The following is a 60,948-nucleotide window of genomic DNA, read 5'->3' on the forward strand; positions in this document are numbered from 1 at the left end:
AAGGTCATTGTGCAATTCTGGGATCCATCGTGTAGGTGTTTTGTGTTCAATGAGGTGGATATGGTCCCAACAATCGAAGAGTACTCAGCTCTCCTTCAAATTCATCTTGACAATCCAGATAAAATATATTAGAGGGGACAAAAAACCAGACACAGGCGAAAGTTAGCCAAGATGATGGGTATTACCCCGGGGGAAGTTGACCAAAACCTAAGGAAAAAGAGGGATAATGAATGTATCCCATGGAGTTTTCTACATAGCTATATCATGAAGGATTGGGACACCGAGCAAGGATAGCTTGTGATGGCCTTAGGAATTTATGGGCTAGTGATTTTTTCCAAAGTTTTGGGGCATATAGAGATGGAAATTATAGATTTCTTCGAGCAAGTTATCAACAAGGTCAACCCTTCACCTTCTATTCTAGCAAAAACTCTCAGATCATTAAACTATTGTCGGAGAAAGGGGGAAGGACGATTTGTGAGATACGCACAGCTTCTTTCCATTTGGATAGTGAGTCACTTTGAGTGCAAGGTCGAGTGGTTCAAAAAGCCATTTCATCCGCAAAGTGCCCCTATCAAAGAATTTTGTGAGAGTGAATGGCCAAAAAATAGGACTAAGGAGCAATGGATCTATAAGTTTCGAAAACTCATGAGCGTGGAAGTAACATGGAGAGCTCCGTGGATGCCTCGTTGCCCGGTCTTGTACAAATGCGGAGATGAACCTTGGGTGCCGGTAATGGGGCCATAGGGAGCAATCAGCTACACCCCAATCATGGTGAGAAGACAGTTTGGGTCAGAACAGTTTATACCGATGACACACCGACTAAACACTTTGGAGTTTGGCTATGGAGAGCCAGGTTTTCTAAAAAGGATTACGGGGATTGAGCGAGCTTGGAAGAAAATCAGTTGAGTCGACCAAGGGAGGTACACTGATGAAGTAACTACTGGATATCAGGTATGGCATGCTCGACCAGTTAAGGATGTGGTATACCCGAAAGAAGATGCACCTCGTGGCCCAATCGATCCAGAACCTCGAGATGCTTTGCTCGAAAATGAGTTGGCTTGAAAAAAGTCTGAAGCTGAAAATGCTAACTGGAAACAACGATACGAAGATCTCCAAAAAAGGTGTGAGAAAATGAATATGAAAGCGACCGAACAAAGAAGGAAAATCCGAAAAATAGAACGTGATTGGGAAAAGAAGTATGAGAGCCTGAATAACAGTTTTCTGCCACAACCAATGAACTTCGAAGGGAAATACAAGTGAGAGAAAGTCGAGGCAATGAGCTTCAAGCGTACAATGATGGATTAAGAAACCAAGTGTGATTCCAGCAAGAATCCATTCAATTGCTAAGACAAGAGTACGAAGAGCTTAACGGGGTTATGGGAACTTATCAACGGGAGTATGATCGCCTCAAGCAAGAAAACACCCGGATTCGAGAGTGGGGTGAATCCTACAAACAAACTTACGTGGAGAAACATGACCAAATGGATTACTTGCTTAGACAAATGAGGGAGGTGGCTTACAAGGCAAGAAACATGGCCAGGAAGATAGACGTATTAAAGAGCCTGGTCTTTCCGATTGGGAAACAAGAGCAACAGTTGATTAAGCATCTTGATAAAGTGTATAACCATTACGATAAAATTGGCGAATATTTCTAGATGTAAAAGATGACTCCTGAATTATAATTAAAGACAATATCTTATGTAATGGATTACTTTGTTGATGGGTGTTAAGTGACAAGTGCTTTTAGTACATGATCATTCATTTATACATGCATAAACCCCATTTCGTGATAATAAGTGCTTTCGCCTATAAATAAAGATAATGGGTGCATTTTTTTCATCCCATTCATGAACCAAAAATGCATCTAATTCATGTTTCTGATTTAAAAATAAGGATTCCAAGATAGACCGACAACCTAAAATCAGTGACCAGCGTGTTCATAATATGCGTCGACGAGTAAGAATCATGTAAGAAGAACAAAGGGAGTGAATGGATAGAATGGAAAAAGCTCAAAAAGAAATGAGAGAGCAGTTAGCAAAGATGATGAAATTGATGGTGGGCTTGAGTAAAGGAAAAAGAGTAGCAGAAGAGTCAGCTCTGTTAGAAAACCTACCGGCACAAGACATTGGGAACTCAAGGGATGATCCACCTTATCCCCCGGGATTCACACTACCCCACGCCCAAACTTTTTCAAGGGTCCACCCTCAGGCGACGTCATCTAGTTATTACAATATGCTACTCCCGATGAGCCATCAACCAACTCATGGGCAATTTGGATTGAATTCTAGGATAAATCTTGCTGAACCAATACACGTCCTAGATTTAGATGATCCAAAAGAGCAAGAGAAATTAAGAAAGGATTCATTACAAGTAGGAGAAAATGAGAAGGTTCAAAAAAAGTATGATCTGTTCGAAAAGCGCCTTCGCATTGTGGAATGAGTGGATAGGTTCGGAACCATGGATGCAGTTGAGTTATGCTTGGTTCTCGATGTGGTAATCGCTCCCAAATTTAAGGTGTCAGAGTTTGAAAAATATGATGGGACAAAATGCCCAATGGCGCATATCACCATGTACTGTTGGAAGATGGCTGCACACTCACATGATGATAAGTTGTTAATTCATTTTTTTCAAGATTACCTAACTGGATCGATAGCCAGATGGTATGTGCAACTTGATTGGAGTCACATCAAAACTTGGAAGGATTTGGCTAGAGCCTTCATGGCACAACACAAACATGTTGCTGAATTAGCTCCTGATCGCTTATCACTTCAGACCATGGAAAAGAAGGCTAGTGAGAGTTTCAAGGAATATGCTCAGAGATGGAGAGATATAGCAGCACAAGTCCAACCGCCCTTAACAGATAAAGAGATGATTGTATTGTTTTTAAATACGCTCAAGGCACTTTTCTATGAACGGTTGATTGGAAACGCCACCAAAAATTTTACAGATCTAGTCCTTTCAGGGGAAATAATTGAAGGGAACGAAAATATATCTAATAAGAATAAATTAATTATATAATAAATAAAAAATACATTATGTAAATATAATTAGTATAAAAAAATAAAATAAAATAAAAATAGTTATTTTAAGTGATTCGATGATAGAATTTCACCTAAAAAGGGGCAAAGAGTTGCCTTTTTCGGGTAGGTTACTTAGGTGTGGAGTTCGAGATAGATTTTCACCGAAACGTCGGGATAAATCTGAACTCTATGCTTCAATACTCATTAATTCAAATAATTGTTGTTAAAAAATAAGATATATAAAAAATAATAATAATAACAAAAATAATAATAATAATAAATATGTAAACAAGGTAATAAATCATCCTAAACTATTAAACACATTATGACATGAATTTTAACTAACTAAATCAATAAACGTGATCATATAGGCATTATCATCTTATACTGTCATAGCATGCCACATTCTTCTTGTTAATGGGGCAAGAATCCCGATGATGGGATTTCCCCGAGGAACTCGTAGAGACGAGTTCTTCCCGGGATATCCCTAGGTGAGAAAAACGTCGAGACTTCACCAAAGCGTTGGGATAGTTTATGAATGATTTTTCGATAAGCGATTGTCGACCTCATTGTTTAAAATTGAATAAATCATGACATCATTTTATGATTGCATCACGTGCATACCTAAAACCAAGTAAAAGACTCAATCAACCAAATAATTAGTTAATAAGCAAAGGCTAAGGAGACATAGGAATAAAATCAATGTAGGCCATGATAGGATAATTTAAGATTAAATGGTACAGTTCGTGGAACGGGCTCCACGGAGGTGCTAACCCTTCTTCGTGCGTAACCGCACTCCCGAACCCATCTATAAAAAACGTAGACCAATTCTCGTTCTTTCGACGGACCTAAAATTAATTTAAGATTTCGTCGATTAGAATCGAGTTAACAGATGGCCAATCACACTTAAATAAAAAGATTGGTGACGACTCCTAGTTACTCGATTTTTGTCCTCGTCTAGCATACGGGTTCCCGGACCCGCACGTCACGACACTATCCCTTTCAAAAAAAAAAAAAGTCTTTGATAAGGCTATGGGATCATAAAAAGAAAAATTCTTTTGCTAGACCATGCTTGCCTATACGCTTTCAAGTCCTTAATTGGCAATGTCATATTATCTGGAAAAGATTTGGTAAGAAAAATGGAAAGTCTTGTACTGCTCATCCAAATCTATTTCAATGTTTATGTATCCATTATGATTTGATTACTATCTAAAGTATTGGTGGCAAGTGGGTGGGTTAAGTAATTTTTAGGTTCCAATCATTTTGAGTTCTAATCATTTTGATTTAGGTCATTTGGTTTAACATCCGAATTATTCATGTTCTAATTATTTTAGGTTCAAGTTGTATCATTTTTTTAAAAGTTCAATTAAATTGAATTTGGATGAATTATTTGGATTTAGATTCTTTTGAAATTCCAGTTATTTCAGATTTAAGTCATTTTTAAATTAAATATTCAGATTATTTCAAATTTATATCAAGCGGGTTCGAGTTGTTGTATATCTTTCTTTTTTCCCCTCCAAGAATTTACAGTAACTCGTTAACTCTTTCACTCTCCTGCCTACCATTAACCTTTATTTTCTTTAGTTCGTGCAGTGGTGGACACCGGACACTACAAAGAATATTTTAAAAGGAGTGGAAGAAAACAAAGAATATGATACCTGATGCAAATTGATTGAACCAAGGAAACTTGCTTTTGGCCGAACGTTTCTCATGCTCTTTTGCACTGGGGGTGGATGGGAAAGAGGAAAAGAAAACAAAAAAGAGAGAATATATTCCTTATCCCATAATTTGCAAGATGATCTTTATCTTCATGATTTCAATATTTGAACCATTTGGTGCTTTTCTCGTCAATTCTTTTTCTTGGAAAGGTGGGGGAGATATCAATATCAGATATCTCTTTATATTTTCGGCACTCCATGACCACTAGTTAGGTTGGTGTAATCTCACATCTTTGGCACAATATCATTAACAATTTTAATAAGATTTTTAAATAATTATTTTGCATTATGCAACAGCAAATCAAGGTAGGCGACATCTTAATTCAACAATATCATTTCAAGACAATAAATGTTTGAGTAAATAAATAAAGATACATGCATTTGATCATTTGACTTAGTAATAAGTATATATATTCAAAAGAATTAAATTCAATTTTTTCTTTTTTACATTGTATTGGATAAAAAAAATCAAAAAAAACCACTTGAACTTATTTCAAGTGATAAGAACGGAATGGAATTTGAGGAAAGATTACCTTTCAAAAGACAAAAGAAAAATTATGGGCAAAGAGAGCATGGTTCATGCAAAAACTGAAGGGATTTCATCCTCATTAAAATGGATCAATTTTTTTGTGTTTTGTTTTGTTTTTTTGTAGTTCAATCATGGCCCACTCGATCGCAAGCAATGCTACTTGCTATTAAGGGCATGGATTGAAATGTACAACCTGCGAGATCGCTTCACCTAATTAACTTTCGATGAGAATTGCTCCCTAAGGAGGCGCAACTAGCAGCACCAGCCATCCATCAATTTACAATTATTTCCTAACATCTACCGGCTGCAACTCACTTCCTGGGGAGTCAATAGAGATTGGCCCTAACCACTGCTATTTGCTCCCCTGCTTTTTTTAACAAAGATGCAAAGCTGAAGAGCATGGCAATGCCCTATTTACAACTACTGTTCTGTATTACTAAATCAAAGAACAAATTGACATATTTTGTTCCTTCTGTTGCTGCAAGGAGGAGGTCAGTCGTTCAACCAGGATGTCTAAGGCTTCCTTCATCCACCAATGCTGGCACACATCCCTGGCTTCTTTCACATTCAACTAAACCAGGAAAAAACAAAACGTTTTCATTATAATTAGCACTTAATTTTGAATAAATCTGCTATATATATAATCATGAATTGGAAGTGATTGATTAAAGAGTCCTAGGGGGGGTAAGAGCTTACCCATGCCCTTTGGCGCACGTTCTGCTCAGGCCAGAGGTCAAGCTCCTCCTTCACAAGCAATGGGAACATGTAACCTTCATAAAATGTGCCATGGCTTTTGCTTATAAAGTTCCATCTGCCCAATTCACACTGTCCAAGTACAAATTAAATATTAAAGAATTAGTTCCAAGACGTACTCCAGGGATTTTGATTATATGGGCAAACGGCAAGAACAGGATTAATTAATACCAACCTCAACACTGCCTAGAACACCAGCTTCTTCAACTGACTCTCTTAAAGCAGCTTCTTCTCTAGATTCATCAACCTCCCAACCACCCTGATTATAAAAACAAGAGATCAAGGTTAATTATACAAAATTAAGAGATGCAACAACCACTTAATTAGAGTATAGATTAATGGATTATTATTTTATACTAGCTGGTGAAATTTGAAAATTTTACGTACACAAGTTAGAAAATTAACACATGTCCATTTAATTGTTATATTAATTTATTAATCTGTTTCAATATAATTTAAAAACTCTGATGATTTGTTTTACAAGGAACACGAACTCTGTGTGCACCTTAGGAAACATCATTTTTTGACCTTTCTGTGAGGAGATCACAAGAACCTCCAAGTCATCACTAATTGTTCCATCACTGCTACATTTGAATCTGTAAGGAATGCACCTGCAATTATCAAAAATTGAAGAAAGTAATGAGTTTTTAATCATTCATAGCAAGTAATGATTGAATAATTCTTAATGGACCAAAAAGAGAGGGGGAGGGAAAGAGTCCTGGCACAAAAAATCTGACCAAAAATGGCAGGGCCCCATTCAAAGAACTAAAACTTTTTTTCTCAAGCGTCCCAACCCAAAGACAAGCAACAAAAAAAAAAAAAAAAGATACAAAATCCAGACCCTGACCCAAAATGAGCCAACTCTTCAACATGGAGAATGACCACAGAGCCAATAGGAAGAGGACACACTAGCCACTCACCCGACAACTTGGCGGCGGCCCAGGTCGTCATATCGCTGCAAGTGCCTTCCCGTACGAGAAACCAAGCAAACCATCCTCAAAGAAATGAAAGAAAGAATCAAACAACAAAGAAGCAAAAAGGGGACAACGGTCTTCCGGGGAAAGGAAATGAAGAAGATGACGATGAGGGGATCAGTCGCTCCTTAGGAGTATGAAAACTGATTGTTGCAGACAGGCAATCAAAATACAGATAGATGAACGAAGACGATAGCGGCTTTCAAGATTTGGAAATATTAGTTGGATAAAGCCAAAGATTAATCTTTCAGGTAAAGGAATGGCTATTTGAGAGACGAGCGGAAGATGCTGGAGCAGCAAAATGGCTATTTATAGAGCAGAAAGAAGTAAACAAAATTTAAAATAGTAAATAAATTGAATAATAATGATGATGAAAAATGATGTTAAATAATAGAAATGGTAGGTGCTAAAACGCGTCTCTTTCTCTGAGCTTCGATGCCGTTTGGTTTACGTGGATTTTCATAGTTGGGAAAATGTTTTTATTTTATTTTTTGGGAGAGAAAAAAAAAAGGAAAATAATGTTGAAAAAGGATTTTCTAAGGTCTTGTTAGCCAACACGGACACGGTTGATACAATGTTTAGATTAATGGGATCTGATGTAAATGCCGTTGACTTGTAAGAAACAGGCTCACGTGTGCGAGCATGGCTACTTGGCTACCCTTTTCTTCTCTCGTAGGCTGTTTTTTATGGAAAAATAAAATACACTGTAATATAATACTACTCATAATAATCATACAAAAAACAAGAAAAAGTGCGTCGAGTCTTATTTTCTCTTTATCTTTTTTAGCCCTTGGATTGTGTCCTCTTTTTCTCCTTGTTTATTTCTTTTAAATTCGTATGATTTTGAGTTTGGTCTCTACTAAGCGTGGATAATTGCTCTTGCATGTCCTAAGCAATGGAACAAGAGCTTCAATGTCCAAATCTTGAGTTTCCTTTCTCTCCTTTCTTTTTTAGGATATTAAAGAAAATTGAGGATTTCTTGATAGAATGAGATTGCTCTGTCTATGTAACCCTAGCTTCTCTTTGCTAGTGTTGAGTTGGATCCCAAAACAAAGAACTAGGTATACTTTGCATAAGCTTTTCCACTTATTTGTCTTCTATCTTGAATTAATTTGTTAACAAAATCACATCAGCCAGCCACCGTCCAAATAGAAAGACAGTCAAATGGAGATCATGTAAAAACCAAATATCACACTGATAATAAAAAATAAAAAAATAAACATAGAAAACAAATCATACACATATAAGATGAACAATTTGACATGCATGTATATATGGTTCAACGCTCTCTATCTACATTCACATGCGAGGAAACAAAATTCCATTATGGTTATGGAAAATTTACAAACCTATAAATTTCAAAAACCAAGCACAAACTCTCGAACCCATAATTAGACTCTTAACGAAGCACAACTTCCTCACCTTCCTTACCTTAACAAAAAGTAAAACCCTACAACCCTCCCAACTTCGTCAAGACGCTTTTTCACTTATACAATGCAATCCCTTACTTTTCCATATACAATAACAGTTCTTTTTCATCAAGCAAACTTGTTTTAATAAATAAACTTAATTACTGAATAATTTCTCAACGAATAAGCCTCCAATTTGAAGAAAAAATTCCCAACAAATTCAAATTAAGGGAAAGCGCCAACAGAATTCCATGAGATTTATAGCATAAGATGAATCAATGAATACTTGAAGAAATTTAGTGTATGAAGCCTTGGTAGGCCTACTATTCAGCCACCACATTGGAAAATAGATGCCATAATGGTGACAACTCTAGGAAAGGATTCCGGAGACTTGCGTATTAAACGCAATGATAATGGCAATGCTACTTTAAACGAAAGCTCCGAGAAATTTATCTTTAAAAGTCTTGTCGTAATTAGATTCCTCTCCAGGCATTCGCCAGACACACTAGATCGAATCTGTACCCTAAAAAGCTAGAGCTTTTGTGATGCCACCAATCTAGTTGGAAAGTCATGACGAGGATCAGCCATTACGCTTTCTAAATAATAGGTTCCTATCATCATTATATGTGTACGACTTTATTTAAATTTCATCTAATCTAATTTCTTTTTTTTAAAAAAAAAAAGTCATCTATTCTAATTAATTAAGAAAAGGACTTGTTAAAAATAAATAAATTAAAGAGAAATGATTAATAAAATATATAATATAAATTTATCTCACTTTTGAGGTATTGTTTGTTTAGATCCAAAATAGTTTGTTCATATAAGATATTTCTTAAATATAAATATAAACAAGTCTCTTACATATACTAAGGACCATATATTAATATTTTTTGCTTCTGCTATTTCAATTTTGATCCATTTAGTACAGCTCTAACCAATGTGAATCAAACTAATGAGTGAAGCCCAAGATCCTCAATGTGAACAACCGCATCAGGCTAGCGCCAAGAGCTTAATTTGCAATGACAAAGGTTTTTCAGCTTTATAAGACAATTTTCTTTTCCCATACAAGTTTATTCGGGTGAAAGAAGTTTCGGTATCTTTACGAATGAACGGTACAATTTGCATTTTGCAAGATGATATTTTCTCACAATAAATAATTATCCAAAAAGAAAATTAAGTAAAAGGGCATAAGTATTCAAAGTTTACCAGAAATGGTTCTGCTGTTTGTACCAAAAAGAAAATTTCTGCGCAATCAGCAATCTCCAAGGGACATTGAACCTTTGCTTTTTTGAAATATATATATGTGGACCCAACAGCCTTTCTTTGAGTCTTCCTCGGATTCTCTTCCGTGTTTTTGCGGGCGGGGCGGGTGGGTTTGGGAGACGCAATACAGTAGTCAACCAACACAACAAGATCAGATGAGCTTTTGTGAAAGAACATTTCCATGTTTCCTTTTCTTCTTTCTCCTCATGCTTTCCAACTTAAAAAGTTATTTGGTTTTATGTAACTCATTGTCGACCAAAGGACTCAACCTGTAAAGTAATGTTATCTTATCCATCGCCTTCTCATTTTCTGCAATTTTTCACCTTAAGTCATAAATAGTGAGCAATAATTATGCCATAAATGTCGTAGGTCTTATTTGACCTTATGCAAGTGCAGGACAACTTCATAGCAAACACTTCCCATAAAAGTATTTCTCTTTTCTCTTTAAGTCAACTAAAAATATGACAATTACGATATAGTAAGATCTGGAGACGAGAATAGTTATATTAATCTTATCTTTACATTCATATATGTATTTTATTTTATATGATATCGATATCAATATCTATTTATAAGATAGTAACTAAAGATTATCAAAAATATATTTTGACTATACAAGTGTTTGCGTACACAGATATATAATATATTTATATTTTTATATATCAATACATAATTTATTTATAAATGATGTAATTGTTTTTGAATTTAAGGAACTCGTATTTCTAAAAAAAAAATTAGTTCAATAATAGATATACGTTTAAATTGAAGTCTATCCCTCATTAATTTTTTTCAAAATTGTACTTGATAAAAAAAATCACTCATATTTGATCAAAAAGAATTGAAGTCACTCCACGAAGGAAATGGACTAAAAATTTTATGTGTTACCAATTAAGGAGGATCAAAACAAAATTTGGTAAATTGCACTTAAATATTTAATTTAATAATAGATATATGTATATTGCACTTAAATATTTAATTTAATAATAGATATATGTATATGTGTATCTTTTGCTCAATGAAACAGGGTTAGAATTCTTCTTTCTTCCAAAATCCTAAGAAAACAAATAACTCTTGTGCAAGCTAGTATAAAAAAATTCAAGAAGAAAAGGAATCGTAATCTAATTTGCATGAAGTATAAATTGTATTGAACCTTGGTGGGTAATGGTGAAGGTTGTACCCATCAAAAATTAAATTGCAAAAAATCTGACATCGTGAGAGAGAGAAACTGAAGTGGAAAGAGTGAGTAAATAAAAGCTCCCGTAATTAATTTTTTAACATTATTAGGTCCTCTATTCATTCAGCAGTGGCATGCTAAAGAAAGATTCGAGGATGTTTACAAACATAAAAAAGGGATCATGATTGTATTCAGTAAACAAATCCCCATTAAAAAAGCTCTCTCTCAGCACTTTCTTCCAAAGGGTGTTTATTTTTTAAAAAGAAAAAGGAAAAAAGGAAATCAGGGTTAAAACAAGAAAACAATTAAAGAAAAAAAACAATATTGTGGTCGCCTACAACGAAGACTTGGTGATCCCTTTGGGGTTTGAACTGGTCGAACTCACATGGAGTGGAAAAAACGTGTATAGCGCCCACTCCATGAGAATTTATTCCGTCTCTCCCTTTGTCTCCTTTGCTGTTCCTTTCTTCAAACAAATACAAATTTAGAATGACTTGGAGGACTCTTCCAAGTTCCCAGACTAAATAATGGAGCAGTTGAGAGGTTTTAACTTTTCTTTGATAGCAACTCCATGTGATTGTTACCTTAGTTGTCTCCTTGTTGCCTTTGGGTTTTGGCTAAGTTTCCAAGTTTCAAATCCCCAACAACCTTTAAATAACGAAAGCAGAAGTAGTCCTTCGTATTATAGGCATTAATAATCAGACAATGTTAAGACGGTTGGAAGTTGGAGATTTATTGATCTTGTTTTGCTGGGAGGGGCATGTCTTTCTTTTTGAAGATTAAATTTGAAGGGATTTAATATCCAGGAAACTGGATTTCTTTAAAACCCTTTATCTGGTCAGTCAATGTGTGTCACATGGGCTCGCGATACATCATAAATTTGTAGGGACTTAACTCTATTATTTTTTATTGAATTAATTGGAATATATGGAACATTTCCAATTTAGAAAAAGTTCTTTAATTTGTTGAATCATTTAGGCAAAGCCATAACGATAGGGTAATCGACTATTCCAAGAAACACAATGATTTCATTTGAACAATTTGTATATTAATTAATCACTGGAGACAGCAAGAAAGCTGCTCATCTGTTAACACACGCAAGCTACTGCTTTAGTTTGATGATATAAATGGTTTTGTAAAGTTACTAAAGATGAGTCAGCAATTTTATTACCTAACATGATTCTAGTAGATAATTTGACTAATTACAGAGAAGAGACTCTCTTCACGTTTTCAATATCAAATCTTCATTCATACACTTGCATATATTGTTTTGAAACTAAAAAGAGAGCTGAAGAAAAGCCTGGATGTTGCAGTTTTGGGTTTGACGACAAGATTGATTTTAGTGTAGAAGAAGAATCTTCTAAAATTTCTAGAAATTAAGCAATCATTCTCAAACTGGTTCAAGGAAAATGCCATCTGAAGAAAATATATACTTGGTGTCGTCCAACTTTTCTCCCTGCCGTACCCTAGCTTATAAGATCTGTGTACCCTAGCTATCTAATTATCAAGCCAAAATCCTAAATCTGTGTACTCTTGAGACCATTGTAAATTTTAATTTTATAATTTCTATTTTATATATTGTCATGAAATCTTTAAACTCAAAAAAATATGAAACTAAATATATTTAATTTTAGAACAAACACTTATCCTATCACGTAATATGAATTTCAAATATAAAATAAAAAATTTATTACGGAAAGAAACAACAATGAGCGTATAGCACTCACTTCATTAAAATGATTGTAATTTGTTGATTTAATAATTAATTTTTGTAAATATATATGAATAAACACGTGTTCAAGTCTTTAATTCTACTTATGAAATTTATAAGATAAATTTCCTTTATAAATGTGTTAGCAATAGCTCCCGTCTTTAATTCTACTTATGAAATTTATAAGATAAATTTCCTTTATAAATGTGTTAGCAATAGCTCCCGTCGTGATCATGGAAAGTCGTAGCACGCGACCAGAAAATTGGAGCCCCAGATGTGGATAAAATGAAAGCCGAGTCATCGTGATGTAACCTTGGAAGCGCCTGATAATGATCCTCAAGTGCTGCGGCTACCTTAATAACTGTTGGCTGAGGAAATTGGAAAATTCGTATGGCTCCTCTGGATTTTGGCTGCAGCCCTTTTCTACTCCATTTGCAGCCACTAGTATCAAATTTCCACTATTGCTTTGGTTTCCTTTCACCATTTCCTACCGACTCCCCAGCGAAGAAGACAATTTGTTGAAGGATATGTTTCCTTTTTTTTTCTTTTGGGCATGTACACAAAGTGACATCAATTAATAAATAAATCTACCAATCAACCTAAAATTAGACTAAAACTAAAAAGTTTTGTAATGTTTCATTCGATATTACGTTTTCATCTCTAAACTCAATTTATACACAAAAATGTCAAATGACACGTATCTTACATTTAAAAAAAAAAATCACGTATTTACATTAATAAGATATGAGATAGATCTTATACTTATACGTAAAGATTTTTCTTTACCTTATAAGTATGTGTTTTAAGATGAAAATATGAGTCTATAATAAGTTGTATCAGAATCTACTTAACTCTTCACTTATATGTGATCTCCATGAGAAATATTAAGGATGAGGTAAGCTCAAACCAAAGTGAGTTCTTTACTTCCATGGCTGAAAAAGTTAGTGCAACGAGGACCATTGGCAGAACCAAGATTTTAAGTTTGAGGAGGCGAAAATAAAAAATTGAATTTTTAAGAGGGTAAAATTATAAAATTGTTAAAAAATAAAAGTAAAATTTTAAAATAAAATAAAATAATATATATATATATATATATATATATATAAATTTTGAAATTTTAAGGGAGACGGGAGACCCTACTAACCTCCCCTCCCTCCGCCTCTAACGAGGACGTTATACAATTAGATGAGTCACGTATCTCATTTGTCATTTAAATAGGATTTTAATAACAATTACGGTAATTGCATGCTGCAGCTCAAAGTTGAAATGTTTTAATCAATTTAGGTAAATGAATCAGTGGGCTAACTAATTTTGTTTAAATGTGTTTGGCTTATGCGTCACCTGAACCCATTCTTATCTTGCAAATATATAAGTTAAAGTTTAAATTAATATTAGGTTAAACTACTACATCAAAATACCGTTCGATTGGGGGAGGTTAACATTCTAGAAAGAGTTCCACCTACTGTCAACACCTATATCCCATTAGTCATATTACAATATTTAACTTCCATGGATTTGGCAAATCAACAGCTCCCAAGAAAGAGCAACTTATTTCATGCCACTTTAGATTTCCCTCTTCTTTTTCATTCTTTGGCTGAAGTTGTATCTTTCACTATGCGCGCAACAAAATGCATTACAAATTATAAGACATTGTCCACTCCTGCACCGTCAGGGACGGGCTTGAAACGCATTTCGATTGGGTAGAAGGAAACCCAAAATAATGAAAACAGGCCCAAGTTTGGGTGTTTTACTGGATCTAGCATTGAGATTGATAGGCTAGCCTATGGATCGGCTGAAAGGGTCTGGGCCTTGGCCTATGGATTTTGGGGGGTGGGCCGGGGGGGGGGTAGGGAACATTAAATGAAATAATTATCTATAGGACCAAATCTATTACAACAATCAACATTCATATTCATGTATCATGCTAGCGTCACTATTCCAACAAAAATACTGCAGCTTATATCGTCCAACATTACATGTGTTACGGTTCACATTTTCAATTCACAAGATAAGTCAATTAAGTAGAAAAAAGCCCTTACTTGTAAACTTAAAACTTATCCTTTATCTTTATTTTTTTTCTTTTTGGAAAAGCTATCCCATATCTTTATTGATATGAAATATGTGATATTCTACTTTATCCATCCTCATTAAGAATGACTCACTTTGACCCGAACTTACATCTCTTAAGGGATGTGCCACATCAGTGAAAATTTGAGTAAAAGAGAGACTCAACTTGGTCTAAGCCTATCTCGACTTTAATATCTCTCATGAAAAGTCTCACATCAATAAAGATTTAGGTAAACTCTAATAGTAGTATAGCACTGTTGGCTCTATTAATTTTTTATGATAATAAAACATTCTCATTCATTTGTGTTTAATATCTCTATTTGAGTGTACAAGACAAAAATTGTATGCAAATAGTTAATAAATCATTCAAATGCACATATCAAAGAGCAAAGGAATAAGAAAGTCACAATTAATCAACAAAACAGAAGCCCCTTAGTCAATTAATGAGGAGTTAGTCAGCTAAAATTCAAATCAAAAGTTGACGGGCTGAAGAGTATTGAGAGACAAAATCAACTTCGTTGACCAAAAAGTAAGTTAGTCGACTAAGTGCACATTACCAAAAACTTGAATGGCTATTCTTCAAAATCCTTCAAAACTAAGGAATAGCTAATACCATCCTCCCTCATGGTATTAGCTATTCCATGGTTGAGGAATAAATTTAAAAATTAATAAAAACAAAAATACCCCTTACCAAGTTTGAAAATTTACAACTTTATTGGTATAAAATATTATTTTTCTCTCTCTCCTCTTTCTCTCACTTGATTCCAACTTTTAATAAAATATTAATATTAAATTATAAATAAAATATTAATATTTAAATTATCAATTATTAATAAAATAAATTATAAATTATTCCTATTTAAAAACAAAATAAATTAAAAATAAATAAACATAATATCATTTAAATTAGATAAACAATATTAATAATTAAATCATCAATTATTAATATTTTAAATAAATTACCAATTATTAATATTTAAAAAATAAAATAAAAATTAATCATAATAATATTTAAATTAAATAAAATATTAATATTTAAATTATCTATTATTAATATTTTAAATAAATAATCAATTATTAATTTTCAAAAATAAAATAAAATAAAATAATTGATCATCATAATATTTAAATTAAATAAAATATTAATATTTTAAAATATAAATAATTAAATTATAAATAAATATTAATATTGAAATTATCAATTATTAATATTTTAAATAAATTATCAATTATTAATATTTTAAAAATAAAATAAAATAAAAATTAATCATAATAATATTTAAATTAAATAAATGTTAATATTTAAATGATTAATTATTAATATTTTAATTAAATTCTAGATTATTAATATTTAAAAAATCTAATAAAAATAAAATGTCACATAAATAATAAAAGGTGTTTTTGTCTTTTTATTTTCTATTCCTTTCTTATTTCAAAATTATTGTTACCAACTAAACACTACAATAAGTCATAATAATTATTCCTATCATATTCCCTTTGTCATACCAAACTGAGTAATAACTATTCTATTCTATTCTCACCTCATTCTATTTTCACATAATAACTATTCTATTCCATTCCTGTCTATTCCGCCAACCAAACGTACCATAAGGGATTGATTCAAGTTAGGATTGCCTGAATGAGTATAGGTTCTAACCTAACCTTGAAAACTTATGTGTTGGGATTTAATTGATCCCCATAAAAACTATTGTGAAAGGTTTTCACTAAACCTGGTAAAAGTCATTGTAAAAACTTGGTGAAAGCATGTGAATTTCACTGTTCTTAGTGGATTGTTTGAAAAATCATTGGTTGAACAATCAAGGTAGTAGATGTAGGTCTTAGACCGAACCACTCTAAATTCCTACGCATTATCTACTCTGTTTTTATTTTAATTGTTTTTCAAATTAGTTCCTCATCTTGCCAAGAGTCAAAAAGTGCTATTCACTCTCCCTCTAGCACATTTACTTAGGACCAACAAACACTTGTCATTGTTCCACATTTCTAACTCAAAGAACGTGTCTATTAAGTAGAAGAAAGTTGCTACTTATAAATCCATGTAAAGGTGAAGGGGAAAGGGGCTAGCAGGGGCCTCTTAACACGACACACGAGTCCAACCCAGCCAACCATCGAGCCAACATGCAGACAGGGGTTCCTATACGCGAGCCACGTAGGCCGCACACAAGTCCTTTGGGTGTTGGTGGGTCCGGCGTTATTGGGCTGCACACACTTGCACTCCCCACATTTGGGCAGCACACAATCTTGCACCCCACGCTGGAAACCCTAGTGTGGCACAACCCTAGTGCCTAAAATTTAGGTGTCGCACGTAAGGAAGTTGCACCTGTCATGCACTTAGGGTGCGCACTCACATTCAATGTGCCTTGCACACCTTGTGTGCACAAAGTGCACACTTGTGAGCCACACACCTAAGACCTGCAACCTACACACTCCGCACATTCATGAGCTGTGTGTGTCGCCACCTATGAGTCACTTCTAGCACACCACAAGCTGCCCACACAGGGGCATAGGTTGTATAAGGACTGAATTACTTGGGCTGATGTTTAAGGTTGGATACTTGTTGAACAATTTAGGATTATTTCCTTAACATATTTTTACTTTTCTTGTATTTCAAGGAAATCTAGGTTAACATATTTTCTTATTTTAAATTATTTGCACACTAAGTAGGTTAGAGGCTATAAATAGCCACCTTAGTTGTCTTTTTTTTTTCATTAAGCATTTTGTGTTTTGCTAGATCTTAGGTACTTTATTTGTCTCTCATTAGAGCAATAATACTTATTTATTCATCCCAATCCTTTTCTTCATATTTATTTACTTCACGTTTTCGCAATAATATCCACTATTCCTATCAAGGCTTGCTTAGTCTCACATACACAAGACTATAGAGCATGAAACTTAGCTAAAGTTTCAAGCCCGTGAAACCCTACCCTTCCAACAATTTTAAAATTTTTATAATTTACCTTTATTTTTTAAAAAAAATTATAATTTTGCTTTTTATATTTAAAATTTTTCTAACATACTTTTATTTTTTTGAAATTTTATAATTTTATCCCTACAATAACTTTTTGTTGGGTAAGATGCCCTACAACAATCAATCAACAACTAATTTTAATAGACTCACTCTTGCAAGAACTGGATTCCAAATTTAATGAGAATGCAAGACTCACTCTTGGTACATCTTTGGACCCTTAGAATGATTTCAAATCCTTTTATGTTGAAATTATTTACAAGCTTACAATAAATATTACCCTAATGATTTTACTAAGCATGATAAAATGCATCTAAGCCATCAATTGGATCTATTCAAGTTTGACATTGTTCATAATTAGGCTTTGAAAAATGTATCTACACTTTCTAGGTTATGTCAAGTGTTGAAGAAGACAAGAATATCAAAAGTTTACTTGTTGATAGATTGATTTGGCTTGTTTTTTACTCTTTCAGTTTCCACAACAACATCAGAACATGCATTTTCTACTATGAAACTCGTTAAGAATGAGACTCGTAAAAAAAATCAGATGATTTTCTTATAAATTTGTTAATTATTCTCATTGAAAAACAAATCATTCGAAGTTTTGTCATTAATTCAATGATAGATGTCTTCAACTTTATGAAAGACCGTCGAGCTCAATTAAAGATATCCTATCTTAGCAAGCAATAACTATTAAAAAATATTTTTATTTTGTACCTAACACGTAATTAGAGTTATTTATGTAATTTTCACAAGAACTTTTTTCATTTAAATTACTTTATATTTTTGTCAAACAATAAACTTCCAATATGATTGTTTTATAGAAATTATTTTCGTCTTTCAAACGTGAAATTCTAACTCCGTCACTAAATTCAAAACTCAATCTCATCTTTTTATTAATGTGAAATTAGTGACACAGACACTAACTTAACATTCTTAAGAAATATATGTATTATTATTATTATAATCAAATATTTAATTTAATAATAAAATATTTTAAAAAAAATATATTTGAATCTCGTCTTTTTTATTCCAAAAAAAGTAATGAACAAAAGTATAAATAAACCGCAAGGTTTATGAACGTTGGAAAGTAAAGAAATTGGCAAAGGTGCATCCTAATCTTGAACAAAGAGAGTTGAGGAATCGTCAGCAAAACGAAATACGAGATTTTCAAAGGAAGGAGTGGTGTACCCCAGAGTCAGAGCCTTAAGCTGCTTTGTCGTGAACGAAACTTATCTAGAAAGGTAGAAGCTTCCGTTTCTTCTATCTAATCTAAAACATTACTACACAACGTCGTTCCAAGGATTCCTGCAAAACCAAACCAGTCAACCACCCATTGGCTTTGGACACGAGTTGAAATCCTATTGGTTTGAAGGCTTACCAGAAATTCTCATCTCAGCCACGTCAGCGTTCACGTCTTCAAATCTATTGGAAAATAAATCCTAATCCGCCTCGTGGCTGCGTAATTCTCATGCTTCACGCAAACGGTTGCTGCCGGGCCGACAACTAATAAATAAATAACCATATGCTAACAACCGACTTATATATTTTTTTAAAAAAAAGGAAAGATTCGAATTGATATTCTTTAAATAAGTAAATTATATATTAATTAATTAATTAAATATTTAAATGCAATGTATATATTATTTAACTCATATTATCATTCATTTTTTTTATTTATTACCGTTACTAAGATAGTAACAAGATATTTATGAATGGAACTCTAATCTAAAATCATTTACATCAAATTAAACAAATATATAAATTCTAAGCTTAAATTATTAATAATCGTATTAAAAAAAGATAAATAAAAATAATTTTTATGATTAATAAATAAGTAATCATATGCTAATAATTACTATAATCCATAGATTTTGAATTAAATTTATATAAAATTAAAAATTCTAGACATATAAATTAATCTTAATTCTTAAATGCATACAAAGATATCAATTAAATTTGAGAAAAATGTGATAAGGCGGCCAAAGTCAAGGGGTCCTTTTCGTCAAATTTTCAGATATTGAGTGAAGACCACGTGGAAACAGTATTGGCATTGGGTGGTCGAAATTAATTTAAAGATGGAATGATGAGCCAAAAAATAAAAAAGAATAAGTTTCTGTTTTATTAGGTTAAGTACGAAATCAGAAATCAAGATCACTTGATTGTCCGTAGCTTGAGAATTAAGGCTCGTGGATAAGCCATGATGGGAACTTGAGCTTTAATGCAGGTGGACAACGAGGGGTGATGTGTGTTTCGGTTAACATGTGTTAGGCCTAAGAGTTCTGACACTAACCCTGACTACAATATATACATATATATATATATATGTTTGCTTTAATGTGGCATGATTTCTGCATTGTTATTTTACATCAACCATAATTATAATTTTACACGTGATCCACACGATTTGATGTTTTTGTAATTATTATTTTTGCATGCTTTAACGAAAAGAACAACTTCAAAAAACAATAATGTAATCACGAGTTTTGAATTTGTGTCATTAATGACAAAATGAAATTTAAGAAAAATCGATCTAAGATTAGGGTATGGGTTATTAGTTTTTCAATTAAAAAAAGAATTATAATTTCTTCTTTAAGGATGGAAAACGTGTTAAATGAATAACTTTTTTTTTGAAGAGAAAAAAAAATCCAAACTCAAAGCAAAATAATATTGAGTTTCTTAATTTAAATATTTATATTTAAATTAGAATTTTGAAGAAGACTGTAAAATTTATGAGATAAAAAAAGATTATTCTATCATGAATATTGCAAAACTCAATGAACCTTTTTGTATAAAACCTAACCATAACTATATAAACAAGAGGGTACATATAAAAGTATATGAGAATGTTAAAAGATACCTCAGAAATTTGGCAATAAAAGCAAAGTTGATTACCAATTATAGATACCGTAATCTCTTGGTACATATAGGTAACCTAATTCATTAAAATATCTATGCAAGTAGGTTACCTTTTTACAAGGTGTGTAGACATCAACCAAACAATGGTAAAATGGGCAATATGCCAAGATGTGATCCATAGTCCATTTTACATTAATGCCCACACAATTAACCCCCACAATTCACTAACATTTTCTTTGCAAGGTAAGAATTACTAATTCATTTCACCCTTTTTGACCATATTCACAATTGCAATGAGATAAATAGCACTTAAACATTAGGTTTAATAATAATAATAATAATAATATCTTTTTCAAAAATAATAATAAAAAGAAATCATCAATTTCCTTGTTGTTTCCAAGTTGACCAAGAAACTTCTACATAATATTTGGTATAATAACTTTCCTCAGAACTCCCATGATTCTTCTGTTTTCCTTAAGAGTTGATCAAGTCCAAAGGAGGTCATTGTAGCATTAACCTGAGTTTGCATACACACTAATTTTCTATAAGTTGAATATTAGATACCGGTCAAATAAGAAATTCCTCCGTAACAAGTGTCAAGAAGCAGTTGGGCACTTCACACAAATTTTTGAAAGAGGAAAAATAGAGAAGACAAATCCAACTTAAGGGGCAGTCTTTAGTACAGAAAAATTAAGCTTTCAAATGAGTCCTTTTAAAATAAATACAATTGGAGAAAGCTACATGGCCCTAGCCCACCAGCTTTATTTTCTCACTATTCATGAAGAAATCATGTCTTTTTCTTTATTCACACCATATATAAACCCTATAAAACTCTCCCAAAAACAGGTATGCAAGGCCTTGGGCGTGAAGCAGTTGCAGCTTGCAATCTAAAACAGAGGGTGTGGGCTTTGTTTTAGAGCTTGGGAATGGAGCAAAAGAAGATCAGCAGCAGCTACGAGAACAGTAGCAGCAACAACATCTCAGCTATAAGAGATGAGGCTGGATACAAAGGTGTTCCGATTCATAGCCAAGTCATGAAGATAAAGCAAGAGTTTGAGAAGATCAAGCATCCATCGCTGCGGCAGGCAGATATGAGACGAGTGCTCCGTGAGATCACCCGGCAACGGTCCCGCTCCCCTCTGGGATTAGCTGAAAGACCCATATCAGTTGGGAATTTATAGAAACTACCATGTTACATCATACATCGTACATCATCTGTAGAAGAGAAGAAGGAGAAAGGGTTGCTCTCTTGGCGGCAGGTTTTTAGGAACAGAAACGACCTTGTTTCAGAGGCTTTAGTCCCCGCCAGTTTCTGGACCTTTGTTCTATCTGTTGTAGATATCCTTCTGTATGTTTATGGAGAGAACCTTTTCTCCTTCTTCTTCCCTGTTCATAATAATTTTTGCCTCTATTACTATCTTATAGGACTCTATCTTGTATGGATTGAACCAGCTCCCTCTGTTTCCGTCGTTGGTTTATTTATAGCATATCACCTCTCTGTTTTTGGCTCCCAGTCTCTTCTATACCTCAACTATTTCTTGAACAGACCAAGTTTAGGCCTTATATTACGAAAGAAATCTTAGAATTAAAGGCTCAAATCATATTTGAAAGACAGCTTTTAACCCTGTTTTTTTTTTTTTTTTTTTGTCTGAGCTTTTTAAGCATATATCGCCTGAAAAGATGGCAGAACAACAGGGATAACACCAGGATTACGCTATAAAGCATAAAATGGATACACCAAATTTCACCAGCAGGTAAAAGCAGTCAAAATTTTTCATAGATGTAAAAAGTTAAATTACTGAAACCAACAGGAAATCCTACAAAAAATATTAAATATATACGGGTTATAACAACAAAGATAGCAAAACCAGAACAAGTGTCAGATCGAACAAACTGAAGTTGAATGACTCTATATCATAAAAAATTAGCCTTAAGCAGTGGTGGTCTCCTTCGATGACAGAAGCTTCACCCTCTTTGTGAGATCTCTCATGACATCTATAATCACGGATTTCTTCTGTATCCGGAATTGTATCGCCAACTCAGTTGAAACGGGAACACCTTGTTCCATTTGAGACTCATCATCCATTATCTTTGTGGGGAAGTGTCCCAGTGCAATCACACAGAGTGCAATAATGGTGCGAAAAACAGCTACTTCATTTGCAAATCCAAGGGGAGCTTCAGCTGATAAAGATTTTAGAACGTTCAAATCATACCTCTGCACCAATTCCATGTCATTTGATAGTATAACTCTTAAAGCAGACAATAAACGTCCCTCTACCAATTCGGGGCCTCCTATGATTACCTATTAGGAACAAACAAAAGGGCAATAAATATTAGAATTGACCAAAATCATTTAAAATAACACTAAAATTAACTGTTAGCTGAGTTTGGTACAACTTAGGACATGAAACTGAAAGGACCAATTGAAAGCATAACTTTAGGGGATTTACCTCCCAGGAAAAAGGGCAGTTTTCTTCATCTTTCTGCAATATTAAAGATTAATCTTTCTGCAAGCCAAATCTTTTTCCTTCTTCCATACCTTATCAAGGCAGTCTTACTCCAATTTTTTTTAAATAGAAGCAAAGAGAGGAAGGGTTCTCCCATGTCAACAATGTGAAACAGACAAAATCATAGTGTAACAAGGTGGTCAACTTTTGAACATTTTAGAATTCTTAGTAATAGCATTTATAAGTGAAACTTAAATTTGAAAAATGATCTGTTACAAATCATAAACTGTTTCGTATTAGCAGGTATTATGATATTGACCATTCAAAAGACAATAACTATTTAAAATAACATGAAGGAAAGAAATAACCTTTAGATTTGAAGCTTCTCCATCTAACTTAAGCTGAGACAGAACTTGTCGCTGCCATGGAGCTGGTGCAGAGAAATTGGGTGAAGAAACGCCAGCAGCCATACTTGCAGCATCCATAAGAGCTCCGTCATATTTAAGCTCAATATAGTCATACGGATTTGACGGCATAACAAATCCATAATCCAATAGGAAAAAGTCATTGCTTAGACAGCCATAATGGAGAAGTAAAGGATCATTTTGTTTGATATCCTTTTCAGCTACAACCTGGTATGAGAGAAAGTGAGATGTATGAGCAAAACTCTGAGCAATTCAGCTTTTCATCAAATTAAAACTGATTGAAAGGTACTAAAACCATTTACATAAACCTGCCTTTATTAGCATCTTTGAATTCCCAACATCTTGTTCTTGCACAATTTGGGCATTTGGATTGAAGCTATGGTTGCACATATCAATCAGAGGAAGCATCATTGGGATATCACTGCGGCTTCCATCAGGAAGCTTTTTCCCATACAATCGAAATGCTCTGGATGAGACTGCTGACATTGCCCATCCAAGGGAGGATGCATCAACATCTTGGCCACCAAAAGGGTGTTCGCTTAATTTCAGATCCTTAAGAGCATTTTTTACTTCTTGCTCAAACTCCAGAAGAAAACGGCACCTTTTATTGACCTGGTTGGGGAAGAAAATCACAATTAACTTCAAAGCTAACTGCAGAAATCAATGAAATTTACAAACAAAAACAAGGGAATGTACACCCAAAATGGGCCAAATGAATGTTAACATTGACCATGGTTTCAAATCTAAATTTCAAGACAGCCCATAATTTGATCTGTCAAACCTTTTGTGTAGGCAAAGATTCTGGCTTCCATCTTTTTTTTAACCAGTCATACTGGCTTCCCACAACTTGGGTCAAAGAAATTTCATTCACACAAGAAAAAGAAGATATTGCCTTCCCAATAAGTTAAATAATGAAAATATATACCTGGTAAAGCAGGGGAGCATATTGCAAGTTCTTTATATCCTCTCCAGTAAAGAAGATGGGTACACTGTAAGTTTCAGGAAGATTGCTGATGTACGGCCACCAGAAGGATCCAACCTTCGCTCTTTCTTGCAGAAGCTTTAGACCCAACTTCATGGCCCATAGTTCCTCTGTCACATGCTCCCACAGAGTCCAATTTAAAACTCTAAACAGCCCAATTTACAAAAGTTGGTAGTTATCAACCTATATGAATACAGAAAATTTCCATGATACCACTCAATAAAACCAGAGTAGTGTTTGGTGCTATCAAGAAACTGATACCAATCTCTGATTAAACAAACAAGAAAGGAATGTTCACTAAACAGGTGAAGGAGGGAGGAACCAGCAATGGATTCATCAAATTCTCTTCTTTTTACTTCTAATTTGATTTTGACCCTCAAATTATCCAAAGATATGGCAAAGTAGGCCACCTTACAATCTAGCTATATTTGCATTGGCTCCTGGAATACTAGATCAGTTCTAGTTGATGCACAACACAACCCCATAAAATTTTATCACGTGTTATAATCTTGAAGGATTTTTTTTACATAATTCTATTTATTTCCAAATTTATTTTCTGCAGATTTTGATTTTTTCTAATCCATCTTAAAAAGTGAACGTGAAAAACATGCCAATGCTACACTGCATCCATGGGTTTTCAAATGGATAAGATTAGGAATGTATGTGTAAGAGAAAAGGCAGGGATCCACCCTTTACAAACAAATGAGGGAAACATGTTTACAAATGCCCCTTTGAGATGATGTAATTTAACAGATGATATCAAGAGAAAGAGAAGAAGAACATATAGTAGATGGGGGAAACAATAAAAATTATTTCAATTTTACAGAGTTTACTGAAGATATTGTCTTTAAATAGGGCATAATATGTAGAAACAGACTCAGTTTGTTGTAGCACCTTTTATTACTAACCTCAACCTAGCTTTTTATTAGATGTCTTGAAAATATTTAGTTTTTTAAAGAGTATATCAGAGACCTAAAAGAGCATAAATAAAAAAACTATGAAGTGCACTTCTACATGTTGAATTCTCTGGTCCTACTAATTTATTACAAGCCTAGTACATTACACAAAGTTTTAAACCTAAGACAAGCAAGTAGCCTATTCAAGTAATATTTTTCAAGAAGTCCAAAATGTCCTTACAGTTGAAGAAATTTTAAGTATGTCAACATGGTAACAGATAACAACGGCCAGAAAACCACCATCTTTGTTTGCTGTAGATGGAAACTGTGAGAATCAATTTGATGTTGGACATAGCATAGAAGCAAAAAATATACATAACACACAATCAGCATATATAAGATACTTATAGAAACACTTTGGACCTTTTTCTTCTAGGAAAGTGCATGAAGTTCGTCAAAAGGGACAAGGCTTCCATTAGCATAGTCATGTACTCTTGTACTCTTAGACAGATGATACTTCATCCACTGGAGGGGGGTAATTATATAGGGAACATGATCATATATTCATCTTGTGTTGCCTATTCCTCTTTCCCCCTCTATGTGGATAATTAATCCTCTCATGACCTCAATCATACTCGATGCCACTTACTTAAGGAAGGGGTTGATGGGTTGAGAGTGCACTCATAGAACAATGAGCAAGATGCGCTTCCCTCTACTAACTCTCCATGGTCTATTCCTTAAGGCAACTCTTCCCACATCATTCACATTACTCCTATGTAGGAAACTATGGACTGCCATTGGCCTATGTTGCCATTATCATACTAGGCTTACTAGCTTACTAAAAGATACTTCCGTTTCACTCTAATTTCAGGTTTACCAGGTTAACACAACAGGCTCTAGAGTTTCAGTATAAAGTAACTTGACAGTCCTAGAGCATTTAGAATTTAACCATATGAAGAATCATAATCTCCTCCCTGTCAGCTCATTAAATTAATTCATTCATCTCCGGAGCAGTTTGGCACGATCAAAGGCACAGTGTTAACGGAAGCATTCCAGTGCCATGAAGAAAACTTCATGATAAGATAGAGCAATCACAATTGAACTTCCACATTTAAGCTAATTGAAATTATCGAACCTGTTAGAACTTAAACATAATAGTTGGGCCCTTTCGTATAAGCTTAGGCTTTTCGAATGATCAGTCACCCAATTCAAGAAAACCCACAAGGCGACACCAGAATCACTCAAATTCAAATCTACAAGGAGCATAAATGAATTAAGCAGTTTCTACGTTGTAAAGCGCCAAAAATAAACTCACCTATATACTTATTTTTTGGACTAAAATCAAACATTTAAAACACAACATACAAACCAATGAATATTAGAGTCCAAAAGATGAGAAAAGAAAACCCATACCAGGAACTTGGTGAGACAAATGGAGCAAGACAGAGTCAGCCCCATTTTGTTCGTCTGATTGAAACTTCAAGGGGGCGTGATCAGGGAGGACGATAAGATCAGAGCCTTTGGGGATTTCTCCAGAAGCTACAAGGCCTAGGCTCAAGGTGGTGTCCTGCGCAATCTTCACAGCCTCGTGCACGAACCCACCTTCCCTCTTGACCCACTTCACGAGGTCAGGTGGGTGAGGTACCAGCCGCGTTGGGTAAAAGGCCGCTGCGGCGCATGTTAGCGGGCGGAACTTGGTGAGAGAGGGGATAAGCATCTTTGAAGCAGCCATGTTTTCAAGTGGTAGGCTGCTCACCGCCAAAAGTAGCGATAGTCTATCTGCTTTTGCTGCTGCTTTAGTGTAAAAAGGGAGGAAAGAAAAGAAGCCACTACTTGGTAAAAAGCCTTTGGTTTTTTCAGGGGAAATACTTTTATAATCCAATGATGCGAGGGCAGCAAATTCGAACATATCCTACGACAACAAATTTGTGGTTTATACTAGAGGGTTATCATTCAATTGAAATTCATCATCGACCTCATAATCTTTGTTAGCCATGAAATCAGCTAGCTTATTGCCTTCTCGATAGACGTGACATGTATTGACTTCCCATCATCGATACAGAAGCTCTCTCATTACTAGAATCAAGTCCGAATTAGAACGTGAGTGAGAAGATGAGGAGGTAATTGCTTGTACCACCATCTTGTTATCAATTTGTATTTTGATCTTGTGAAATCCCAACTCCCGTGCTAAATGAAGTCCACAATATATTCCTTACAATTTCGCTCGGTATGCGGTACATTTACCCAAATTGCATGTATAACCACCAAGCCATGTGCCTACAAAGTCTCTAATTACTCCCTCTACAGTAACTCTCTTTATTGTACCTCGATAAGCTCTATTTGAATTCACAACAACCCATCCCGTTGGTGGTGATCACCAACCCTCTAGGATTTCTTCTCTTCTACTAAATGTCCCACCATGCATTGACGGAATAACTATGGAATTAAGAATCGCAATCGCCATGCTTTTAACCGTACTTAAACGCTCCTCTACAAGTATTAATTGGTCTTCAAAGATCAATGAGTTCCTCCGTTTCCACAAGTACCCACATGCAATACTAAATATAATTTTCCAAGGTACCCCATACACAATTATCTTGCGGTTACTAAGATTAACAGAGAGCCAATCAGACATAGATGGCAAAAAGAGCTGACTTTGTTCATTTTGAGTTAGAAGTCAAAACCATAAAGCACTTGCAACTGGGCAATCCTGCAACAAATGCAAGATTGATTCTTCTTCCAATCGGCGTTAAGAACAGATGGCATTCGACAAACGGCGCCGCACTCTCTCCTGGTTGGTGAGAATCCAATTGTGGAGGGATTGTAAAAGAAACATGCACATACATTGAGGGCCCTGCCATTTCCATGCTAAATTCCACTCATCATTAGTGGTACCTGTGTCCGAGTTAATTGACTTTCTTAGAACTTCAAATGCAGAACTCACAGCAAAATTTTTGGATGGAGAAAGAGCCTAGTAAGGATCATCTGAGTGGAATGATGAAGAAAGTGGTATTGAACTTGTAATCTGTTTTAAGTCCTCCGGAAATGAGTTCACTTGGTTAGCCAAGTCCCAATCTCCGCTCGGTATTATATAATCTCTAACGCAATCATTTTCATTCACAACAGTCTCCATCATTCGAGCTGCATCCCGCAATGGGTAATCTCCTAACCAATGTCCATCCAAAATTTTGTAACCATCCCATCACCGATTGCCCATCTAACATGCTTCTTATATTCTTGCCAAAGCCGACTTATTGAACTCCGAAGTGGTGAAGCACCACTTCTATGTATGCTATCTGAGCTTCCGGAGGCTCTAAAGTAATATTTGTCATACAAAACTTTCACCCGTAAAGCCTTTGGCCCTTTATAGCAATTATTGCCAACACACCTTTAACATAAAAGCATCATTCATTAAGTGTAACCGTCGAATACCCAAACCTCCTTCCTTAGGCTTGCACATTTCGTCCCAGTTAATCAAATGAATCTTCCTATTACTTGCATCTCCACTCCAAAGGAAATGCTGACATAGGAACTCAATTCTCTTGCAAACATCAAACGGAATAAAGACTGTTTGCATTGTATAATATGGTATAGTGGTGAGCACGAATTTGACTAAAGTAAGTCTACCAGTAAAGGAAAGAGATAATGCCTTCCATGCACTCAATCGACTACGTACCTTATCTTCCAAGTATCTATACATATGAGCACTCTTTCGACCTTGTATGAGAGGGACACCTAAGTACTTCCTCATATCCTCTAAAAAAGAAAAATCAAAACATGATATGGAGCTGTTAATGTTTTCTTTGAAAACATATTGAGAACTTTAAAAGGATGATTTCCCCACACTTACCCGTTCCTCTGAACAAGCACAGAAGTCCTCAAGATCACCCTTAATTGTCTCCATCTGAGTAACAGAAGCTTCCGCAAATAATATTAAATCGATTGAGTAATCTCAAGGCAGCAGAAAAACATGCAGAAGAAAGTGAAAAGTTATTTCAACAGGAGCAGTCACCTGCAAACTGGAAGCACCTACAACTATCATATGCTAAGCTTAACCACCTGCTAAGTATAGAAGATATGTATTGGCAGCAAAAATCAGGCGTCCGTTGGCTGGTAAAGGGAGAACGAAATACAAGGTTCTTTCATATGCGGATGCAAAAAAAACGTGTGAAAAACTTTATTTTCAGAACTACGAACAGTGAAGGAATTATTCTTGAGGAACCGGAGCAGATTGAATCTTCAGCAGTAGATTATTTTGCAAATCTTTTGAAGGTTGAATCTGCCAACTGATTTAATTCCTCATTTAATCTCTGATAATGATAATCATGTCTTATGTGCAGAACCTACGATGGCAGAACTGAAGGCAGCGGTTTTTGATATTGAAAAGGACAGTGTTGCAGGGCTGATGGTTTCTCATCAATTTTTAACCGGCAATGTTGGCATATAATTGCATATGATCTTTTGACAGCTGTGAGAGATTTCTTCAATGGAGCAACGCTTCCAAGGGGGTAACTTATACAATTTTCGTCCAATAAGTTAATGTACTGTATTAAATAAAATAATTACTAAACTATTGGCGAACCGGTTAGCTAAAGTTTTACCTTCTTTAATTTCGGATAATCAAAGTGGCTTTGTAAGTGGCAAATTAATTAGTGACAATATTATGTTAGCTCAGGAGTTAGTCGGCAAAATCGACTACAAAGCTCGAGGTGGCAATGTGATTTTGAAGCTTGATATGATAAAGGCCTATGACAGATTGAATTGGGATTTTCTATACTTAATCTTAGAGACATTTGGCTTCAACTCTCATTGGATTGACATGATCAGGAGGTGCATTTCTAATTGTTGGTTTTCCTTATTAATTAATGGGCATTTGATCGGTTACTTCAAATTGGAGAAAGGCTTAAGACAAGGTGATTCCATCTTACCTCTATTGTTTGCATTGGCTACTAAATATTTATCTAAAGGCCTCATTTCTTTATTTGCTCAATATGGTTCCTTACACTTTCATTCCGGTCGTTCCATGAATATTAACCACCTTGCCTTTGCGGATGATATTATGATATTTACTAATGAAAGCAAATCAGCTTTGGAGAAAATTCTTGGCTTTTTATAAGAATATGAGTAGATTTGGGATAGAGTAAACCATTAGAAAAGTTGTTTTGTTACAACTCGTAATATGCCTAACTCCAGGAGGCAAATTATTCTCAAACCACATGGTTTCTTCAATAGACTTTGCCAATTATATATTTGGGTGCACCTCTTTACAAAAGTTCTAAGAAGGTAATGCCTTTTGACTCACTCATTACTAAAATTCGTGAGCGGATCACTAGTTGGGAAAATAAAGTTCTTTCTCCTGAAGGCCGTATCACACTTTTGCGGAGTGTTCTCGCTTCTTTGCTAATATACCTGCTGCAAGTTTTCAAGCCCCTGATGAGCATTATTGAAAAAATAGATAGACTTTTTAACAGTTTTTTATATGGAGGTTCCACGAACAGCAAATGAATACATTGGACATCTTGGAATAAAATTACTTTTCCTAGCTCAGAAGGTGGTCTGGACATTTGTAGTTTGAAAGATGTTTTTGAGGCTTTTACAGCAAAGCTTTGGTGGAGATTTCTAACATGCAGAAACTTGTGGGCACAATATATGCAAGTCAAATTTTGCACTGGGCGAATTCCTCATACAATTGCTACTAAGCTGCATGATTCCCCAACATGGAAGTTACTAATTGATGGTCGAGATATAACTAGGCAGCAAATGCGATGAAGGTTAGGTAAGGGAGAATTGTTCTTCTGGCATGATGCTTGGCTAGGTGACAAGCCTCTGGTAAATTCTTTCCCTTCATATCATCATTCCATGATTAAAGTTAATTATTTTTTTCATGATAATGAGTGGGATGTGGATAAGCTCAAAACTGAATTACCAGACATAATTGTTGATGAGATCTTGTGGATTCTTATTTGCAGCAACAAGGAGGATTTGGCATACTAGGCTCTCACACCAAATGGGGAATTCACTACTAAAATTGCATGGGAACTACTTCACCAAAGAAAACTTACAAATCCATTAGGTAAGTTTATTTGGCATAAGAGCATTCCACTAACTGTGTCTTTTTTCTTATGGCGCCTAGAGCATAATTGGATTCCTGTGGAGTTACGGATGAAAACAAAAGGCTTCCATTTAGCATTAAATGTCTTTGTTGCCAATTAGAGGAAACAGTATTACACGTCTTATGGGGAAGTCCAGTTGCACAACAAGTTTAGAATTTTTTTGCAAAATTCTTTCAAATCTATTTTCATAATCCTCAAAATGTTATACATGTTCTCCATTCTTGGTACTACTCAGGAGATAATTCTAAACCTGGTCATATTCAGATATTGTTTCCTTTACTAATTTTTTGGTTCTTGGTATCTATCCTGATAAAGTGATATGGCAAATTATGAAAATGTTGAGGCAGCCCTTTCAGGGGAACTTATTATGTAAATGGCAATGGAAATGAGACCTTGACATTGCTGCACATTAGGGCTTCCGATTTGAACAAGAGAGCCATGAACCACCAAAAATTATTTACTGGACTAAACCATTGATAGGGGAACTAAAGTTGAATGTTGATGGTAGCTCCAAAGATGCCTTTCAGAATGCTGTTGGAGAAGGAGTTCTTAGGGACCATACAAGTACTATTATTTTTTACATTTTTAAAAATTTTGGGCCACTTAACTCATTGCAGGCAGAATTAATAACATTACATCGCGGTTTGCTCTTATGCATTGAGTATAATGTGTCTCAAGTACGGATAGAAATAGATGCTAAGGTGGTTGTGCAAATGATCCAGGAAGGGCATAAAGGTTCCTCCCAAATTCGTTATTTGTTGGAATCCATCAGAAAATGTTTGAGTGTCATGTCTTTTCGCATTTCGCACATTCATAGAGAAGGGAACCAGGCTGCAGACTATCTCCTTAATCATGGATATATGCACCAGAATCTTCAATTGTTTTCCCAGGCACAAGGTGAGCTTTGAGGAATCCCTAGATTAGAGAAATTAAATTTACCTTGTGGTCGTTTTAAATAAATGTAAAAGAATAGTACTCCTAATTTACAATTCTTTCTTTTTCATAGAATCTTATATTGAAGTAATATTACTTTCTAGTTACATTCTAAATCATTATGCATGGGAAGTAATATCTTTAATAGGTGAGCTTTATCCTTTTTTATCATGTTTTTCATGTAATTTTGGAGTTACCGTTTATGTCCCCCTCCATTTTATACCTTTATTGTCATCAATAAAATTTTAACAGGATAGCTGGGCCCTATGGGAACTTTCACCATAAAATAATAATAATAATAATAATGATATTATTATTATTAGTATTATTAAATCATCAAGAAAAAATAGATGAATTGGAGGTAAGCATTGTCTACTCAATCTAATTAGTTTCCATAAGCCTTGCGACACAACCATTTAAATACCATGGGCGAGTCTCTCCATGCATAATACAAAAAGATATAGTAATAACGAGTCATCCTATCTCACCCCTCTAGAAAGAATAAATTTATCTGATGACAACTCATTCCATGAAATCTAGAAGCCATGACTCTTCAACTACGAATTAATATATCAATAACCTTACTTGGGATTCGAGCTTTCAATAAAGTATCATGGATAAACTCCCATCTAAGTCAATCATAAGCTTTCTCGAAGTCAATTAAATCATCATCCACCTAACTCTCCCTTGTTTTTTCGTAAATGAATGCATCACTTCCTGGGCAACAATTATGTCATCAATAATCTACCTCCTTGGGATGAAGCTTGCTTGCGTCTCTACTATCAACGAGCTTATACATGGCTTTATTCTATTAGTAATCACTTTCATTAATACTTTGTAGACTATCGATAACAAACTGATAAGCCGAAATTGAGAGATGTACTTTGGTGAGGTAGTTTTTGGAATTAGAGCTATTAATGAGCTACATAAACTATCACCAATCTCTGCTCCATCAAATACATCCGAATATAATCAATCAATTTTTGTCCCACCACATTCCTTAATCACAAAAGCTATTCAAATGCATATATTTATTATTAAATTAAATGTTCGGATGTATAAAATGAGAGTATTTGGAAATTGTGTGCTAAGTAGATTCATCCAAAAATAAATTCAACACTTAATTACTTGTGCAATGCCATTTCATTAATATTTTTCTTGTTTTTTATTAAAAAATAAATTAATATATAATATTAATCTGAGAATAAATAAGCAATTAGCTATTACAAAACCTAAAAGTAACTCAAGCTTGGCTTAACATTTTGAAATTTATTTAGAATTCAAACTATGCAATATTTTCCATTATGATATGAAAATGGTTGTGGATATTACACATTTTGTTTATGGAAATTTTTTTAAAATTACTTCATACTCATATTATGGATGTAAATATCGGATATTATTGTCAATCGAGTTAAGATAAAATTTGAATATGAAAACATACATGTATATATCATTTAATCAAATATTAAGATAAAATTTGATATAATTACTTATTTCAAAGAAAAATAAATAAATTTTCTTAAAAAAAGAATAAATTGCATTGATCCATAGCATTTGCACACTCTTTCATGTTTTAGAAAAAAAATCCAATTACAAGTTGACAGTGAATAGTCAATGAAGTTAAATCACAACATGATTAGTTTCGACTTTCAATAATTTACAGGTTCTTCGAATAGACTTCTCACTCATTCTTGATGGCACGTTTTGTTCGAAATAATAACTAAATTATTCTTCTTTTATTTCATTTTGCAAACTAAATGTTTTGTAAGTTATATATGTAGATTTACGATACAACTTCAATCTTTTTTGTAAATAACTTAAATTAATATTACTTTTTACTAATCAATTTCTTTTTAGGCTATTATTATTAATAACAAATCTATTACCTACAATTGAAAGGGAGGTCAAAAAAACCCTACGTTTGGCCACGCTTTTTGCTTGCTTTGATTGCTACATTTAGGGGTCCTTTGTGTGACACGTGGACTTTTGGATGCCTCAGCAAAGCTCCTAGCCTTTGCAATGCTTTTGGCCTCTGTGAGTCATATTGGGTTACACGTGAACAAGTTTTATTGGCGTTTTTGTTTTGCACATGGAAGGAAGAAGTCAACAGAGGAGCCCGTGGGGCTTTGCAATGTTTTTAAGTGTTGGTGTTGTAAACGTTTAATTTGGTTTCTTTTTCTCTTTTTGGTTTTGGCACTCTCCATTCAATGTCTTTACGTCCTTTCTTTCCCCGTGCTACAGGATCTTTTTTTTTGTCCTTTTCAATTTTTGCACTCCATCCACTCTCTCTCTTCTCTTTCTTTCTCTAATCTGTTCTATACTTTGTTTTCTTCTTGGGATTCCTGCCCTCGTTTTCTTTTTTTGTCCTTTTGTCATCTTCTATTCTTTGGTTTCTTCCTCTCTTTTTAAACTACGATACATTACAAAAAAGAAAGAGAACTTGAGTCACTCAATTGCTTCGTTTTTATTGCACGCACGGTAGCAATGAAATCTTCTTTAAGAAGGCAGTTTCTCAATCACGTCAATGTGCTAGCAATGTGGACACGTGATTGTCCTCTTCACTCCTCACTCACTTTTTGCCTAATGTCAAAAAAAATCTCTTCACTAAGAATTCTCTCACAAAACGCGACTAGAGTGGGTAGGTTTTGTTTGTATTCAACAAAGAAGAATGGTTCAAAAGTGAGCTTTTATACTTAGGTTAAAAACAGTTTTGGATTTTATTAAAGATGTAATATTATAACTATTTATAATATTGATCACATACTTAATTAAATTAATTTTAATTAAGTTTTTGAAAATTAAAACCCAATGTATGATTTAAATTCAACTTAAATCATCACATTCTCAATTTAATCCTTATTGTCACTTATTGTGTATGACACATTAGATTCTTAGCATGTTGGTAATAATCTTAATATGTAATCCATAAATTAAATTTAGGATTAGATAAATTCAAACCACTTTAAAATTATCATTGATCATATCAACCACTTTATGATTATAGACTATGAATGAGATTTAGCAACTTATCATGGTCACTTAATTATTAGAAGAGTTAAATGGTTCTTTAACAATCTTTCAATGTCCAGACTATTAGTGTAATTCATTCCCTCATCATGTATATCACAAAAAGAATGAGAGTATGGTATAGTGTCTACTCTCATATCCTTTTGTGTTAGTTCTTTTGGGCTTCACCACTAGTTCTATTTGAAACTTAGGAAACTCTTTTCCTTATCTCCAAGTCGCATTGGCCAAGGACTTCGTATGGCTAGTGTGAACAAAGAACAAGTAGAATATGTCCCTTAAATCACTTAGAGTGATGATTCTTCTCTTGACCGCTCATTTATCTCCATGTGTTTCATACTATACCTAACATTAATCCTTTTTAAGCATCTTTAGTTTGGACTCAGAGAGTTGAAGTCAAAGCATAACAATCCACACATGAGACAACTTGGTGTCTCAAGTCTAAAGAGTATTTACACAATTAACACATGAGAAGTGTTCCATATACAAAAATATAAAAATATTTTTATATTCTTACAAAAATATTTACTTCATTTTTTCATTTCATTTAAATTGCATAATATAAAAAAAATTATATCTCATTTCATAATAAAAAGCCATAATACATTAATTAACAAGGAGTATCCGCTACAATCTATATGATTGGCTTTTGCGCTTATTCCAATAGCTTTTTAGTTTGCTTTGTAGAAAATCATGGATGAGGCATTTGAAAAGCTTAAAAAAAGAGGAATTCAAGTGTTGGGTGTGGTTTGTCATGTGTCAAATGCACAACAAAGGAAGGATCTTATTCAAAAGGCTATTGAGGTTAATATTTGCCGCAATGATTTTCTGTTCTTAATAACACTAAGTTATCATTTCCTTCCATATGATTCTCTTTTGAAATTGGAAATTCCAAACTTAATCTTAAAGTGCCTGAAAATGAAATTTTTACTTTGGAAAATACAATCCAATAGTAAAGTTCAGCTGTAAGTCTGTTTATGTAACAAGAATATCTTTTTTTTTTCTTGAAAGGTTGTAGCAAGAACATCTTTAATTTAAAAGTTATTGGTTTTGTTTCAAAACTGTGGAAAGATAGATGTAGTTGTATTAAATGTTGTTGTAAATCTAATGGTGGATCCCATTTGTTGCAAACCCAAGAATCTCCTTTTCACAAGTTATGGGAAATAACCATGAAAGCAACTGTACTTCTATTACAGGTAAATCACTTTGGTCAAGAATAATGTTGGGAAATAAAAGAACATATATGCTTTAGGGTAGCGTATATAATGTACGTATTATTGTGAGTAAATTGTTGGTGTTGCATTGTTTAGCTATACCGTAGTTTTCCATAGTGATTTACTTGGTTATATTCGAATCCGAGACAAGGTACCATTTTTATACAAATAACAAATAATGTGTGAGAGAAAAGGATTTAGAATTACAAATAGCTTTACTTACTGCACTTCTTTATCCTATCATAAATTTTTTGGTTTAATGCAAAAACAACTTAATGCAAGACAAAGCAACAGGACCCAAAAAGGACTCCACGTCAACTTGATAACACAGTTTAATGCAAGGCAACAGCACCCAAAAAGAACTCCAAGCAAAGCTGATTAACATCTTTCTCTTTAATCTTTATCCCACTCGTCTTAATTACAAGTTTCTATTGACTACCAAGTTACCAGCCTAAAGACAAGAAGGATTGTCACGGTCTATGGTATGATTAAACTTTTGTGTTTTCATTGTTTCTATTTATCATCTAGTTTTGATTTTTCTATCCATGTAACAATAGTTTTTTCCCTATTTCTTTGTTTTTTATTATTTTTTCTTGTCTTATCTTATTGTAATGTTCAATTTGTTTTTGTTCCTTATTTATTGTTCATTAATAACCGATTAGTTATTTTATGAATTTTTATTTAAAATTTTAATAAACTTTGTATATGGCTAATTTTTATCCCTTTCTATCATTTTCTTTTACGGTTAATTTTCACAATTTGTTAAGTTCACCAACAGTTTCTTCTGTCATTGATGATCCATTAGTTGTTGGAAAAAATCGTTTTCGTTGTTAAGGGAAGAATTGGCTGAAAAAGAAAGGCTACTACCAACCATAGCTCATCTTGATTCATTTCGTTTCGCAAATCACATATTGAATTTGGACCGTTCCTTGACAACACAACCATTATTAAAATAATACAATTGGCAAAGAACGCACTACCAAATTACATGAATTTTATGACTGTTAATATAGTGATGGTAATAATTATCGATATAAAATTTATTTCATACATGATAAATTCTTGCCAAAAAATAATTTTTAGTCATTTGTTTTAATGTATTTTCAGTTCTGTTTAGTTTGTTTAGTCTTTCATCTATTATTAAGAAAATGTTGTGCCCTTTGACTTTTTCCATAATCTTTTATCCGAGGTTATAATAAACTTTATATATCTATCGGTGTTTATTTTTTATTTTGTCACATGTACATAGTTTTCGTCTTTCTTAGTTTGTTTTCTATTTTCATTGAGGCTTTATGCTATCATTCATAACAAAATGCCGCTAATACCAACACAGCTCAACTACAAACTTTTTACCCACTTACTTTTAACGATCAGTTACTAAATTTTTAACTGTCAGAATGTACCTTTTTTGCATCAAGGCAGCATACCATATTCAACACTTTGATCACAAATTTTAGCAATATATTGGCAAACCATCTTGATTGTCGAACATTTTCAGCTACGTCAAAATCCAAACAATTAAAAAGAAAATTATATTTTATTAATAAAGTAGGAATGAATGTACAAAATGATAAACACTAACGATATAAGCCTTCATTTTGTTTTTGCGATTATAATAGTTTTTGTATTCAATTTTTCTTGAAAAACAATCAAGAATAGGTTCTATATAAATGAATATACACAACTATACCATCCGAAGTCCTTTTCAAGTAGAAGGTAAATGGATGGTTAAAATATAACAAAGATTCAAATTTTAGATTTCAATTTTTAGAAAAAAAAATTTAAGAATCGTTAAAATATCGTATAATTCATAATTAAAAAAGAAATGTTTTGTTTTTAAATAAAATCTGTAAAATCATTAAAATATTATATAATTCGTAATTTAAAAAAATATTTCACTTTTATATAAAATCTTTTAATTTATGTATAATTTCTTTCGATTTAAAAGAAATGAAAAGTGATTTAAAAGCAAGTTTGACCTTCAATTCATTAAGAGCTTCATTAAGAAAGTGTTTAGTTTGCGAAATTGAATAAAACAAGTGAAATAATTATTTCGTTAAAATAGAATAAAGTAAAAATAATTATTATATAGTTTAATTTATAGAATTGAAAGACTATTTAAATTTGTGTCTCCCATGGAAGCAAATATAAAGAAGCTGAAATTTATACTACTGCTGAAATAACCATTCAATTCCATAGAAAGTAAAATCCAAAATAATCCAAGAATATACACAATTTCCATAACAACCAATAAGAAATTAAAAAGGAAAAAAAAAAGTTGATCCTAACCAATCAAGCAGCCACCTTAGATCCAGAAAACCAGAGAGAAGAAAAACAAAAACAGAAATAAAAGCCCCTAAAAGATCATCGTTCGATTTTGACAGTAACATCTCTCTAAGATTCAATGGAATCATACCTGGCCCCAGCCATCATCATAACCTTAAATTCTTCAAAATCAATCATCCCATCTCCATCGCTATCCACTCCACTTATCATCTTCCTACATTCTGCAATCGAACATTCATCTCCAAGGCTTTTCAGAACCTCGTGAAGTTCCTCGGCCGAAATCGAGCCGTTCCCGTCTATGTCATAGACCGAGAAAGCGTCCTTGAGGTTCTCCAAAACCTCGTCCGAGTCGACTCCTTTGGTGTTCAGCTCGACGAATTCTTTGAAATTTATGGACCCATCACCGTCAGCATCGAATTCTTTGATCATCTTTTGGAGTTCGTCTTCGGAGGGCTTGTGGCCGAGGGAACCCATGATGGAACCGAGTTCGGATGACGAGATCTTGCCGTCGCCATTGACATCGAACTTCTTGAAGACTTCTTCGAGCTCTTGGAGTTGGGTTTGGGTTAAATTTCTCGTCGGGGTTCGCATTGGAGATTGAAGGAACGATGATCCATTGGCCCCGACGGCTGGAGAACCTGTTAAATTCGAGGCGTTCGAAAGAGAATGTCGCTTCTTTTTCCGATTGAAAATCGACCCAAATCCCATTAGATTGCTGGCTCTTCGTTTCAAAGATCGATATAACCCCAAAAAAAAAAAAACCCCCGAAGTTGAAAGGAGATCGGAGAAAGAAGAAAGAGCAATGCTAGAGATTAAGAACGCAGAAAATTGGTTTTGGGAGAGAGGGGAAATCGGGGTTGGTGGTTATATATTGAAGTTGTAACCGGAGCCGGATTTCGATTCGGGTTTTCGTTTTGGGAGTTTAAAAGTATCGTTGGATGCTAAATATGGAGGATCGGTGGGTTTGTTTTAGAGGGAGTTTAGGCGTGATTGCATCGTAACAATTTGTGGAGAACAACAGAACTTGTGAGCATGTCTTTTCAATTTTGATTTTGCGTGAGACATATTTGGCATGGGAAATGCCATAGTGGGGCTAAGCTCCTTCATTGTTTTTTTCTTAAATTTCTCCCAATAACATTTTGACACCTGTAAATCCGCCTCAAAACATTAACTTCCCTTCCTTCCTTTATGATTTTTCCTTCTAAACTTTCCTCCAACAAAACATCAGAGAGCAGTCATAAATGGGTGAGTTATTTGCTGAGCAAGCCGACTTTTAAAGAAAGATTTTACGGAATCTCATCTAAGTTTTAAAAGAAAGATTTGCATATGTAGGGTAGTTGGATTTTTACCATGCTCTATTTGGATTCAAAAGAGATTAAATTGGACTTCAATGCGTGATAATAGTTAATAACCCATGATTTTCGGGATTTTTGTTGAGATTTGTTTCCTTAATTGAAGAGATTTGAGATTTTTTTGTATATATTGATTTACTATTTTAATTTTTAAATAAATATTTCTATTGTGTCAAAAGCAAAAATAAATTGTAACTAGGTATTAATTTTAACATGGTATGAGATTTAATAGAGTAAATTCACTCTACTCATGCAAAGTCATTACTTCCATTTATTAGGAAAAAAAATATTATATTCATCTAAACATTTTTCTCTCGATTAATAAGATAAAATTTTATCATTTTAATTTTAAACATATATATATATATAACACTCGAACATTTGATTCAATAATTAATATATCAGTTTTCTTAATCTTTGTTTAGGGTTCAAATTCACCTAATTCGATAAAAAATTACGAATCTATTTAATGGACCAAAAATGCATTAAAAAATAGAATCATATTGTAAGTGTGAAAGGACTCTTTGGTGCTGTTTCATTAAGCAGCTGCAACTCTCGTGAAACATGCAAAGTCGATGATCAAATTGCACAAACCCTTTTTATACTATAGTTAAAGCAGCCTATTCAAATTTTAGCGGCTTACTGTTGACCAAAATCAAGTTTTTCTTTTATTTTTATAAAATAAATATATTTCCGGAGCCCGCCACGTGCCCTTCAACTTTCCTCATTCTCTGTCGGTGTGCTTCTGGTATTTTATTTTTATTTATTCCCACTTATCTGCTTCGATTGCCTTTTCATCTCTTGTGTCAAACATAAGTAAATAATAAATAATGTTTAATATTTTAAAAAAAATTCTTAAACTAATTTTATATTTTTTTTTGAATTAAATAATTTTTTATGATTTGTAGTTATTAATTATTATTAGTTAAAGTATCATTTTATCATTAATAAAAGTTTATTTAACTTAAAATAAAAATATAAAAATTTAATTGAATATAATAAAAAATTAAAAATATTATATTAATATTATTTTTTTTGTTATTTTACTTTCCTTCTTACCGGCCCATCAGAAAAAGTATATTGAGTAAGGATTTGGGCTTCCTCGAACCAAACCCATCCAATTCAGGTCTGACCCACCATGGCTATGAAGTTACCAAATGAACTTATGGTTCCAATTTTATTTGTTGTTCTTTCCAATAGGCCCAAGATTAAAAAGCTCAGGAATCCAAAGGTCACAAATGGGCCTCTGTAAATCTTTTGTTGCGGCTTTAGTCTAAATACGAGTTGATTTACTTAGTTACCATCTTTTTATCTCATTCATTTATTTTTAATCAAAATATATATACTATACAATTAATTAAAAAAAATTTCATTATTTACACAACGTATTCTAAGCTCCCTTTTGTGAATGTTTTTGCTACTTTTTTCTACTTTAATAAAAGTTTCTTTTAAATATAAAAATATTTTTTAGATATTCAAATAGTAAAATTATGTTTAATTAAAAGTCAACAACTGCCAATTGGTTAAAGTATAATACCAATTTAGATATAGTTATTCCATATAAATAAAATCATGCATTTTATTTCAAATATTTTTTACTTTTACATCAAACTCAATTTTTAATTTTACTTCCATAACCAAGCTTTAAGTGATAAGAAGTATTAAATGTTGAAATGTAGAGGTAGATATTTGACATAATATCTTAAAAAGCTCTTAACCTATTAAAAAAATTTAAATAAGATCTTATATTTTTTTGAGTCAAATAAGTTCTTATATTTTTATTTTAAGTTAGTTTTTATGATTAATGGCTGACTTAATCAAAATGTAATTTATCGTTTTTTATGTCACATGTCACTAACGTGGTATGTTAATATGCCATAATGGATAATGACATAACATATTGATGTAGCATTATGACATCGTCATATTGCATTTTTAATCTTTCGCATAAGACAATTGAGTGTCACATGGATATAAAATGATAATGGACATTTTGATTAAAAATAATTAGTCAATCATTAGTTATAAAGATTTATTTGAGTCAAAACAAAAATAAAAAATTTGATTGAACGCAATAAAAAAATAAAAACTTAATTAATTTTTTTTTAATAATTTAAGATTTTTTTTAACACTATGCCTAAATACTTCAACAGAAAAAAATGCAAGAGGTTGAAAAGGAAAAAGGCAACTAGAAAGACTTCTTTTTTTTACTTGTTCCTTTTTCATTCTACTTATTCAATACTAACTAAATTTTAATAAAATCTCAGGTTGAATTAATTCAAAGTCATAAAGAATTCAATCCAATTCAAACTGATTAATATTTTATAGTCACAATCATATGTAAATTTGAACAAAAAAAAATTATATATTGAATTTCTTCTGGTTGGAGTATATTATATAGTAGAATTTCAAACAGGGCAGAGGCCGAATGGTTTTCTGGAAGCTGCTCAGTCCTCCTCAGTCCTTACCTGAAGAAGAAAAGAATAAAAAGAAAGATCAGGAAAACAAAAAGAGAGGTACAAGTCTAAAAGACAAATAGACATGAAAGTTACTTTCACGAAACAAAACATCTAACTGATGTCACTCCCAAAATGTTAAGTGTTGCATTGTACAACTTACTTACCCAACAGCAACTGACCCAAGAAAGAGCAACGAATTCCTTAAGGAAAAAAAAAGAAACCCAACAGTTGAGATTCTTAGATTCTTGACAGCATTTAAGCTTCCATATGTATGCATATTAGATTATAGTATTACAATTACAGGACATACCAAAAATCCAACAGTGAAAAACAACTATGCTGTTTGTCGAGTTACCAGGTTCTTGCTTTTCCTTAATAGTCAACTCTGCCACATGATTGCAAATACAGACCCCATGACATTTCTCAATCATTCAAATAAACCATTACCATAAAACCAAAAGGTCTTGTTGAGGAAATTCAAAGGCTACCACCACTCGTACGCCATAGCTCCATTATCCTTTTCAGCCAAGAAAACAACAAGAAACTTTAGAGAAAAGAAAAAAAAAAAACAACCCTGTAAATGAATAGGAAAGGAGAGTGAAAAACTGACGAAGAATAAGAAGAAGAAGGCAGAAGCTATGGTGATGGAGTCAAAGCCTTTACGTTTCCTTACTCAGCAATCTTTCTTTGCAGCTGTCCGATCTGGGGACCTTGAGTCTGTCAAGCAGTTGTTGGATAAGTTGACAAAAGAAGAATCGCCTGATGGATCATCGGCGGTGTCTGATCTGATGGCAGCACAGAGTGAGTCAGGAGCTAGTGGATTGTATATTGCTGCAGAGAGCAATTTTCAAGAGATTTTCAGTTACTTGCTCAAGTTCTGTGATGTTGAGATTGTTAAGATCAGGTCTAAGTCTGATATGAACACTTTTCATGTTGCTGCTAAGTTAGGACACTTAGGTATGATTCTGATTCCTTTGCCTAATTTTTGAAATTGGGTTCTATTATTTAGCTTGATTTTGATGATGGGAAATTTTCTTTCTTTCTTTCTTTCTTTCTTTTATGTGTTTTTGGTGGTGGGGGGATGAATTTTGATGGAAAAGATGCATCTGGTGGAGGAATTGAAAGATTTTGTGTAATCGGTTTAACTATTCAATCAACTCATAATTTTGTCATTGCCTTGTGTATGTACTGTTGTTTAGCTGTGTTCCTTTATAAGTTGGGATAACACATAGAGTTGAATAGATTTTTGGAGCTTGGTTTTGCCTGGTTGCTCAATCAGTCCAGTAAAGCAGACCCAAATACCCGCAACTTTGAGCTGAAAACGGGTATTGTTGTTGTGTAGCCTTGCAAATATTAACTTCCATGTGATTTAGGAACGTTAACAATATGGCTACGTCTTGATCAATTAAAATTGAGCCTGTTCCTCGTAGGATTGTTATTGTTATCTTGGTGCATCTTTATCTTCGATTGCATCTTGCCTACAGTTTCTTACTATTTCTGAATCGTGATTGACAAATATGGATTAATGCATTGTAGGTATAGTGAAGGAACTTTTGGGCATTTGGCCGGAGCTTTGTAAGTTTTGTGACCCTACAAACACCAGCCCGCTTTATTCTGCAGCTGTTAAAGATCATTTGGATGTGGTAAATGCTATACTGAATGCTGATGCAAGCTGCATAAGGATAGTGCGCAAAAATGGAAAGACAGCATTGCATACAGCTGCAAGGTATGGCCTTACTAATATAGTTAAAGCTCTTATAGACTGCGATCAAGGAATTGTGAGCATCAAAGATAAGAAAGGCCAAACTGCACTCCATATGGCTGTGAAGGGTCAGAATACTGCTGTAGTAGATGAAATATTGCTTGCTGATCACTCCATACTGAATGAACGTGACAAAAAGGAAAACACAGCATTGCATATAGCTACCAGGAAATCTCGTCCGCAGGTATCCCTCTTTCTCATCTCACACTCTCTGCCATATACCAGATATGGTGACAGCAGATTTCTATCTATCTATACATTTGTCTGCTTTAGATAAAAGTAAAATTAATTGTTCGTTTTTATAATGAACATTCCTCATTTCCTCCCATTTTCAGTTACTTTCCGGTAGTTCTGGCGCTACTAATTAAAGTCAGCGCTTCTATTGACATTCAAGGAGAGAGGATTGTTAGTACATTTCTGTAATTATACCATAAATGGTGGCAGTGAAATTTTTATTATTTGATAATGAGCTTATTTTGAGAGGATAATTCAAATTATGTGCTGCTTGCCAAAAGTCAGTCTCCTCAGTTCACCCTTCAAAAGGTATTAATGAGGCAAGGCAAGTTCACTTAAGAAAGAATATAATAGAATCTCAACGAGAACTAAAAATGATACTTCACTTCTGCACACTAGCAGCTACATCTCTCAATCGCATGAGAATCTCTTCATCTGAGACTAGCGAATCACACAAGTTATGAGTTATAACTTAAGATTATGAATGTTGAGGATTATGTAATCCTCATATTCATTTTTGGTCTTGTTCCTCTACTCATATTCTGTTTTCTGCTTTTCAGATTGTGAGCTTGTTGCTAACTTATAGATCTATCGATGTCAACACCATTAATAATCAGTGTGAAACTGCAATGGATTTGGCTGATAAACTCCAGTACGGAGAACCTGCACAGGAAATTAAAGAAGCTCTGACAGAGGCGGGTGCTAAGCATGCTAGGTATGTTGGCCAAGTAGATGAAGCCATGGAACTTAAGAGGACTGTGATTGATATTAAGCATGAGGTGCACTCACAATTTCTACAAAATGAAAAAACCAACCGAAGAGTTTCTGGAATTGCCAAGGAACTTAGGAAGCTTCACAGAGAAGCTGTCCAGAGCACCACCAATTCTGTTACTGTTGTTGCTGTGCTCTTTGCATCAATAGCTTTCTTGGCTATCTTCAACTTGCCTGGTCAATATGTAACAGATGGACCAGATGCGGGGAAGGCTAACATAGCTTATCACGTAGGTTTCCGTGTGTTCTGCCTCCTGAATGCTATATCCCTCTTCATATCTCTGGCCGTAGTCGTTGTTCAGATCACTTTGGTTGCATGGGACACAACAGCTCAGAAGCAGGTAGTATCAGTAGTTAACAAGCTGATGTGGGCTGCCTGCGCTTGCACTTGTGGAGCGTTTTTGGCCGTAGCTTTTGTGGTTGTGGGAAAAGGGAGTTCATGGATGGCTGTTACCATAACCATAGTGGGAACACCGATTCTTGTTGGCACACTCGCGAGCATGTGCTATTTTGTTTTTCGACAACATTTTGGGATATTTCGCAGCGACTCTCAGAGACGAATAAGAAGGGCAAGTGGGAGCAAGTCTTTTTCATGGTCATACTCAGCAAATATATCAGACGAGGATGAGTATAATTCTGACCTTGAGAAGATATATGCTTTATAAACACTAGTAATAAAATTAAGCCTGTAAAAAGCGTGGTACAGCTGCAGAAAGTCTTCGTGGTATTAAGTATGCCTCCTTGTAATTAAATGTCCGGTGATTTCTTCTAGAATTCTAGTATCGAGCAGACAGTTTTGAAATCCAGTGGCTGTATAAAAGAGTTGGTTTCATGCTTTCTAGTTGGCAGATCTCAAGGCTGAATATAGATTTGTGTATAGCCAGGTTCATATAGGAACAGTCTATTAAACTCTTGGTTACATGGTTTGGCTATACTGTCTACAGGTGCTAGACTGGGGAGCTTGGCAAATTACAAATAGAGAGTGGATATAAGGGCTAAGAGGATTGTTTGAGTAGCTCATATGACAGTTTTGAACTGTAAATAGGCAACTGCTTGTAGTTGATGATAGTCTTAACACAAGCATAATCTGGCTGAGCAACTGCTGGATTCTAGACCCAGTCTTAATCTTAAAATAACAACCATTTAGCTTAATCATTGGTGCATAATTCTTTTTCTTAAAAGAGCACGATTCGAATAAGATATGAGGACTGCTACATGAAAAGCATGGAACAAGTTGGAGCCATGGAAACGTTAGTGGTTCAACAGCCACCAATCAACGTGCCAGCAATAACGCGGCATTTAATATGTTGTTTCAAAGAAAGATAATTAACTCGGGGGGCAGGAGAGGAGGTTTTTATGCTTTGTTTGACTCGAGAAATGGAAGGAAAAAGACCCGACTCGTACAGGCACTCCTTCTCCGTTGTTCAGACCATGACAAAGACGAAAAAGGCATCACGACTCAGGAGGGACCATCAACAAATGTCTTTCTCATTTATTATTCTCACCTATTTCTTCCAATTAAATTATCACTTAAATCATTTTCTATATGTTTTACTATATAATTAAGAAAAAAAATTGACTGAGAAAAAACATTTGAAGTTCATATATTGAATAAAAAATATATAATAATGATTGAATTAAATTCTTGAATACTCAAACCCAGACCCGAGGGTTAGCTCATAAATATGATATGTGTGGAGTCAGCGGGCAACAAATGAGAGAGTACTACACAACCCAATAGAATCAATTATGCATGGAATAAAAGAGTAGATGCATAATTTCACCAAAGATGTATTTGTACATGAATTAGCGATTCCCTTATTTAGTAAGATCGCTATGAGACATGAACGGATTTATAAAAAAAAAACAAACTGCATTTTCTAGAATAATTATCTCCCTCTAATCCATGTGGTTTTCAATAAAAAATAACAGAACCACATGTGGTTTTCCTGTTTACAAAGGAAAAATGAATAGCTTGGAAAACCCCCAAGCTTATATTCAAATCCCAATTTTTCACCATCCCAACTCCCATTAAGCTTAATAAAACAAACTACTATGATATACAATTTTACAAACTATACCACATCTCACCCTTTGAGATCGTAGTATAATTGACCTTCAACTACCAACTGGCAACGAGAATTAAAGTTGCAACTGCCCCGGGCCTTTCCTAGATGATCTTGAAGGAGGCCTGCTTGTGTCTGATGTAGGAGGTCGCCGAGTTAGTGCTTTTTGTCCTTCCTGCATATACACAAGGAGATAGGAGATAAGTGACAAGTTGATCATCGGTATGGCAATCCGGAAAGATGTAAATAAAGGTGAAGCATTATAAAGAAAGGACAGCCAACACGACCTTTCTATTTCTGCCAATAGCACGACATACAGCATAATAAGAGTATGAAGCCAACTTTCTTACAGGAGGGGCTTTGTTTGACCTCTCCCTAACATTCAACTAAATGTTCTAATTTGCAGTTATTCCACTCTTTTTTAGCCTAATTCACAATATACTGCCATACATCTAACACAAATCATTAAAATAATGATGCAAGACAATGAAAATGAGACTATCAACACGCAGCTCACACACCTTTGATAATGAACTGGAACTGTTTCGTAGTTGTGCTTGTGATTTTGCAAGCAAACGGTGTTGTTGCTGCATTTGCTCAAACTGTTGCAGCCTCAAAGCAAAGTTAATTCCATTCTGTAAATTCCCATTATCTTGGCTTATATCACCATCCTCAGTGATTTGAGATCCACTGTGATGTAAAATTTGGGTGTATGGGTTCCCTGATGATGTTCGTTTGAGTTGATCACCATTGAAGGAGTATGATGGCACGGTTTTTAAACGAGTTTGCAGTATCTTGAATGCAGCACTTTGCTGCAGTTAAATCATATGGTCAGTATCATTTAGACATGAAAAACTAATTCACAATGTGTGTGTGTGTTCAGTTTGTGACTAGCTCAAAAACACACAGTGAGATCTGCATTGTCCCCTTAAAACCAACCAACCATCCACATAGCCAACACTAGAGTAAAAGAAATGTTTTGATGAGGTCAAGTTTGCACCAATGTTCTTTCTTTTTTTTTTCTTTTTTTTTTAGTTTGGGAGAAGGGTGCCTAAAAAAGAAAGCAGCACAGACATACCTGTGGAAGTAGCATTAGAAGACCATATAATAGTTTCAACAACCATATATATCTTCCGGGTTCAAGAAGCTGGAAATCAGAAAAAGGATCAGCTACATAAGAAATCTTCTAGATTCAGAAGACAAACAAGCAAAATAGAAATAAAGCAATTACTTGAAAAAAAAAATGCAACTACAACGACAACTAATTAATCAATTTTCAAAAAAAAATGGGACAACTATTTAATCCACCTAAGGCTAATATAGTTTGGCACACTAAAATGACCAGAAAGCTGCAGACTACCCTTAAGTACATGAAGATATGCAACTATCTAATAAGGACACTTGTTCATCATATAAAAGTCTGTTGACCAATCACTAAAATGCTGATGCATAACCTTTTCAATAAGGAAGGTTTCAGAATGCCCATCATTATCCCATCATAAAATGCTTGTGCTAAGGCAAATTTTTTGACATCACCATGTGAGTATGCATCTATATTATGGCAAAAAAAAAAAAACAAACAAACAAACAAAAAATAGCATATGCGATAGCATAGTTTTGTTTAATAGAGTAAAATACAACAGCGCATACCCACTTAGAGAAAGACATTATAGGTAGACAAAAAATCATGAATCAAAATACTGTTCAAGACTAGCAGGAATATAAGCAAATATCAGAAGCAAACCAAAACCTAAATAAAGAGAGAACTTATGCAATGTTACAATCTCCTGTAAGTCATGTTAAAGCTATTAAAGGACAAGATTGTAAAGGCGAGTGGCTAGTATATAATTTAAGCACCTGCAATCTAAGATAAGCGAAGATTGGTGTCTCGAGCAAGCGAACCAATTTATCAAGCTGGACCAAGAATTTGACATTAATATCTTCCTCGACCAGGGACTGAATCACAGCACTTGCATGCTGGTACGTCTATCAAGCAAATAAATACAAGATTAACAACCACAAAAGTAGATGGTGCAACCCTGCACCTCTTCCCTCAGCCCATCACACACAAAAAGAGCATGACTGGCTTGCCATTTAAAGGAGTTTAGATTCTTACCTGAGCTAATAAACAAAGACTTATGATTGCCATGGGTGAATGGCACCATGAAGCATACAAAGAAACAAATAAATCTTTTCCAGCAGCATTAACCAGTGACTTTTTCAAAAGTTCCCTAAGCTCGGATAGCTCAGCAGAAGTGAGTAGAATTAAATTCAAAGCCTGAAACACAAGAGGAGAAAATTTATAGTCGGGTTCTTAATCGCAATACCATTCTACTAATAAAGACCTGAAGAAACTATTTCAACGTTACTGCATTATTGTATTCTTAAATACATGACAGGACCTGAACCATAATGCAGGCAAAATCTAAGTCTGCTTCTCCCTCAAGTATGGTGGATAGCTCACGGTAGACCCTTTCAGCATCCAAGAGAACACAAAGTCTACGGATTATCAAAGCACCACGCCTAAGAAAACAGGGGAATGATTTGCAAATGAGATGATTAACATGTATGTAATTCCAACAACCATAGCAAGTAGGCCATGTAGCCTACCTGAGTGCTCAACAAAACAATTCATAATAATAATATTTTTCTAATTAAAAAGAAAAATGGAACTGGGGCTTGAAGGGCCTAAAATACCTCTCTAGAAGAGAATGATCAACCCGGAAATTATGCACCAGAAAAACAACAAGCTGGCGGAAGTGTAGGGGATCTTGTGCTATGCATGCATGAATGTCAAGAACAAGAAGCACCACCTGACGCAAAAAATCCAAATTGCAGATAAATTAGTATACACAAACAACAGCACCTTTAGGTCAACACCACACAAACACACACATATTAACAAAGAGACAATCTGTAAATAGTTGGACTTCCAAATCATAAAATCATATATGAACAGTTTTAAATTTCAATTTTATGACAATACCAGGTACTTGAGAGTAAAAGCAGACGCTACATAAGATGTGTTCCAACATAATGACATCCATTTATATATAGGCAAAGAAAATTCCCTAACCATTGTTTCATTATCATCCATTCAGCATAATAGAAGGACAAAAAATTCGGTAACAAGCTTCAAGATAAAGATAGCAGCAAGCAGAGCGAATTGTTGGAAAAAAAGCACAGCCACAAATGATGGAAGATTCTAGGAATGAAACAAAAGACACTAAAAAATGAATGTTAAATGGACTGACTAGTAGTAACTTGTACCTAATTTTGGAATAATGTCAAATGGATTAAGATAGAAGTTATTCTAGCAAAATGAAGAAAACAATCATAAGGACGGTAACAGAAGCAAACTAAATTGAGTGCTCTCACAGCAAAATATAGGAATTTTAGCCTCCTTCAAAAATTTTCTATTTTACAAATTCCTGCCTCACCCCCCCCCCCCCCCCCCCCCCCCCTCCTTCTCCATTTGTTATATTTTAGGTCCAATGTTTGACAACAGAAATGAGATGATGACTACAGAGATATTGCCATGCCAGCTGAGTTAGCTAGAATTTTCAGTAACAGTTTCATCCAAGGTGCAAAATAATACATATTGGGAACATTCTATTGAAATTGTAATTATAGTGAAACCAATATACAACACAAAAATAAAGAAAAGAAAAACCTTAATAGAAAAATTAAATACAGAACACTTAAGCAGAAGCACAAATTTACCTCATCAGAAGAGTCAGATAGAGCTTTCAAAAGGGTGTCAAATATGTCATTTAGAAAACACAAGACCTGTTTCAGGTGAAAAACCAAACATCATCTATATTAGAGCAACACTGGCATCAGAAACTGCAAACAAATATAACATTCAAATTACAAATTTGATATGAGGTTATCCACTCTTTTCAATTTATGTTGAAATTATCATGCCTCTACACAGGCACTGTGGTCATTATCATACATGAAAAGATTTAAGGTATGCAGCATCACATATGCTTCCTCCAAAAGTGCTTACAATGCTCCAAAGAAAGGTCAATTATGTCTTTTATTCAAATGCAGATACTATGCATATCCATTACCAAAAGAAGAAGTAAAGAAGGTTTGTTTGTTTTTGGCAGCCATCAAGATCTCATGGTTGGCTGTTATATCAAGTCTACTTATATTATAGTTCAGAATAAAAAAGGCTAGTTTAAGTTTTGATCAAGACCTCTTGAACTTTGCATCTACCTTTAATTTAACAACCATCTTCAAGTGCCAATACAATGCATATAAAGAGAGAGACACTCCTTGAAACTTCAAAGTGAAGATAATGGTAGAAAAGAACATAAACATGAAAAAACAGCCATCCTAGAGGCATAACGTTGAAAGATTTGAGATTTATCACAAAGAATTTTTAAATATTTCAATAATACAAACTTGAACTTTGATGACGTTTTTGTGCAAATAAGATCAATATGATGATAGTAAAAAACTAAAATGATGAGAAAACAGGCACACAACCAGATGTACATGAAATTAACAAATAACTGCCTCCTCACCTCAGCACGATGTCTGTTTAAAAGGGTTGATATCCAGTGCAATGCTTCAATTCTAGTGGCCTCCCACTCACTAAGCAGTTGCCTGATCGATCAAAAGAACTAGTAATTACTAGAAAATCATTGCAAAGTTAAATTATTTCAGGAGTAAAACAAGACACCATTTTAAGCACTTTTCTATAGCTCTTCAAAATACAGAAGAGCTATATATTGGACATGCAAACTGCTAGTAACATTTCAAACCTAGCATTTTTCCCAGGTTACAAAAACTACACCTCCTCGCAATGGAGAGAATGGCTCCCACATCAAATGCTTCTGCTGGATCAGCCTTGATTGCACGAAGCTCCTCATTGGTTTCACGAGCAACCTAATACAAAAATATGAAAACAAACACACAAAATGAACACAAAGGAAAGAACTCCACATGAGTTTCTAAAAGACATGGCAGATAGTCCTTTAAGATACATTAAGGAGACTCTAGAAGAAACAAACTTACAACTCTAATTTTCTCTTCTTTATCAGATATGCAGGGGAGAATGGCTCCCAGTATGTCAGCGTAATAAGGAACAAGCTGATCTCCACCAAGTTTTACAAACTCATTTATCTGTACAACAAGAAAAATAAAAAATATCATAGTATGGACAAATGAATTGACTGCAGAAGATTCCATTTTAAGATTCTTTACATCTTTTCTGCTTTAAACATTTTCCCTTTCTACGGCAACATAAAGTCCAATTCTACTTACCCATGTGATAGCTGTTAACCGAGTGAATTCATCAGGAGAAGCTGCCCTCTGCACCAGTATTTCAGCCATGCGACCATAATCTACAGACTTCAAGAGTAGCACTGCTCGAGTCAGAAAATTACAAATGAACAAAAGATTTTCTTTTTATGAGAAATACTTTGGTAAATGCTACATAATAAAGTCATAACTTCTTTTACTAAAAACGGTTGAAGGTATCAGTCATGTTATTCCCATAAAGATGTTAAAAAAGACAATTATTGGTGTAAGAAACTTAAAAAAAAAAAAGTGGCCATGGAGCCAATCCAATGTGCAAAGAGTAAAAAGTTAGTAGAAGTCCTACTGGGGAGTTCTTGATCTCTTGGAGAAACTCTGAAAGTGCTGAATCAGCTTGTTGTCGTATTTCATGACTAGAATCACTTAACATATTAAACAAACCTGAAAGTTATCAAGAGCTAATTAATTAAAATAATTTCTCATAGAGAGGGAGCACATTAGTTTAAAAGAACAAAACTTTATTACCATCAAGAAAATCAGGGAGAAAACCCAACATGTCAATATCTGGAACACTATCCAGTACAGTTATCCATCCAACCAAAAACTGACGGACGTAGGGATTCAGGACATTCATGCGCTCTCTCAACAATGGTATGAATTCTTCAATACTGAAGAAGAAGCAACCATACAAATAACATTATAACAAAAGGTCCCAGACTATTCCCAATAGAGCTCTAAATATAATAGATTCATGGAATGAAATTGGAAGAGAATGAAGCACACCTGAACTGGTCACTTTCAGTAACAATGTCCTGTTTCACATGGTAAAATAGAAGAGCAATAAATTCCCATATTTCACATAATTACCAAGATGCCAACATTTAGATCAGGGAGCAATAATTAACCTTCACAAGCCTATCTAAAAGGTGAGCAGCACTCTGTACATTGGCATCTGAATCAGCCGATAGCTTGCATAAAGCGTCAAAGATCTGATTAAAGAATATGATAAAATCTCCTCTGACAACCTGTACAGCAGAAGACAGAATACCTGTCCACTATTAGTCCAGAAAAAAAGAAATGATAAAAAAAAATTATAAGCAACCTAATCTCCTTTCACCTTTGCAATGTTATATAGAGCTTCGCAAGCATAATAACGAACTCTGCTATCTTGGTCAGAAAAAGAATTAAGCACAGGCGGAACAATTTGCTGGCAGATTAAATTGAAAGCAAATTAGTCATTAAATTATATACAAAAGAAGAGGAGAGAATAGATGTCAACAAAATAAACAATTGACTGGGAAAAAAAACTGACACTTTTTTCAAACACAGTAATAATCATCCAACATAACAGCAGGCAAAATTTTTCCAATTTTACTTTCCATTCTAATTGAGAAAGAATATCATTTGAAACAAGGGCAGGGTTCCCTTTTAACTACATGAAACAACATACAATCTCAACCCCTATAGTCTGCCACAGCCCAACACTCACCCTCTCTCCCCCTACAAGACTAAAAGGGAGAGGAAAAAGATAAAGACCCTGCCACCCAAGCTAAGCTGCATAGACTGGCAGAGAATAGAAACCTACTGATAGATGCAGTCAGAATACCAGGCTATTCCGTGGTTTGGGAGCTTTTAAATCAACCTTTTTCTCAGGAATAAGATATAAAACCAAAGGAAACAATAATTTAAGGACTTGCTCAATTATATGTCATTAGATGTGCATCAAATGTCAAATTCAATCTTTCTAAGTGTTTCCAATTCTTTAGAAGCGTATACAAGTGTAATCCAAAAATGAGAAAAGAACTCACATGTGCACATTAAACAAATAAGAAAATACACCAATGCATTACCAATTACCAGAATGCCTTGGCTTGCATTTCTACACAGCTTTGATTAGTGGCACACAAGGGAGTTTTTTGCACTTTTTTTTTTTTCAGTGATAAATTATCCATGGTAGTCAAGTATAAAATCCATTCTAGGAATGGATTCATGCTCCCAAGAGCAGTAAGTCATTTCTCTGGAAATTAAACTTGATTTCCCACTCAATAAAGATATTTTCTAAAATAATCTGTTTTTATAACCAAAACTATGAACAGGAAAGAGCCAAAAAAAACAAAAGAAATTCTCTGTAAGTTATTTTCATTAAGTAAACAGGCGTAAAATTAGAGTATAATAGCAAATTGTTTACTAGAGTCTTTTTAGTTTTCCTACTTTTCTTATGCCCAAAGGTAAACTAATTCCTTCATACCTTGTCTTTCAAAACAAAAAGCAATTCGCTTAAAAACATGAATGAGCAAGAACTCAAACCTCAATACTCTATAACGAAAAAATTTCCTTCCAACATTCCATAAGATGAATATATACCATCTAGTGGTATTTTAGAAAGAAAAGGTCACACCACCTCCTTATCAAATCCTTCTCCAATTAAAAGCATCAATGATAAAATATTCAAGTGATAGTTGAAAGGAATTAATGCTGCAAAAGAACATTGTCAGCTGCCACCATCCTCTGAAGCCAACCTAGCTAAGCTACTAAGTAGGACCCACATGACGTGATGCTAAATTATCAATTCCCATTGCCCAATCTAGCTGGTTTTGTTGTCCACCCTCAATAATATGGGAAGCAGTACACTCACAGGCTCAAAACAACTTACCAATGACTTTAGCTCACAATCCTCAAGCTAAACCTATACCTCCATGACAAAGCAATCTTGCATAAAGATAGCTCTAGCAACATTTTTTAGAAAAGTTTAGCTGCATTGATATAATGCCTCTCACATCCACACAAATGGCACAAAAGCAAGGGGTTAGAGAAGAACAACTACAGTGATCAAAGCATCATCCAAGCTGTTCTCTACAACTTATATGACAAATAGGAATGGGCTAAGCTCACAATATGAACATCATGCAGGTAATCATAATAACAATGTTCAACAAAGCAACCATGGCAATTCTAGAAACTCTCCAACTAATTCTGTAAAAAGAGGATTATTTATATCCCATTAAGATTTCAGCAAAAGCCAGCCTGATTTCCCATTATGAGTAGTAGGACTGCGCACAGGTCGGATTTAACCGCTCAACCAACCAGAATCGACAGTTTCGGCCCCAAACGGGCTGGTTATTCAGTGCCGGTTTCCTCAGCTAATCGGTTTGGTCGCAAAACCAAGGGGGGATTATTTTTATTATTTTTAATATATGGGGGAGTGGAATCCTATTATAACCTTCATTAATTCCCCTTCCCCCCCCCCATTTCCGTCCCCCTCCCCAATCAGCAGCCTTTCAAATTTCAAACCCTAAATTAAAGAGCCCCTAAAATTAAAAACCCTCCCTCCCTCCATCTTCACTTGCCATCTGCTACTCTGCCGCCAGCCACCACCGCATCACATGTGCACTCGCAGGCCGCCTTAGTCTTCCTTATGCATTTATTTACAAGGTAAAATGAGCATTTATAGCTGAACTTTATGTAATAAATGAGTGATTTATGTAATAAATGGTTAAATAGTTGAGCTTGAGCATTAATAGATGCTGTGAATGGAATGGGTATTTCATATTTGAGAATTAATGCTATAAAATCTATAACTGAAACCTACATGGTCGATTTTGGTTTGACCAGGTTTTCATGATGACCTGTCGGCTTCAGTCGGTTATCCTAGAGCATCAGTTTGGTCAGTTTTGGTTTCCCCATTAACTGAAACCGACCAACGTTCAGCCCTAATGAGTATATATCTCCAACTTCCCACTAGAGATCACAGAAGTCCAAAGGTCAAAAACTAAAGTTTATTAAATCTAGGATGAAAAATCTCATAGCTTATGTCAGGTAATAACTAATAAGGCAAACCAAATGTATGCCTACTGGCAGTTGCTTTGATATTCATAAACAGTCGCAATACCCACATTAACAGCGCTAGAACATTATGATCACACTTCCCCTACCTTCAATATCAACAAAACTTATGTATTCCAATCATAGAGCAGAAATCTTTAAACCTTGAAAGACGATTCTTAGTTCTCAAATACCATTGCCACGGTAAAATTATTCTACATGTTTCTAATAAGATTTTATCATGTTTATATAGAGCTATATAAAGGCAAACTAATCCTTACCTCAAGATGTTGGGCAGCTTCAGAAGTCAACCCAACAGTGGCAGCAGCTAAACCTATCAATCCTCCCTACATGAACGCAACACCAAAATTTAACAAAAATAAGCCAGAACTGAAATTAAATAGATACAAATTCTCATAAAAAAATCAAATTTCTCGAAATTATTCATCATCCACCAACCTTACGATGATTTGCTTGTGGCGAATAGGTAAATTCCGTTGTCAACAAATTGATCACCGCCGATATCTTCTCGTGATCTCCCGACGACGCCAGCTGCTTCACAATTCCTTCAACCTGCACATAATTATGATAACAAAATATTAAGCAATTCAATTACTAAACCAAAAAAAAACCCTAGAAATGAAATTCCATGGAAATTCAGAAAAGAAAAGGAAAGAAAAACCTCAAGAGCCGCATTCTTTCGCTTCTCGTACAGCTTGTCGGAGAGATTACGGAGAACGGAAGCGGGAATCACGGAGAGAGCGTCGGCCATAACGGGAAATGTTTTTTTTAAAAAAAAAAAAACAGAACGAGAAAAAGGAACAAACTAAAAAAATTTCCCTGTATTAAATCAAATTCGTTTCCTGATCTTTTCAAATTCGAATCTGAACATAGCTTTCTTTATTTTCTTTTTGCTCTTTTCGGTCTTTTTAGGGTTTGCTGTTTGTTTTGGGATCGACAAATGAAAATTGAGGGAAACCAGATCTGGTGAAATTGAGAAAAAAAAAAACGAATCCGGATTTTGATTTTTAAAAGGCGACCGAATTTTCTATTTTTCTTTCTTTCTTCTGTACTTTCTTTTTCTGATTACGTGAATTTGTTTTTAATTTAATTTTTTTGAGCAAATTTGGGGTTTTGGATTGTGTCGCTGTTGTTTGTGTAAAAATGATGGAGAAAACAGACAAGGAGTTTGGGAAGTGACGTGGATTTAAATGAAATGACCAAATTACTCTTTCAGTCTTTTGTGCAAGTTTACAACAAGCCAAGCGTGTCAGACGGCCTACCCAGATAAATTAGTCGAGGGTGGGGCTTAAGGATAAAATTGGAATTTCAAAGTTTTAGAAAAAAGGAGGTACTTTGTGCATCTAATTTTACCAATAATTAATCACCTTTACTTTTTCTAATTGGTGGATTAATCCACTTTAATGTTTTCAATAAATTTTGGTAACTAAATTAAAAATAGCATAATACTTAAAATAATTTTTAATTATTTAAAAAATTTTAAGAAAATTTTTATTTTTTTATTATATTTAATCAAGTTTTTATTTTTTTATTTTAAATTAAATAACTTTTTATAATAAACAATTAACTAATTGACGTTCGTCAAAGATTATTTATTATTTTTATACCATATAGTGTTAACATGGCACGTTGACATGTCACTATAAATAATAACGTAGCATAATGATGTGGTACAATGATATGGTAACTTGATATTTTTCACCTTTCATATTAGTGTAATATTGGCATAAAATGATAAATCGTATTATGACTTGTTGTAGTTAATCAACCGTTAGTTATAAAAACATATTTAATCCAAAATAAATGTAAAAGAACTTAATTGAACATAATAAAATAATAAAAGTTTATTTGAATTTTTTTAAATAGTTTATAACTTTTTTAAAATATAATGCTAGTAAAAATTAATTGTTTAAACAAAGAAAGAGGAAAAAAAGTTTCTGCTAAAAATTTTTAAGAGAATTTGATTTGGTTAGCTTAAATGACAATGAAATAAGGGTGAGTCACCAAGAAGAGGTGAATTGAAATGTTATAAACTTTTTGCAATTTTGAAAGTAACAAATATTTGCAAGCTTGGAAACCTTTTTGAAACTTTTATAGCACACTAAACTCTTGTGAAAATTTGATCTTTAGTAAAATAATAGTTTGAGAGTATTAAAAAGTAGTTTAACTTCTCTATCTTTTCAATGATTAAGATATAATCAACCATCTACCTTTTAATAGTTAAGGCATAACCTCTCTCAAAATGTAACAAATAAAGATGTACAAGCTAAGATGCCTCTCTGAGGTCGATAAATTCAATTAACACAGAAAATTTGAGAAATAAATAATGAGAAGTAAATGAATTTCAACTCAATAAATATAACGCTTTGAAGATTTTAAAATAAAAGGTAGAGAGAGAGAGAGAGAGTGAAGATGTACTTAATGCTTGAAACTTGTACCTCTCTTGTTGTATTTTTCAGAGGCTTCTCTCTTCATACATGTGGTGGGAAGCTTGTCGGACCCGTTGGAGTGCATTTAATGCCAAAAAAGGCCATTGGTTACTTGGATTTTGTGCCCAATAGTCAGTATTGATACTTTTAGGCGTAATAATATTTAAATATGTTAGGATTGTTAATTTTATAATAATAAAAAAAAATCTAAGAGGGGATGAATCGAAGTTTTAAAATTTTTTTTTAATAAATTTAACTTTTTATGAAGGTAAGTTTGAAAATAAATTTTTCAAATTTGTTTTCACTTTAAAACATGTTAAAAGTAATTTAAGTAAAATAATGACCAAATAAGTTGAAAATAAATTTTTAAACTCTTTTAAGGTAAAATGCACTAGTGTAAAATTTTCTCAAGCTTTCAATCAAGTCAAGTTAAAAATAATTTTCATAAATTTGTTTTTCTATCAAAGTGAGCCAATAATAATTTGAAGATTAAATTAAAAATAAGCAAGTTAAGAACAAATTTGATAAAATTTTTAATGTAAATGCGTAAATTCAAGGAATGAAAAATAAAAAAAAGAAGACACAATGTTTTTATAAAGGTTCTGCCTCCTTACCTACGTCCTTTCTCTTAACTCATTAGGAAATTTCAAATCTACTATGAAAATTACTTTTTAAAGCTCAAGCAAAACCATCACAATGACTTTCAAGGATAAAGCACAATCTCTTAATACAATGTCTTTTATGGATCAAGCACAACCTTTACAATACCTTTTAAGGCCAAGGCACAACATTTTCTCTCTTACAATTTTGAATAACAAATATACCTCAAAGGTGAGGTTTGCTAAATAAGTACAATATAGGAAAAGTATGATGAGTATAAAAATGATTACAAAAGATAGGAATGAAGGCACAAAGGAATTATGGCTTAAGAAAGCTTAAAAGCTTGGTGGAAGAATTGAATTTGCTTGCTCTAACTTAGTTTTTCTCTCTTTTTCTGTATAAGGTTTTATTCTTATTCAAATGATATCTTTCTCCACTCTTCTAACCTTGTACATGTGTTGGAGAAGTTATTTTTATAGTAAGAGAAGCTTTAAAGCCATTTGAGAAGGTTTGATGAAAAAAATAGTCATTTTTTTTTATTTTCGTATGTAACGGCTAGTTCTAAGCTAAATGTATCGATACATTTAGAAATATATCGATATATTTTGAAATGTATTTGTACATTTTGGGCAAAATCATTCTATTTAAAATATCGATACTTATAGATTAAAACATAGAAAATTCTTCTTTTTGAACCCAAATTCATGCCAAATATTAGAACATTTCAACATTAAACGCAAAGGGAGGTTTAAACCTAATTTAAACAAGTTTTAAAAACTATTCAAACAAGTTCAAAAATCATTAAAGCAATTTCAAAAATCATTCAAATAATTTTGAAACTTTTCACATAAAAACACTTAGGCATTTCAAAACTTATTTAAAAAAGTTTAAAAACTATTCAAACAAATTCAAAAACTCATTCAAGCAACTTCAAATATTATTCAAACAAGTTCAAAAATCATTCAAGTAATTTTGATCATTTTTCATAAAGAAACACTTATACACTTCAAAAGCAAATGTATGAAAGTTTTTAGCATTAATAAATTAAATTCAAAACATATTTAAACAACTTCAAAAATCATTCAAACTTGCTGTCAAGTGGACTTGATGATGTCATAACTAAGTAATTAATCATAAAATAATTAATTTATTGGTTGAATTATTTTAAAAACACATAGTTGAACCAATTCACTTTTGTGTCATATATTTATCGTTTGAGATAATTTGAAGATAATACTTAAATTGGACCAACCAAAATTTAATTATTGGTCACATAATTTGTCTCTAAATAAATGAAGATAATTTAGAGATAATATTCATATTTTTGATCAATCAAAATTTAGTTATTGGTCATATAATTTGTCTATAAATAAAGCAA

The 60,948-nt window shown here is 33.7% G+C and overlaps 6 protein-coding genes across 8 annotated transcripts; 2 read left to right on the forward strand and 4 right to left on the reverse strand.

The window, feature by feature from the left end:
* Nucleotides 1-5,314: 5,314 nt before the first annotated feature.
* Nucleotides 5,315-7,293, reverse strand: LOC18609867 (nudix hydrolase 18, mitochondrial-like). Its single transcript, XM_007045193.3, has 5 exons — nucleotides 6,941-7,293; nucleotides 6,526-6,631; nucleotides 6,196-6,279; nucleotides 5,964-6,092; nucleotides 5,315-5,838 (listed from the first exon to the last, which is right to left on the reverse strand). The coding sequence occupies exons 1-5, from the start codon at nucleotides 7,012-7,014 to the stop codon at nucleotides 5,704-5,706; spliced, it is 528 nt and encodes a 175-aa protein (XP_007045255.1). The 5' UTR covers nucleotides 7,015-7,293; the 3' UTR covers nucleotides 5,315-5,703.
* Nucleotides 7,294-21,204: 13,911 nt separating this feature from the next.
* On the forward strand, nucleotides 21,205-21,973 carry LOC18609868 (uncharacterized). Its single transcript, XM_007045194.3, has one exon. The coding sequence runs from the start codon at nucleotides 21,387-21,389 to the stop codon at nucleotides 21,639-21,641; it is 255 nt and encodes an 84-aa protein (XP_007045256.1). The 5' UTR covers nucleotides 21,205-21,386; the 3' UTR covers nucleotides 21,642-21,973.
* Nucleotides 21,974-22,202: 229 nt separating this feature from the next.
* Nucleotides 22,203-27,251, reverse strand: LOC18609869 (Rubisco methyltransferase family protein). 3 transcript variants are annotated; one of them, XM_088803755.1, is made up of 7 exons: nucleotides 26,624-27,251; nucleotides 26,346-26,463; nucleotides 25,452-25,535; nucleotides 24,258-24,459; nucleotides 23,645-23,944; nucleotides 23,276-23,539; nucleotides 22,203-22,762 (listed from the first exon to the last, which is right to left on the reverse strand). In XM_088803755.1, the coding sequence occupies exons 1-7, from the start codon at nucleotides 27,117-27,119 to the stop codon at nucleotides 22,391-22,393; spliced, it is 1,836 nt and encodes a 611-aa protein (XP_088659881.1). In that variant the 5' UTR covers nucleotides 27,120-27,251; the 3' UTR covers nucleotides 22,203-22,390. The 3 variants fall into 3 exon arrangements, with proteins under 3 accessions (XP_088659881.1, XP_017971744.2, XP_007045259.3); XM_018116255.2 differs by lacking the exon at nucleotides 25,452-25,535 and having other exon boundaries at nucleotides 26,624-27,247; XM_007045197.3 differs by lacking the exons at nucleotides 25,452-25,535; nucleotides 26,346-26,463 and having other exon boundaries at nucleotides 24,258-24,424; nucleotides 26,624-27,227.
* An 11,408-nt stretch (nucleotides 27,252-38,659) lies between these two features.
* LOC18609870 (EF hand calcium-binding protein family) lies at nucleotides 38,660-39,964 on the reverse strand. The gene has a single exon (XM_018114659.2). It carries the CDS (start codon nucleotides 39,489-39,491, stop codon nucleotides 38,892-38,894), a length of 600 nt encoding a protein of 199 aa, XP_017970148.1. The 5' UTR covers nucleotides 39,492-39,964; the 3' UTR covers nucleotides 38,660-38,891.
* Nucleotides 39,965-43,005: 3,041 nt separating this feature from the next.
* LOC18609871 (Ankyrin repeat family protein) lies at nucleotides 43,006-46,202 on the forward strand. Its single transcript, XM_007045199.3, has 3 exons — nucleotides 43,006-43,551; nucleotides 44,131-44,540; nucleotides 45,151-46,202. Exons 1-3 carry the CDS (start codon nucleotides 43,233-43,235, stop codon nucleotides 46,024-46,026), a joined length of 1,605 nt encoding a protein of 534 aa, XP_007045261.2. The 5' UTR covers nucleotides 43,006-43,232; the 3' UTR covers nucleotides 46,027-46,202.
* Nucleotides 46,203-47,114: 912 nt separating this feature from the next.
* Nucleotides 47,115-57,678, reverse strand: LOC18609872 (ARM repeat superfamily protein). The gene is made up of 20 exons (XM_007045200.3): nucleotides 57,203-57,678; nucleotides 56,980-57,093; nucleotides 56,802-56,867; nucleotides 53,816-53,905; nucleotides 53,604-53,723; nucleotides 53,482-53,510; nucleotides 53,224-53,366; nucleotides 53,045-53,139; nucleotides 52,705-52,791; nucleotides 52,456-52,563; nucleotides 52,235-52,326; nucleotides 51,963-52,044; nucleotides 51,151-51,216; nucleotides 50,125-50,240; nucleotides 49,830-49,950; nucleotides 49,544-49,705; nucleotides 49,285-49,413; nucleotides 48,506-48,574; nucleotides 47,949-48,239; nucleotides 47,115-47,602 (listed from the first exon to the last, which is right to left on the reverse strand). Exons 1-20 carry the CDS (start codon nucleotides 57,290-57,292, stop codon nucleotides 47,504-47,506), a joined length of 2,169 nt encoding a protein of 722 aa, XP_007045262.1. The 5' UTR covers nucleotides 57,293-57,678; the 3' UTR covers nucleotides 47,115-47,503.
* Nucleotides 57,679-60,948: the final 3,270 nt, after the last annotated feature.

This window comes from Theobroma cacao, chromosome 2, assembly GCF_053813885.1.
Source record: "Theobroma cacao isolate CCN51 chromosome 2, ASM5381388v1, whole genome shotgun sequence".
Taxonomy (NCBI): Eukaryota; Viridiplantae; Streptophyta; class Magnoliopsida; order Malvales; family Malvaceae; genus Theobroma; species Theobroma cacao.

Excerpts from the sequence above, each read along its gene's own strand:
- LOC18609867 (XM_007045193.3), bottom strand. The coding sequence starts at position 7,014 with ATGGTTTGCTTGGTTTCTCGTACGGGAAGGCACTTGCAGCGATATGAC. Across the intron at positions 6,632-6,940 it reads GGCCGCCGCCAAGTTGTCGG|GTGCATTCCTTACAGATTCA; the intron begins GTGAGTGGCTAG and ends TGATAATTGCAG. Across the intron at positions 6,280-6,525 it reads AAAAAATGATGTTTCCTAAG|GGTGGTTGGGAGGTTGATGA; the intron begins GTGCACACAGAG and ends TTTTATAATCAG.
- LOC18609868 (XM_007045194.3), top strand. The coding sequence starts at position 21,387 with ATGGAGCAAAAGAAGATCAGCAGCAGCTACGAGAACAGTAGCAGCAAC.
- LOC18609869 (XM_088803755.1), bottom strand. The coding sequence starts at position 27,119 with ATGTTCGAATTTGCTGCCCTCGCATCATTGGATTATAAAAGTATTTCC. Across the intron at positions 26,464-26,623 it reads TTTGTCTCACCAAGTTCCTG|ATTTGAATTTGAGTGATTCT; the intron begins GTATGGGTTTTC and ends TGCTCCTTGTAG. Across the intron at positions 23,540-23,644 it reads ATTCAAAGATGCTAATAAAG|GTTGTAGCTGAAAAGGATAT; the intron begins GCAGGTTTATGT and ends CTCTCATACCAG.
- LOC18609870 (XM_018114659.2), bottom strand. The coding sequence starts at position 39,491 with ATGGGATTTGGGTCGATTTTCAATCGGAAAAAGAAGCGACATTCTCTT.
- LOC18609871 (XM_007045199.3), top strand. The coding sequence starts at position 43,233 with ATGGTGATGGAGTCAAAGCCTTTACGTTTCCTTACTCAGCAATCTTTC. Across the intron at positions 43,552-44,130 it reads TGCTAAGTTAGGACACTTAG|GTATAGTGAAGGAACTTTTG; the intron begins GTATGATTCTGA and ends AATGCATTGTAG. Across the intron at positions 44,541-45,150 it reads CCAGGAAATCTCGTCCGCAG|ATTGTGAGCTTGTTGCTAAC; the intron begins GTATCCCTCTTT and ends TCTGCTTTTCAG.
- LOC18609872 (XM_007045200.3), bottom strand. The coding sequence starts at position 57,292 with ATGGCCGACGCTCTCTCCGTGATTCCCGCTTCCGTTCTCCGTAATCTC. Across the intron at positions 53,511-53,603 it reads TTTTAGATAGGCTTGTGAAG|GACATTGTTACTGAAAGTGA; the intron begins GTTAATTATTGC and ends CATGTGAAACAG. Across the intron at positions 52,327-52,455 it reads AAGAAGAGAAAATTAGAGTT|GTTGCTCGTGAAACCAATGA; the intron begins GTAAGTTTGTTT and ends TTTTTGTATTAG.